This window comes from Oncorhynchus mykiss, chromosome 11 (genome assembly GCF_013265735.2).
Source record: "Oncorhynchus mykiss isolate Arlee chromosome 11, USDA_OmykA_1.1, whole genome shotgun sequence".
Taxonomy (NCBI): domain Eukaryota; kingdom Metazoa; phylum Chordata; class Actinopteri; order Salmoniformes; family Salmonidae; genus Oncorhynchus; species Oncorhynchus mykiss.
The window spans coordinates 50,870,429-50,931,376 of record NC_048575.1 but is presented as its reverse complement, the minus strand read 5'-3'; the positions used below and the strand labels follow the sequence as shown (position 1 = coordinate 50,931,376).

At 42.2% G+C, this 60,948-nt stretch overlaps 2 protein-coding genes across 4 annotated transcripts; one reads left to right on the top strand and one right to left on the bottom strand.

Moving 5' to 3' along the window:
• Positions 1 to 899: 899 nt before the first annotated feature.
• Positions 900 to 29,319, top strand: ftz-f1 (fushi tarazu factor 1). Its single transcript, NM_001124537.1, is given in 7 exon segments — positions 900 to 1,059; positions 3,116 to 3,234; positions 3,335 to 3,476; positions 7,754 to 8,412; positions 12,495 to 12,614; positions 13,585 to 13,732; positions 28,036 to 29,319. Coding segments are annotated over 7 exon segments (1,464 nt in total). The 5' UTR covers positions 900 to 1,037; the 3' UTR covers positions 28,290 to 29,319.
• A 1,539-nt stretch (positions 29,320 to 30,858) lies between these two features.
• Positions 30,859 to 54,988, bottom strand: LOC110535051 (adhesion G-protein coupled receptor D2-like). 3 transcript variants are annotated; one of them, XM_021619922.2, is made up of 26 exons: positions 54,473 to 54,986; positions 54,132 to 54,199; positions 53,809 to 53,869; positions 53,369 to 53,614; positions 52,329 to 52,958; positions 51,099 to 51,224; positions 50,753 to 50,847; positions 50,244 to 50,543; positions 49,072 to 49,183; positions 48,527 to 48,661; positions 47,171 to 47,279; positions 46,860 to 46,965; positions 46,635 to 46,690; positions 46,144 to 46,270; positions 44,611 to 44,714; positions 44,260 to 44,362; positions 43,803 to 43,956; positions 43,195 to 43,328; positions 42,906 to 43,021; positions 36,897 to 37,017; positions 36,097 to 36,138; positions 35,901 to 35,954; positions 35,604 to 35,751; positions 34,314 to 34,375; positions 34,149 to 34,179; positions 30,859 to 32,347 (listed from the first exon to the last, which is right to left on the bottom strand). In XM_021619922.2, the coding sequence occupies exons 2-26, from the start codon at positions 54,174 to 54,176 to the stop codon at positions 32,340 to 32,342; spliced, it is 3,225 nt and encodes a 1,074-aa protein (XP_021475597.2). In that variant the 5' UTR covers positions 54,177 to 54,199; positions 54,473 to 54,986; the 3' UTR covers positions 30,859 to 32,339. The 3 variants fall into 3 exon arrangements, 2 of the variants coding, with proteins under 2 accessions (XP_021475597.2, XP_036791587.1); XM_036935692.1 differs by having other exon boundaries at positions 54,515 to 54,986; XR_005034670.1 differs by lacking the exons at positions 30,859 to 32,347; positions 34,149 to 34,179; positions 34,314 to 34,375 and having other exon boundaries at positions 35,701 to 35,751; positions 36,097 to 36,442; positions 54,473 to 54,988.
• Positions 54,989 to 60,948: the final 5,960 nt, after the last annotated feature.

The window sequence follows — 60,948 nt, the reverse complement described above, 5'->3', positions numbered from 1 at the left end:
TAACCCGTTGTACAAAAGTGATAATGCCCTCGAAGCCGGTGTTATTGTCCTTGTTTGCCGGCCCTCGACTACCTCTCGAGCCCACCAATACCCATGCCAATATATCCTCCTAACACCGGCTTCTCAGGCATTATCACTTAATTGTACACACCACTCTCATTAACACAGAACATACTGTATACAGAAGTGGTTATTTCAGACCTGATTCAACTGCAGATTTATTTCTTAGAACTCAAGAAAAAACTCGAGTTTTATTAATTAGACTAGGCTGCGCTGGTGGCAACAATATCATTGAATATGGACTCAGGTAATTATCATTCCTGATTTTATAAATGTACAATGTTTGGTTAAACCACTAAGTTCAAGTTCTCCCTTGGAGTTTATCCTCGGGAATTGTAGATAGATAGATGGTAGTGGTTCAGATGATTATGTGTGCCTCTATAGTCACCGAGGGGCTTGCATCACGCAATGCATTGACCTACTGTCATTAGATTTCTGAAGTATATTAATTACATATTTTCTACAATTGTAATGCGATTCCGTATTGTCTTTGTCATAGCCAAAGTATGCCAGTTTCACAGTAATAAAACATTCATAATTACATTACCTGATGGAACTGCCATACACAGTTAAATATGTCCATTTTCTGGCATATATGATACTGATGAGGTTGAGGACACTGATAGCCCCGTACGATACACTGTGTCTGTATGTGTGCATCTCAGTTATTATATTGCTTGGATTGTGAGAAAAGGGCGCATCGTCGTATCCGTGGTCGTCACATGACATGTCGATGACCAATAAGAACTTTAGTAACTTTTTTTTGCTATTTAATAAAGAAGGAAGAGCAAAGGCAAAGCTGGAAATGACTGCAGTTATTCGTGGAGATCCCCATTTTCCTAAATCATCTGTTTTTAGGCTAAGTATTTGTTTTGTATATTCGGTTTTTATAGGCTATCCAAAGTGGCCAAAGCTTTGCAGCATCTTATTTAAGGTTTTATTATCGTCGACGTCTGGCCTACCTCATAGGCAATCAAATGTTGGGAGAAAAGGCACAAGGTAAGTCTAATAATCCGCTAGCTGAATCTGTACAATTGTCTTAAACTTTGGATATGCCAACATTAACTTTGTAAACACACAGATAGGTAAATGCAATATTTTATACATATAGCAATATGCCTCTAATGTTTTGTTGTAGCAAGCCCATTTTGAATAGCCTATTTAAAGTCATTAAATTGAGATAGACCACAATTTTAATAAAGAAATTCTGTCTGCACTTCCCATATTTGTGACTAGGCCGTAAAGCATAATGCATCCTGACAAATATTATATAAACCTTGCATAAGCCTTCATTAGGCAATCTGGGAAATACGCTATTCAAAAGTATTTATCCTTGAACACTTTTATTTTTTGTTTGTTTGGCTTCTTCATGTCTCAGTAAGAAAAAGAAGAAAAATATTACGCTAGCTACCTAGTTTGGCGCATTTGGAATAAAAGTGGTACAAAATGAAATGCTTCCTCTCCACATCTGAACTTGAGGTATAGAGTAGGCTAATAGATTTGCAGAATTGCCAGAACGTCAAATAGAGTCAGTGTGAATCAATGAATCTAATTTAATTCTACAAAATAGCTTATACCCGAACAAAATAATTAAGCCTAATATAGCCTAATCTTCCTATTTTGTAATGAATAATTATTTAAAAAAATAGTTAATAGACTAACGCTCCTTGTTGAAATGTATTGTTGAAACAGCCTTGAAATATAATTAAGTCATATGCAAAGGGTCTGCGTTTCCTTCTATAAATCTACCTAGCACATATCTAAGGCCTATTGATGTGAAAGTATACGTCTATCCTTTGATGCGTAGGCTATAGACCTACTAATTTCTTGTAAAAACAATATTGCTGTTCACATCAATATGGCCTAATTTAGTCACAGAATTAAAACAACGAAAACTAAAACGACTGATGATTGATTATGAGAGTAGTAATATCAATAACAACAAAAGCATGAATAATAATAACAGTCATTGTAATAACGATCGATATAGCCTAACAATGCTACATAATGTTAATATAAATATGATTCTTATTAATCATCATGCTAATACGATTAATAAGAAAATAATACTAATAATAGGCCTACTAACAATATTAATAGTAATGGCTAATATCACCTTCGGTCATCCTATGTTCCTTTTTGATGGTTCACGGCATTCTCCTTCAGATTTGACATCTCTAACCGTTTATTATGTTGCAAGAAAGAGTACACCGTACCGCTTAGGTTGTTTCCGAAAAATAGGTGGTCGCATCCACTGATCAATGACCAATCTCCCAATAGAAGAGCCTTGAGTACAGGACCTGTGTCGAAGGCTATGCGTGCGAGGCTTATACAGACAGAAGACTACTGAAGCTAAAGCGCGCGTGGCGGTGTTGTGTGTTTGGATTATACAACGCGTTATTCTATCCTTGTTTGGGGCATTTCATGATTTATAGGATTAAGCACTTGGAAGAAAGGGGACAAGAAAGGTATCCATCTATGCGTCTTATATTTGGTGTCTTTTGGGCTCAATGAATCTGTCTAATCATGTGCCTGTTTAATTTTAGGATGTTTGTTACCCCTAATAGACGTAACATAAAAATACAATTTAATTTGGATTTGTATAAACTATTAATATAAAAGTGTATGCTCGCATACAGTATGGAATCATCCGTCTTTTTTTGTGTGAAATAGACTAAAACTATTGCCAATCAGCTCTCATTATTAAAATGCGAAAATCACTAGATCAACTATTTATCATGTTCACTGTGGAAATCAATAAACTTCTGCATTCTTCGCCTATGTACATTATGATTTGTCAACCCATATTAAGATCATAATTATTATTAGCCAAACTTGTTTTTGTTAGGTTTTAGGACTATTGGAATTACGTTTGATTTAAAACAGACATTTTTGTCACAACTGCTATGAATCCTGCAATTTCGTCCTGCATTTTACAATGTGTCATGGGCAGTAAATGCATTCGATTAAGAAACGGTACATTATTTGAATTAATTGATTAATGACATCCCTGCGTCACCGTTTTTCTTGACCCTTGATTTTATTCGCTAACTAGGCGTCCCTTTGAAAGTAATGGACTACACCTATGATGCCGATTTGGAAGAATTGTGTCCAGTTTGTGGAGATAAGGTCTCAGGATACCACTATGGACTCCTTACATGTGAAAGTTGTAAGGTATTTTCATTTGGAATTACTCATTATTTAAAATGTCCTTTTCCCCCCTTGTGTTTGTGGGTATTGTGGCCCGTCAACCTAATGTAGATATTTTCTCCAGGGCTTCTTCAAGAGGACAGTCCAGAATAATAAGAGGTACACTTGTGCAGAAAACCAGGAGTGTAAAATAGACAAAACACAGCGCAAGAGATGTCCCTTCTGCCGATTCCAGAAATGCCTCAATGTTGGCATGAGATTAGAAGGTATGGTTCTCCTCATCATTTTACCCCATAATTTGACGTTATCAGTGAGAGCATTTCAACATTATTGTCCAGAAGAAATATGCCCTTAATGTTGTGGCATATTTTTCCATATGCAAATCAAATTTTATTGCTGTAGATCTATTTGCATTTTTTTTTAATCATTTGCTATTCATCTAAAATATGTACATTTCTTCTTTATGGTCAGTAGGCCTACACTAAAAATAAAAGGTATCTGGAGCATCCTAGGGGTTCTTCAAATTGAAACTGTGGGGAACCCCTATAAGTTCTTCCAAGAACTCCATTTAATGGATCCTCAAATAACCTTTTGAAGAACCTTTTGGGGTACATTTCTGAACAATCCCCCCTTCCCTATTATTATTATTCATAATAATATGCATAACAATAACACACTTTTTTTGTTGTCAGTGTTTATTTTGATTTTAGTGGCAAAGCAGAATAAAATATCAAAATATGACGTAAACTCTGAGCAGAGCCCCAAGTTCAATGGGCATACCCTCTGGAGTGTTGATGTTAATGTGTTGATGTTCTCTGTATCTATTGCCAGACTGATTTTGCAGTGCATGGGGATCGAACAGGTTTCCTGTTATATTCATCAGAGGTGTAGGGAGAGTGAAGTCTGTGAATCCAATAAATAGTAATTACACAGATGATTAACAGAATATGCACACGACAGTATTCACCTTGCCCTATTTGGTAAAAGACCAAGTCCACATTATGGCAATAACAGCTCAAATAAGCAAAGAGAAATTACAGTCCATCATTACTTTAAGACACGAAGGTCAGTCAATACAGAACATTTCAAGAACTTTGAAAGTTTCTAGAAGTGCAGTCGCAAAAACCATCAATGGCTATGATGAAACTGGTTCTCATGAGGACTGCCACAGGACTGGAAGACCCAGTGTTACCTCTGCTGCAGAGGATAAGTTCATTAGAGTTATCAGCCTCAGAAATTTGCAGCCAAAATAAATGCTTCACAGAGTTCAAGTAACAGACACATCTCAACATGTTCAGAGGAGACTTGTGTGAATCAGGCCTTCATGGTCGAATTGCTGCAAAGAAACCACTACTAAAGGGCACCAATGAGAAGAAGATTTTTATGAATTGTTCAGCAGTCTAATGGCTTGGGGGTAGAAGCTGTTGAGGAACCTTTTGGTCCTAGACTTGATGCTCCGGTACCTGTGATTTATTTAGAATTCAAGGCACACTTAACTAGCATGGCTACCACAGCATTCTGCAGCGATACGCCATCCCATCTGGTTTGGGCTTAGTGGGACGATCATTTATTTTTCAACAGGACAATGACCCAACACACTAAGGGCTATTTTACCAAGAAGGAGAGTGATGTATTGCTGCATCAGATGACCTGGCCTCCACAATCCCCCAACCTCAAACAATTTGAGATTGTTTGTGATGAGTCAGATCGCAGAGTGATGGAAAATCAGCCAACAAGTGCTCAGCATATGTGGGAACTCCTTCAAGACTGTTGGAAAAGCATTCTAGGTTAAGCTGGTTGAGAGAATGCCAGGTGTTCAAAAACTTTTGACCAGTAGTGTATGCATCCTCCTCTGTATACCTGCAGACACAGACACAAAATTGAGCAGTTCAGTCATCCGCACCCAATACAGCCAGCCTTCAAATTATTCTTATAGCATACAGTTGAAGTCGGAAGTTAACATACACTTAGGTTGAAGTCATTAAAACTCATTTTTCAAACACTCCCCAAATGTCTTGTTAACAAACTATAGTTTTGTCAAATCGGTTAGGACATCTACTTTGTGCATGACACAAGTAATTTTTCCAACAATTGTTTACAGACAGATTATTTCACTTATAATTCACTCTATCATAATTCCAGTGGGTCAGAAATTTACATACACTAAGTTGACTATGCCTTTAAACAGCTTGGAAAATCCCAGAAAATGATGTCATGGCGTTTGAAGCTTCTGATATGCTAATTGACATAATTTGAGTGAATTGGAGGTGTACCTGTGGATGTATTTCAAGGCCTAACTTCAAACTCAGTGCCTCTTTGCTTGAGATCATGGGAAAATCAAAAGAAATCAGCCAAGATCTCAGAAAAAAAGCCAGACTACGGTTTGCAACTGCACATGAGGACAAAGATCGTACTTTTTGGAGAGAAGTCCTCTGGTCTGATGAAACAAAAATAGAACTGTTTGGCCATAATGACCATCGTTATGTTTGGAGGAAAAAGGGGGAAGCTTGCAAGCCGAAGAACACCATCCCAACTGTGAAGCACGGGGGTGGCAGCATCATGTTGTGGGGGTGCTTTGCTGCAGGAGTGACTGGTGCACTTCACAAAATAGATGGCATCATGAGGTGGAAGATTATGTGGATATATTGAAGCAACATCTCAAGACATCAGTTGAGTTAAAGTTAAAGCTTGGTGGCAAATGGATCTTCCAAATGGACAATGACCCCAAGCATACTTCCAAACTTGTGGCAAATGGCTTAAGGACAGCAAAGTCAAGGTATTGGAGTGGCCATCACAAAGCCCTGACCTCAATCCTATAGAAAATTTGTGGGCAGAACTGAAAAAGCGTGTGCGAGCAAGGAGGCCTACAAACCTGACTCAGTTACACCAGCTCTGTCAGGAGGAATGGGCAAAAAATTCACCCAACTTATTGTGGGAAGCTTGTGGAAGGCTACCCGAAACATTTGACCCAAGTTAAACAATTTAAAGGCAATGCTACCAAATACTAATTGAGTGTATGTAAACTTCTGGCCCACTGGGAATGTGATGAAAGAAATAAAAGCTGGAATAAATCATTCTCTCTACTATTATAGTGACATTTCACATTCTTAAAATAAAGTAGTGATCCTAACTGACCTACGACAGGGAATTCTTACTTGGATTAAATGTCAGGAATTGTGAAAAACTGAGTTTAAATGTATTTGGCTAAGGTGTATGTAAACTTCTGACTTCAACTGTACATATTCTTACCCCTGTTGATTGATTTCCTTTGAATTGTGTCCATTTTCTGTTTTACAAAGATTTGCACAAATATGAAAGATAGATGGTATCATCATGAAATAATATCAATATAGATCATATAAGGGACAAACCTTACCTTAAATTGAGGAGATCTTTACATTTTTCAGTTAAGTGCCTGCACCTGCTGTCCTTTCACATTCAAATGTTTCAGTTTGGCAGTTAGGTTCATGTAAGAAACCCCACCAACTAAGGAGGTTCCTCCATGAACCCCACCTCCTATGGGGTTCTTGGAAGAACCTTTTGGGGGAAATGTTCAGTGTCAAGAATCCGAAGTTTCTTCAAAGAACTTTGAGGATATTAGAAGAACCCTTGTTGAACCCCTACATTTTAGAGTATAGAAGGGATTTTATAGCCTGTCTTAGCAATCAGTTGCATCTGGATTGTCAAATGTTTGTGCAAAAGTTGTTGTGGTAGCTTTGCATTAGGGACAGACAACATACAGACTAGTGTCCACTAGAGTGTCCATGTGGTTTTGTGAGGGGATAGAGCATGCAAAACATGACGGTGGCCAGAGCGCCGATTTCACCAGTGATTCCCAGGCATGCGATGCGAGAAAGCACCTGTTTCCGTGGAGAAATGACACATTCTTGACTTGCTGATAAAACTCTGGGCTTCTCGCTGATGGTTTTAAGCGTTCTATTTACATCAACAAGCTTAGTGTTACGTAACGTCAAAGGCATTATGTTGTGTATAGTAAATTGTCAAAAAGATAATTCGAATGTGTCGTAGAATAAAGGAGAATGGGTCACACTTTCAACAAACTGTCTGTTGATGAGCAACTGCTTGCTACAGTTAGGGTTAAGGTTAGGGTAAGGTTTCGAATAAGGGTAAGGGTTAAGTTTAGGGTTAGGAAAAGGGTTAAGGTTAGGGTTACAGCTAGGGTTAGTAGATAGTTAGCTGAAATGCTACTGATACTGTAGTCTATCCAAATAAAGTGTTACCGGAGTATGATACCCTGGCGGTTGTTTTACATTGCTTTTTCAAAAAAGTGGTTCAGGAAACTGCCAAACATTCCTGACTAAATTAGGAAATTTTCCTGTGCACTTGTTATGGCTGTATTTTCAATGATAGACGTTTGAATGAGTTTCTCTTTTAAGGACTTACATAAGGAGTTATTTTACATGAGTGACATTTTTCCATGATATCTTTCTGGCTAAAGGAGCCTAGTAACAAATGGCATATAACAGATCCACTGTTGTCGATAGCGGTTCTGTTTCTCAACGTGATGTCTCTTCTTTGACAGCGGTGCGTGCAGACCGCATGCGTGGGGGCAGGAACAAGTTTGGCCCCATGTACAAGCGGGACAGAGCCATGAAGCAGCAGAAGAAGGCTTTGATCCGTTCCACAGGCTTCAAGCTGGATTCTGCTCCTCCACAGATCTCGCCTGTACAGACTAACTATGGCTTCACCGGCACCCTGCACAGCCTCCCATCCCTCCCCAAAGGCCTTATGCCCCCCATCCCAACCTCCATCAACCCCACAGACTACGAGGCCAGCCTCTACGGACCCCCCTCCCTGGGGGTGGCCATGCAACCCAATGGGCCCCTGCCCACCCAGTACCAGTACACAGCATTCCCCAGCAGGGCCATCAAGTCTGAGTACCCTGACCCCTACACAAGCTCCCCAGAGTCTCTGGTGGGGTACCCCTTACCGGACGGATACCCCTCCGGTGGCTCCCCGCAGCTTCCCAGCCAGCCCCCCCTCGTGCTGGAGCTGCTGCGCTGCGACCCAGATGAGATGCAGGTGCAGAGTAAGATCATGGCCTTCTTGCAGCAGGAGCAGAGTGGCCGGGGCCGGCAGGAAAAGCTCAGCACCTTCAGCCTCATGTGTCGCATGGCCGACCAGACTTTGTTCTCCATAGTGGAGTGGGCCAGGAGCTGCATCTTCTTCAAGGAGCTCAAGGTAAGCTCCCAGGCTCCAGTCCACAGGGAAACAATAGGCGAGAGATGCACATTGAGAAATTATCCTTATAATCATGATCGCATTATCATATCTTATCATTGTAATGATCGTACTTAATAGATAAGCAATATCAAGAATATTCAAGAAAAAATGATAGAGGTAGAGCTTTATCTTTTGGTTACCTGATGTTCTTTCTAAAACGTTGCACCCGTACACAGATATTGGCAGTAAAGAATGAAGGCCTGTGTAAAATGATCTATTTATTATGACAGATTGCTGTCATTGTTTCTGTATCTCCTTGTTCCTGGCGGAGGCACTCAAACAGCAGCAGTTAAAGAGGTGACGCCATAACCCATTCTGTTTCCCTCTGGGTAATGATTTGAGATGCATCACTGTCCATGCCAGATAGGCCTTGTACTTTAATTCCCTTTGTCAACTGAATGGTGCATTTGAGTTGTGCCATACGGTACAGCACAAGTTATGGCCCCAGTCAAATGTTACTCCCGGCCCCAAAGGAGAAAGACATCAATACTGTTGTCGGACACTGTGGTGGCTGACCTGGATATGTTACAAAATACTTTTCTATTTACATATTTTTTGTAGAGCGGTTCACCTGCATTGGTATCAGAAGTCTGATGGCACTACGTTGTGATAAGAGCATCTGCTAAATTAAGTAAATATAATTGTAAATTAAAAAATTACAATTGCAAAGCATGCTGAGAATTATTCTAATGAGCTCCGCCTGACACAAGGCCATTAATAATACCCAGTGTGCTAACGCAGTTAATTTTGGGATGTGTATTTTCATGTATACATTTACATTTTGATCATTTGGTAGACACTCTTATCCAGAGTGACTTACAGTGCGTTCAACTAAGGTAGATAAACAACAACATATCTTGCTATCAGTTATAGCAAGTAAAACGTTTCGGTATCAGTTACTGAGAATATTGTTGTTGTTTGGGCCAGTTACTTGCAAATTAAATTATGTACTTTAAAATAGAAAATACATGTATTTTAATTAAATGCATTTGAAAATATAAGTATTTTGTAGTCTATTTTGATACATTGATCTTAATGGTATTTTGTAATTGTATTTTGTTCTTTTTGCCCATCCATAATGAATGCTGACCAGTGCTATTGCTCAATGGTCACTGTGCTAATTGTTCATGATGTCCTCAGCCAGAGAATGGTTTGCGACGGGAACTTACTAATGGATTGTTTGTTCTTGTAGCACCAGATCTGAATTGAAGCGTACATTTAGAAGCAACTTTTTGTCACGTTATTGTTATTTCTCTCTCAGCCTTGTCTTCGTGACAGTGAGTCCATTGTGTGGATTATCTGATGGGCCACACTCCCTGGGTGAGAAAGGAACATGGTACAGTGCTTTCAGAAAGCATTCATATCCCTTAACTTATTTCACACATTGTTGTGTTACAGCCTGAAATCAAAATGGATTAAATATTTAAAAAAATCCTCACCCATTTACACACAAAACCCCATAATGACAAAAAAAAAATTTAAGACATGTTTGCAAATTTATTGAAAATGTAATACAGAAATGTCTATTTTACATAAGTATTCACACCCCTGAGCCAATACTTTTTACAAGCACCTTTGCCGGCGATTACAGCTTTGAGTCATGGGTATGTCTGTATCAGCTTTGGATTTTCTCCCATTTCTCCCATTCTTCCGTTCTCAAGCTCTGTTCAGTTAGATGGTGAGCATCAGTGAACAGCAATCTTCAAGTCTTTCCACAGATTTTCATTGGGATTCAAGCCTGGGCTTTGGTTTGGCCACTCAAGGGCTTTCACATTCTTGTTCTGAAGCCAGTCCAGCGTTACTTTGGCTGTATGCTTGGGGTCATTGTCCTGTTGGAACGTAAATCTTCTCCCCAGTCTAAGGTCGTTTTCACTCTGAAGCAGGTTCTCATCAAGGATTGGCCTGTATTTGGCTCCATTCATTATTCCCTCAATCCTTACCAGTTTCCCAGTCCCTGCCGCTGAAAAGCATCTCCACAGCATGATGCTACCATCACCATGTTTCACGGAAGGGATGATGTTAAATGGGTGATGAGCTGTGCCTGGTTTTCTCCAGACATAGCGCTTTGCATTCAGGCCAAGTATCTATTTTTATCTCATCAAACCACAGAATCTATTGCCTCATGCTCTGAGTCTTTCACGTGCCTTTTTTTATTCAGCTCCAGGCGTGCTGTCATGTGACTTTTTCTCGGGAGTGGCTTCAAGGAACTATGTAGTTCTTTCAGAGTGGTCATTGGGATCTTGGTCACCTCCCTGACCAAGGTCCATCTTGTCCGTTTGCTCAGTTTGGTCGGACGGCCAGCTCTAGGCAGTCTGGGTAGTTCCATATTTTTTCAATTTCCCAATGATGGAGATGACTGTGCTCTTGGAAACGTTTGACACTCTAGAAATGGTTTTATACCTTTCATCAGATATATGCCACATCACAATTCTATAGTATAGTTTCTGCTCTGGCACACTGTCAACTGTGGGACCTTATATATACAGGTGTGTTTCTTTTTAAATAATGTCCAAACAATTGAAATGGCCATAGGTGAACTCCAGTCAAGTTGTAGTGACATCTCAAGGATGATCAAAGGAAATTGGATGCACCTGAGGTCAATTTAGAGTGTCATAGCAAAGGGGTTTGAATACTTACCTAAATGATACCCCAGTAGACTCAAAAATACCCAAGACAACTCAAAGCTATAATCACCGCCAAAGGTGCTTCTACAAATTAGCAAAAATGTCTAAAAACACGTTTTCACTTTGTCATTATGGTGTATTGTGTGTAGATGGTTGAGAACAAAATCTATTTAATCCATTTTGAATTCAGGCTGTAGCACTACAATATGTGAAATGAGTCAAGGGGTATGAATACCTTCTGAAGGCACTGTATCTTTGTATAGGCTGTGTCAGAGGGATACACACATGGGCCCGTGACCCCTCACTTTAGTCTTTCAACTGGGTTATTTTAGGGCTGGTAGGCCTATATGCCTCTGAGGACCTATGTTCTGATGTAGTGATCAGTGGTCAGGAGTTAGTGCAGTATCATCAGTACTATGGTGTAAGACCTGACTGGGGAGGAGAATTCTGATCGTAATGGGGCTTTTGTTTTGAAATAATATCAGATTAAATGGTCATCATATCGGATTTTATAAAATGTTATGTAATCTCATCTAGCTATGGGATTATGCTTATGGAAAATGTAAGAGCTGTATTTGTGTGTATGTGAGTGTGTGTGTGTGAAATGTTGTGTCTGTTTCCTCCTTGAGAGAAAGTATAGTAGGTTGCTGTGCCCTTCAGCTTCCTCCCCATGACCCCCCCTGATGAATCAAGATGTTTTGTGTTGGTCCTGTAGCTCCAACCGGGAGCAAGATTGGACTTCTCCTCTGAACAGATATATAGTTTCATTCAAGTGGTAGTAATTCTGTCATCCCCGTGCCAGATGAATGTGTGTCCGGGTGTGGGACAACGCTATTAGGGGGCTACAGCAACACTCTGTGTGTCACCAGCTGCAGAGCTGCAGAATTACTGACTGAGGCGTCCTTCGGCTCCCAGAGTCATATGTACTAGCAGTGAGGAGTGTCCAATCACCTCCCCCTGGCCAGCTCCTCACACACCACACGCTACCGTCAGCTTTAATGGGCTAGCTAGGGGGGTGACGGAGGACACGGAGAGGTGAGGAGGTTGGAGAGGTCATCTCTGTGGCTCGTAAATGCAGCGTGATGAGTTGCGAGACACTGACACCAGACCCAGACGCTGGAAATATGGCACAAGGACCCTCATCTTCCTCCCTGGGTTTTATAGTCACCCCATTTATCTGTGCATGTATCTATGTGTGTTTCAGGTGGAACCACACGATCCCATGTGGATGCTAGCTTTTAAGGGGTTTGATGTTAGATGATGATGCCCGCTTGAGTTTGTAATATCAGTGTAGGCTGTTTTATTTGACATTGAGTTTGACATTAGATTGGTTCTCCACTACCACCAAGTTTTGCCGTCTGTGTGGAATGAGTTTAAGCTTTGAGGTGACCTGCTGTTTTCTGTCTCTTCTTTGAGGTGGGGGACCAGATGAAGCTTCTTCACAACTGCTGGTCTGAGCTGCTGGTTCTGGACCATGTCTTCAGACAAGTGCAGCACGGGAAGGAGAGCAGCCTGTTGCTGGTTACTGGCCAGGAGGTAAGCAGCCTCACAGTTCCAATATAAAACTAATACAATGCTCATGTCTTCATGAATACCAGAAGTACATACACAGTCATACACACATGCACATTCATCATGTAGTCATGACAAATATACAACCTCTATGGATAGCAATAAATATTTGTGTAGCTAGATGTATTTTGCAATAACTTGAATCTATACCGTAATTACTGTCATTACACCGTTCCAATGTAATTACCACACATTATTTCAGTGACACAATATAAAGTGGGACTATATCCACAAATAGATAGATAGCCTACTACTGTATGTGGAGACCCTGTGAGTGTAAGGAGTGCCTATCCCTGACCAAATGATGACCCACACAGATGCCTGCTCTTGTTTTTCCACATTTGGTCATGTTTTGGAGATGCAGAACAGAACAGGAAAAAACAACCATCAGCTGACAGGCTTCAGCTTGTCTCTGCAGCTTGTAACTGACGCCTGGGTTTGGGGAAGAGAGGGGAAATATTTGTTTTTATTTTTCTCTTGTTAAAATGGCACTATTTATTTCTCATAAGACAGCAATGAAAAAGGTTTATTATTTCTAGAAGCTACTATGGGAATTGGAGGATTTAACGTCCAATATGTTACATAACACATAAATCTCATTAATATAGAAAGTGGTGAGAAACTACAGCTACGGCCATGATTGGGAGTCCCATAGGGCTGCGCACAATTGGCCCAGCGTCATCCGGGTTAGGGTTTGGCCGGGGTAGGCCGTCATTGCAAATAAGAATTTGTTCTTAACTGACTTGCTTAGTTAAATAAAGGCTAAATATTTGTAATTTTGTAAATACAGCTGACTCACTGTATGGCATCTATGTATCTGTACTGAAGCTGTACTGTAATTCAGTAAATTTGTACTGTATGTGGTGTGTTTCCGGCACAATTTAAAGCCTGTATACAGCAAAACATCATGTTGTCCTCCGGTGTTGTGTTGCAGATGGATCTGTCATCCATGGGGTCCCAGGCAGGGGTGACTCTTTCAGGACTGGTCCAGAGAGGACAGGTGCTGGCTGGGAGGCTGCTGACCCTGCAGGTGGACAGGAGAGAGGTTGCCTGCCTTAAGTTCCTCCTTCTCTTCAATCCCAGTGAGTAGACCACATGGATACACACACACATATATATATATATATATATATATATATATATATATATATATATACACAGTTCCAGTCAAAAGTTTGGACACCCCTAATCATTCCAAGGTTTATTTATTTTGACTAGTTTCTACATTGTAGAATAATAGTGAAGACATCAACAGTATGAAATAACACATATGGAATCATGTAGTAACCTAAAAAGTGTTAAACAAATAAAAATGTATTTTATATTTGAGATTCTAGAAAAGTAGCCACCCTTTGCCTTGATGACAGCTTTGCACACTCTTGGCATTCTCTCAACCAGCTTCATGAGGTAGTCACCTGGAATGCATTTCAATTAACAAGTGTTTCTTGTTAAAAGCTCATTTGTGGAATTTATTTCCTGGTATACAGAACATAGCACTATTTGGTAAAAGACCAAGTCCATATTATGTCAAGAACATCTCAAATAAGCAAAGAGAAATGACAGTCCATCATTACTTTAAGCCATTATGGTCAGTCAATCAAAATGTCAAGAATTTTGAAAGTTTCTTCAAGTGCAGTCGCAAAAACCATCAAGCTCTTTGAATAAACTGGCTTTCATGAGGGCCGTCACAGGAAAGGAAGAACCAGAGTCACCTCTGCTGCAGAATATAAGTTAATTAGAGTTACCAGCCTCAGAAATTGCAGCCAAAATAAATGCTTCACAGAATTCAAGTAACAGACACATCCAAACAGGAACTGTTCAGAGGAGACTGCGTGAGTCAGGCCTTCATGATCTAATTGCTGCAAAGAAACCACTACTAAAGGACACCAATAACAAGAAGAAACTTGCTTGGGTCAAGAAACAGGAGCAATAGACAATAGACCGGTGGAAATCTGTCCTTTGGTCTGATGACTCCAAATGTAAGATTTTTGGTTCCAACCGCTGTGTCTTTGTGAGACGCATAGTAGGTGAACAGATGATCTCCGCATGTGTGGTTCCCACTGTGAAACATGGAGGAGGAGGTGTGATTGTGTGGGGGTGCTTTGCTGGTGACACTGTCAGTGATTTATTTAGAATTCAAGGCACACTTAACCAGCATGGCTACTACAGCATTCTGCAGCAATACAACATCCCATCTGGTTTGAGCTTAGTGGGACGATAATTTGTTTTTCAACAGGACAATGACCCAACATACCTGGCTGTGTAAGGGCTATTTGAGATGGTTTGGGATGAGTTGGACCACAGAGTGAAGGAAAAGCAGCCAAGAAGTACTCAGCATGTGTGGGAACTCCTTCAAGACTGTTGGAAAAGCATTCCAGGTGAAGCTGGTTGAGAGAATGCCAAGAGTGTGCAAAGCTGTCCTCAAAGCAAAGGATGGCTACTTGAAGAATCTGTAATATGAAATATATTTGGATTTGTTTTGATGTCTTCACTATTATTCTACAATGTAGAAAATAGTAAAAAAGAATGAAAACCCTTGAAAGATTTGGTGTATCCATACTTCTGACTGCTACTGTATATTCACGGTGTACTCTACCATATTAGATTATGATTATTAGTCTTATAATATATATATTATTAATATACCATTTAGAAGATGCTTTTATCTAATGCGACTTACAGTCATGCATGCATACCAGTGCCGTGCAGTGAGGTTGGTGGCTTGGTAAGCACGGGCTATTATCAAAGCCAGATTTACTCACAAATAAACCTTGAAGCCCAAGTTCACTGTGCAACAGATAGCTCCGACAACCAGAGTGACATAGGCTATTAACTGAGATTCACAAACAATTCTCACCAAATGTAAATACCAATGTAGACAAAATACAGAAGCGATAGCCTACGATGGCGACATGTTTGATATGATCTGACAAAATGACACTGAGCTCTGCCATAGAGCGATGTAGCATCCACAGTTAATCAAATCAATCAATCAAATTTATTTTATATAGCCCTTCGTACATCAGCTGATATCTCAAAGTGCTGTACAGAAACCCAGCCTAAAACCCCAAACAGCAAGCAATGCAGGTGAAGAAGCACGGTGGCTAGGAAAAACTCCCTAGAAAGGCCAAAACCTAGGAAGAAACCTAGAGAGGAACCAGGCTATGTGGGGTGGCCAGTCCTCTTCTGGCTGTGCCGGGTGGAGATTATAACAGAACATGGCCAAGATGTTCAAATGTTCATAAATGATCAGCATGGTCGAATAATAATAAGGCAGAACAGTTGAAACTGGAGCAGCAGCACAGCCAGGTGGACTGGGGACAGCAAGGAGTCATCATGTCAGGTAGTCCTGGGGCATGGTCCTAGGGCTCAGGTCCTCCGAGAGAGAGAAAGAGAGAAGGAGAGAATTAGAGAACGCACACTTAGATTCACACAGGACACCGAATAGGACAGGAGAAGTACTCCAGATATAACAAACTGACCCTAGCCCCCCGACACATAAACTACTGCAGCATAAATACTGGAGGCTGAGACAGGAGGGGTCAGGAGACACTGTGGCCCACTCCGAGGACACCCCCGGACAGGGCCAAACAGGAAGGATATAACCCCACCCACTTTGCCAAAGCACAGCCCCCACACCACTAGAGGGATATCTTCAACCACCAACTTACCATCCTGAGACAAGGCTGAGTATAGCCCACAAAGACCTCCGCCACGGCACAACTTAGGGGGGGGGGGGGGGGGGGGCGCCAACCCAGACAGGATGACCACATCAGTGACTCAACCCACTCAGGTGACGCACCTCCTCCAGGGACGGCATGAGAGAGCCCCAGTAAAGCCAGTGACTCAGCCCCTGTAATAGGGTTAGAGGCAGAGAATCCCAGTGGAAAGAGGGGAACCGGCCAGGCAGAGACAGCAAGGGTGGTTCGTTACTCCAGAGCCTTTCCGTTCACCCTCCCACTCCTGGGCCAGACTACACTCAATCATATGACCCACTGAAGAGATGAGTCTTCAGTAGAGACTTAAAGGTTGAGACCGAGTTTGCGTCTCTGACATGGGTAGGCAGACCGTTCCATAAAAATGGAGCTCTATAGGAGAAAGCCCTGCCTCCAGCTGTTTGCTTAAAAATTCTAGGGACAATTAGGAGGCCTGCGTCTTGTGACCGTAGCGTACGTGTAGGTATGTACGGCAGGACCAAATCAGAGAGATAGATAGGAGCAAGCCCATGTAATGCTTTGTAGGTTAGCAGTAAAACCTTGAAATCAGCCCTTGCTTTGACAGGAAGCCAGTGTAGAGAGGCTAGCACTGGAGTAATATGATCACATTTTTTGGTTCTAGTCAGGATTCTAGCAGCCGTATTTAGCACTAACTGAAGTTTATTTAGTGCTTTATCCGGGTAGCCGGAAAGTAGAGCATTGCAGTAGTCTAACCTGGAAGTGACAAAAGCATGGATTAATTTTTCTGCATCATTTTTGGACAGAAAGTTCCTGATTTTTGCAATGTTACGTAGATGGAAAAAAGCTGTCCTTGAAATGGTCTTGATATGTTCTTCAAAAGAGAGATCAGGGTCCAGAGTAACGCCGAGGTCCTTCACAGTTTTATTTGAGACGACTGTACAACCATTAAGATTAATTGTCAGATTCAACAGAAGATCTCTTTGTTTCTTGGGACCTAGAACAAGCATCTCTGTTTTGTCCGAGTTTAAAAGTAGAAAGTTTGCAGCCATCCACTTCCTTATGTCTGAAACACATTCTTCTAGCAAGGGCAATTTTGGGGCTTCACCATGTTTAATTGAAATGTACAGCTGTGTGTCATCTGCATAGCAGTGAAAGTTAACATTATGTTTTCGAATAACATCCCCAAGAGGTAAAATATATAGTGAAAACAATAGTGGTCCTAAAACGGAACCTTGAGGAACACCGAAATTTACAGTTGATTTGTCAGAGGACAGACCATTCACAGAGACAAACTGATATCTTTCCGACAGATAAGATCTAAACCAGGCCAGAACTTGTCCGTGTAGACCAATTTGGGTTTCCAATCTCTCCAAAAGAATGTGGTGATCGATGGTATCAAAAGCAGCACTAAGGTCTAGGAGCACGAGGACAGATGCAGAGCCTCGGTCCGATGCCATTAAAATGTCATTTACCACCTTCACAAGTGCCGTTTCAGTGCTATGATGGGGTCTAAAACCAGACTGAAGCATTTCGTATACATTGTTTGTCTTCAGGAAGGCAGTGAGTTGTTGCGCAACAGCCTTTTCTAAAATTTTTGAGAGGAATGGAAGATTCGATATAGGCCGATAGTTTTTTATATTTTCTGGGTCAAGGTTTGGCTTTTTCAAGAGAGGCTTTATTACTGCCACTTTTAGTGAGTTTGGTACACATCCGGTGGATAGAGAGCCGTTTATTATGTTCAACATAGTAGGGCCAAGCACAGGAAGCAGCTCTTTCAGTAGTTTAGTTGGAATAGGGTCCAGTATGCAGCTTGAAGGTTTAGAGGCCATGATTATTTTCATCATTGTGTCAAGAGATATAGTACTAAAACACTTGAGTGTCTCTCTTGATCCTAGGTCCTGGCAGAGTTGTGCAGACTCAGGACAACTGAGCTTTGAAGGAATACGCAGATTTAAGGAAGAGTCCGTAATTTGCTTTCTAATAATCATAATCTTTTCCTCAAAGAAGTTCATGAATTTATCACTGCTAAAGTGAAAGTCATCCTCTCTTGGGGAATGCTGCTTTTTAGTTAGTTACAACGAATAGGTGGCACTGAAAGACCAATATATACATATTTACACTCAGGGCCAGTTTATTAGGCACACCCCCCATTCACAAAAATAGTTAGCTCCTACAGACAGTGAATCATGTGGCGGTGGCTTGCTATATAGAACAGGCAGACAGGTATTGAGACATTCATTTACTGTCCGACTGAACGTTAAATTGGGCAACACAAGTGACCTAATTGACTTTGAGTGTGGTATAATCGACCGTACCAGGCACGGCAGTTCCAGTATCTCAGAAACGGCCTTTTCACACATGACAGTGTGCAGGGTTTCTCGAAGATGGTGCGGCAAAAAACAACATCCAATCAGCGGCTGTCCTGTGGGCGAAAACAGCTCGTGGATGAGAGCAGTCGAAGGAGAATGGCAAGAACCGTGCAAGCTAATAGGTGTGCCACAAACAGGCAAATAACGGCGCAGTACAACAGTGGTGTGCAGAACGGCATCTTGGAATGCCCAACTAGTCGGTCCTTGTCAAGGATGGGCTATTGCAGCAGACAATCACACCGGTTTCCACTACTATCAGCTAAAAACAAGAAGAAGTGGTATCCAGTGGATACGCGATCACCAACCCTGGACAATTGAGGAGTGGAAAAACATTGCCTGGTCCAACAAATCCCGGTTCCTGTTGCGTCATGCTGATGGCAGAGTCAGGATTTGGCGTAAGCAGCATGAGTCCATGGCGAAATCCGGACTCGTGTCAACGGTACAGGCTGGGGGCGGTGGAGCGATGGTGTGGCGAATGCCCCGAAGAATTCCGGCTATTCTGTATGCAGAAGGGGGGATCTGACCCAGTACTAGATGGGTGTAGCTAATAAATTGTAATTAAAAAGTGTAATTAAGTGTAATTAATAAGGTTCTAACTAAATTATCATGTCAAGAATCGAAATGACTGAAAAATGCCATTCAGAACGTCAAAAAAGTGTCTCATCGAAACAAAAATGTTGCTTGATAAATCAAATGCATCAAAGGTATGTTGTCCGTAAATCCAAACAATAAACAGCTCGTCTACTTTAGGACATGAAATACATATTAAAGCCACTAAAGTATAGACAATGGTGAAAATGAGGAAGTAAGCTACAAAGTCAAATCTTTTTCAGCCCCGGGGGCTGTCCTATCATGTGATAGTCTACAGGTTAACTCCGTGGTGCTGAATGGACAGCAGCACTATTCTGATGTTCATTCAACAGTAGCCTAACTCACAAAATAAATATTGCATTGAAGTCTACCTTTACTTGTAAATGAAGTACAACAGGGTGAAACTCTTGGTAACAGCGTTGTATAAGTCTTATTTAATCCTTTGGAGTTTGAAAAGTCTCTCAGTCTCAATTGACATGAGGACCAAGGATGCTGCAGTTGTACTTCCCCAACACTCCCAATACATCATCAGCAAAGGCCGTAGCTCGTTTGTCATGCTTACATCATCAAATCCCCAAAGTCACATAACGCAACATCACAGAGATCTGGGCTTTGTTTGTAACATCTTTGGTCTCATCTACTTCTACCACATCAAATGGGCCTGCATTAGAAGGATGTCCTTTCGAATCACATCACTGACTGCTTCAATCAAATCATTCTGTATTCTGTTTGATGTACCCCAAAACACCGTGGAAGTCTCCAGGTGTCTAGCTAACCTTTCATATTTTTCAGCAAAGGTATACAATCACGCCACATAGTTGCTACGATTACATGAGCTTGTACTCTAATCATTACCGTGAAATTCGAACTCTTGTTTCCCTCGGTAGCATGTTGCTCTAATAAGGTCCTTCAAAAAGTTTTCCCGCTAATTGATTGCATTTTTGAACATTTGTGCTTATTGCCTTCTGCCATGTGCTAATTGCTGCGCTGATGTGAACAAATTGCCTAATAGGTTATGAACAGTTTAAGCTAAACGATCAGCCTCGTTTCTTTAATTTTTTTTAATGCTAGTGGTTGCATTAATTTAGGATCTATCGCATCCCACAACTGGCCCAGAGTATGTTTGGAATATTTATTTATTGCACAGAAGGACAAGTTGGCCAACAGAATAGGTCAACTTTTGTACTATGGGGGATAGTAGATTGACATAGGTTAGTGCTTTTGCTGTTCATCAGGCCTACTCTTGTTGGCTGACTAACAGTAGGCTAAATGTGAACAGTTCTAACATCTTCAATATGCGCCTCGGAATTCGATAAGAGGGACCCGTGCAGTTACATCCCGAATATGTCTGTCTTCATCCACTTGTAGCCTACTTATTTGCTAAAATGCCTGTGAGAAAGGACCCGATTACGTGACGGCATTGGCTACATCTGAGAGAGCAATGTGCGTGAGAGGTGCTTCGGAGCACCGCAGCCGGGAGAAGTGGATTATGGGCGGGCCTTAAGGGGCCTGGCCCGCCATACTGCACCTTCTTGCCCGTCCAAATACAATACTGAAATATACACTACCGTTCAAAAGTTTGGGCTCACTTAGAAAGTCCTTGATTATTTAAAGAAAAACAATTTTTTTGTTCATTAAAATAACATCAAATTGATCAGAAATACAGTGTAGACATTGTTAATGTTGTAAATGCTATTGTTGCTGGAAACTGCAGATTTTTTATGGAATATCTACATAGGTGAACAGAGGCCCATTAAACAGCAACCACCACTTCTGTGTTCCAATGGCATGTTCTGTTAGCTAACCAAAGTTTATCATTTTAAAAGGCTAAATTGATCATTAGAAAACCCTTTTATAATTATGTCAGCACAGCTGAAAAATGTTGTCCTGATTAAAGAAGCAATAAAACTGGCCTTCTGGAGCATCAGTATTTGTGGGTTCGATTACAGGCTCAAAAAATGGCCAGAAACAAAGACATTTCTCCTGAAACTCGTCAGTCTATTCTTGTTCTGAGAAATGAAGGCTATTCCATGCGAGAAATTGCCAAATAACTGAAGATCACGTACAATGCGGTGTGCTACTCCCTTCACAGAACAGCGCAAACTGGCTCTAACCAGAATAGAAAGAGGAGTGGGAGGCCCCAGTGCACAATTGAGCAAGGGGAAAAGTACATTAGAGTGTCTAGTATGAGAAACAGACACCTCACAAGTCCTGAACTGGCAGCTTTATTAAATAGTACCCGCAAAAGAGTTGCAAAGAAAAAGCCATATCTCAGACTGGCCAATAAAAATAAAATATTAAGATGGGCAAAGAACACAGACACCAGACAGAGGAAGATTGGAAAAAAAGTGTTATGGACAGACGAATCTAAGTTTGAGGTGTTCGGATCACAAAGAAGAACATTCGTGAGACGCAGAAAAAACAAAAGATGCTGAAGGAGTGGTTGATGCCATCTGTCAAGCATGGTGGAGGCAATATGATGGTCTGGGGGTGCTTTGGTAATGGTAAAGTGGGAGATTTATACAGGGTAAAAGGGATATTGAAGAAGGAAGGCTATCACTCCATTTTGCAACATCATGCCATACCCTGTGGAAGGCACTTAATTGGAGCCCATTTCCTCCTACAACAGGATAATGACCCAAAGCACAGCTCCACACTATGCAATAACTATTTGGGAAGAAGCAGTCAGCTGGTATACTGTCTATAATGGAGTGGCCATCAACCCATTGAGCTGTTGTGGGAGCAGCTTGACCGTTTTGTACGTAAGAAGTGCCCATCAAGTCAATCCAACTTGTGGGAGGTGCTTCAGGAAGCATGGGGTGAAAGCTCTTCAGATTATCTCAACAAATTGACAACTAGAATGCCAAAGGTCTGCAAGGCTGTAATTGCTGCAAACGAATGCAAAGTTTGAAGGACACAATTATTATTTCAATTAAAAATAATTATTTAAAAACCTTGTCAATATCTTGACTATATTTCCTATTCCTTTTCCTAAACATAATTTCATGTATGTTTTCATGGAAAACAAAGACATTTCTAAGTGATCCCAAACTTTTGAATGGCAGTGTATATCATTTATTTCACTGAGACGCGCACCGACAAAAAGGCGCATCAATCTCAGATAAAGCGTCCATGCGAGCAAAACAGCCTCCCCCTGTTTTGGCAGGTGTATAGTCTATGGACAAAAATAGTTTTGCAAGCCATATTATTTCTGGCCAGACAGCGTCAGATACATGTGCTACAGATAGCAAGACAGAGGGGCATGTAAAATATGTGTGAAGATAATGTGTCTTGAGTATAATTTAAAATGTTGATACAAGAAGAAGGGGAGGGGTGTGTGGCGAAGGTATGCCACGTTTCTCTCCAAAATACATGCACTCAGCTCTCCGGAATGTGCTTAGCTGTCCCCCCGCCAATTCTTGCGCATAATTGTTTCATTGTGTGAATTGTTGCATATACTGTATTACATATGTCATTACATATGTCACCGGTAGGCCTAGTAAATGTACCGTTAAACCCTGTAATTTGGGTACATTAATTTATGTTAATGAATGTATCAGTTACAGTAATTGACTGTTCTTCAGAGTCCATTAAAAGGGGTTCTTTAGAGTGCTACAGCAAAGCAGAATAAAAAAGAAATAAAATATGAGGTAAACTCCGAGCAGAGCCCCAAGTTCAATGGGCATACCCTCTGGAGTGTTGATGTTAATGTGTTGATGTTCTCTGTATCTATTGCCAGACTGATTTTACAGTGAATGGTGATCGAACAGGTTTCCTGTTATATTCATCAGAGGTGTAAGGGAGAGTGAAGTCTGTGAATCCAATTTTTTTTAATTATACAGATGATTAACAAAAAGTGTACAGTACAGAATTCATACCTTGGTTTTTGTGGTTAATTTGAATGAAAACAAAAACAGTTTTGATAATGTTTTAAAACGCATACCTTGTCCATAATGTAGAGGCCTATGTGATTTTCATTGAAGAGGTAAGGGAGGAGGATGATAAATGTGATCTGCATAACACACCAATACCAATTGACATATATTTGTATGGCTCCTCTGTATACCTGCAGACACAGACACAAAAGTGAGAAGTTCAGTCATCTGTACCCAATACAGCTAGCCCAACAATCATATCGCCAAGCATCTCACAGAACACATCCACAGCCAAACTCATTCCATAAACCAGTCTAAATAACAGGTTGCGCTGACAACGAAACAAAACACAAGTGAGCAACCTAACAGCTAGACTTGTTTACAATGTACCACATCTCTGGTGAGCACAAGAGACTAATGTAATGTTGTTTAGAAAGTAAATGCGTGTCAGAGAAGCTAACAGCAACTCAATTCTTTATGATGGCAGACATGTTTGTTTATATTTGACTTGGCGAAAACTCCCTAATCCCAGAATGCCATTCACTATAAGATGCAAAGTCACAGATGGCTGCACTCATTGCCTGAAAAAAATTGAATTTAGTTGAGCCACTTTTCAGCATATTACAAATCGTCAATGTACTTGTTACAGTGTACAGTATACAAGAACCGGAGCACATTACTTGACAAGTCGTTTACTGTTTTTGACAAATCAAAAAACAAATCAAGTGTTTTCACCTCACAGATCATCACACCAAATACAAGCCTACTGCCTGGCCTAACCGTAGCGAGAACGCTAAACAGGGATAAAAACATTTTAGGGGGATTTGTGGGGGGGTTCGTTTAATTTGTGTATTTTTTTCAGGTCCGTGGGGTGTAGAAATAGGAGAAGGTATCATGGGGGGATATGATGCAGGAAATATTACTTTGATGGGGGATTTATCAATAAATGGGGGACAACCACAAGATAAGTTTATACACTAAATAAAAATAAAACCCCTGGAAAGGGGGGACTGAGCTGGCAACCCTGAGGTACCAAAGTTACAATCTGATGCAGTTCAAAACAACTGGGAACTGGGAAATCTCATACTTTCGACTTTAGTGCGTTCAAGACAACTAGGAACTAGGAAAAAATGAGCTCTGACTGGGAAAAATCCCTTTGACCGGTCATCCAACTCGGAATTCCAACTTGGGAACTCTTTCTAGAGCTCCGACTTTCTGACCTGAAGGTCATTGATGTCATGATTTTACCTAGTATTCACAGTTGTCTTGAAAGCACCATAAGTCAGTTGAGTGGTCGATCCCTTGTTATAACATCTTTGGTCTGACAGACGCTTACATGACAACCAGAATGCATTGTATGATGTCAACAAACATGGCACCACACATAGCTGGCAAATAGCTTAGCAGTAGCTCATCATCATCAGTACAACATTCAAATAAGTATTTTACACACATCATGTGTGTCCATTACAATCGATGCAAGAATCGTAATGCATGATTTGTCGCCAGTACTTGAAAACATGTGAATAAAACAGTAAATACATTATGATCCATACATACATATGGTGTGCTACAGCAGAAACGACAACATGATATACAGAAAATAAGCAACTTACTTTGATAGGATCGCACACATGTCCATAGCCCCATTTGTAAGGAAAACAACTATGAAGGCAATGCGGGCGCCAGCCAGAAAATGTGCTGGGGGAAAATGTTTGTGCAAGGCCTGTTCTGACTAGAGATGCGCAATGTTCTTGATCTTGGGAAACACTAGGGAAGTGATTGGGCTCTTGTTGAAGAGAGAAGTTTGTCCGCTCAGTAAAGCCTCAAACATAAATGGTGCGCAACAGTGAAATTACTTACTTTTTATGCGAATTAACGAGGAGGCGGGTCACACCTCAATTCAAACTATTGTTAGAAAAATAAACTTGTTTGAAAATAATTTGAAATTGACAAGTTGCAACATAGCCTATATATAATTACCAGGCAGCGTGCCTTGGTTTGAGGGCAGCATGGGTAACTGTCCTGTTGTGTAACAATCACATTTTGGAACAGTGACAGCATTCTGACATCACCTGCATGAAAAAACTCAGGCAGGGGCGACGGTTAGAGATATTTGGAACTCGCGTGATAAGGTTAAACTGAAGAGATCTTTACATTTTTCAGGTAAGTGCCTGCACCTGTTGTCCTTTCAAATTCAAAACTAAATTTTCAGTTGGGCAACTAATGAAGCTCCTCGATGAAACCCACCTCCTATGGGGTTCTTGGAAGAACATTTGGGGACAATTTTCAGTGTCAAGAACCCTAAGGTTCTTTGAAGAACTTTGATGATCTTAGAAGAACCCTTCTTGAACCCTTAATTTTTAGAGTGCTACGTCATACGAGCCGGATTTCTGCCTTTTTGAACGCCAATAACTCAGATACACATGAAAACATGAAATTACCCAAGGAATCGATGGAACATCACTCATAGATGCACAAAAACAATATTACATCCAAAATGGGTAAACCTGTCCTTTAACTCATCACTTCCACCACTAATAAAGTGAGCTTCTCCTTCATTTTTTCTTCACCTCACACAGTAAGTCAACGAAGTCTGTTTTTTAAACATCCATTGAGAATGATAATAATTCCTCACAGTATTTGAAAAATCTTTCCAACACTCTCCTGGCCTCGATAATCACCAACCCTCGATGTGAAAGAGCAAAATATTGTGGTCTGATGATCCCGTATCCAGTGGAAATTTCATAAAAAACAGCTGTCTGTCCCGAGCTCACTGGTGCAGGAAAGTCTGAGGGCCCAAAATAGGCTAGTTGATACAATGTTGCAAGTTTGTTAGTGACAGCTTTGGGCTTGACCCAGTTGAATGATTTGATACATCGCACTTCACCAGCATAGCTAAAGTCAAGACAGATAGAAAGGGAGGCAGACAGGCAGAGTAGATAGATTAATGCAATTGAAAGAACGTGAAATTTCAACAGGGTATTTTCTACTGTTTATTTGCCGGCTTAGGCCTATGTATTTGATGATGGAAGTTATAGGATGAGGGAAGTTAGTTACATGCAGCCCCCCCCACCCGTTTTAGCATTATATTTTTTTGCACATAAAAAAACCAACGGAATAATTTCGAAAAAACATTAAATAACAGAACATAATGACAGTTTTATATAATTTTATTTTCTATTTGTCTTTTCATAACAGCTTTTTAAATTAGATTATCACAGTGTAAGCACAACATACAGCTCATGTATAGCTCATTACAGCTAGTCCAAGAATGGAATAGATTTGTGATAGACCACATAACAGAACTTTTTTTCTCATCCTTGAAAATGATTATGGCCTTTCAAGTTCTGAATTTGATTAGGTTTGAAGTACTTCTACACACTTTTTTGTAATGTTGCTGTGGTTTGGGCAAATAACTTTTTCAAAAGCTTTGTTGGAAATTTAGTTGACAAGATGGTTCGGATCTATTCAACCCACGCTGTCCCATTTATTTTGAAAGGCAGTAGTGACATTTTAAATGGAAATGTCACAGCCATTGATATATTTTTCCAGAAGGATCCAACTGTTGTCTGAACCAAGCCTTTATTCTCAGGTAAATTCACTTAATTAAATGCAGGGCCTTATCAAAAGGCAACATTAACAAAGAAGACAACTCTACCCATTATTCCTTAATAGCACTCAATGGAACAATAATGGATGGGCCTATCATTGGATAGTCTGACTGACATTCATGCAGTGCCTTCTGCATATGTTGTATGTGTATAGATTCCCAGATTCCCTTAAGCGACTGCTATTTAGAGCCAGCGAGCTGGGAACAAAAGGATTTAGGATAATGAGAGCACTCGTCACAGACAGAAAATATTACCATCTCCGTTGAATGTTTCATTCTCTCGCTCCCTCTCCCTCGCCTTTCAATCAATGAGTCAGGTTTATCAGGGCAATTTAGTTGCCCTTAAGCGTTTTGAAAAGATTATTCAAAATATTGAATTACTATATGAATACCTCTCCTGGCAAGACTCAGCTGATGCTGAATAGAAGTCCATTTGATGGTCCAGCTATTGTCACGCACGCACGCACGCACGCGCACACGCGCACACGCACACACACACACACACACACACACACACACACACACACACGCACACACACACGCACACACACACACACACACACACACACACACACACGCACACACACACACACACACACACACACACACACACACACACACAACACTGCTGGCCCACATCTCAACAAGATGCTGAATAGAAGTCCATTTGATGGTCCAGCTATTGTCACACACACACACACACACACACACACACACACACACACACACACACACACACACACACACACACACACACACACACACACACGCACACACACACACACACACACACACACAACACTGCTGGCCCACATCTCAACAAGATGCTGATCCTGAGACTCAACACTGGGAGCAGTTTAAAATATATGTATCAATATTCTCCCATTTATGTGATCATCTAGAGCAGTGGTTCGCAAACCTTTTATAGGCCGGTGAGTAACGATTAATGTGATTGGATGTTAATTATTTGACTAGGCTACCTGTATTTGACATTTCACTGAACACTAGATGGTTTCATTTTATTTTTGGCAGTGAAACGAGGCTACTCAGGCGAGAAAATAACCTCACCCGAATGTATAACCTCATTGGAAAATCTAAATGTATTGTTTGAAAACGTGAAGAAAAAATCAATATATTTGAAATGCGAATCACATATTTTTGCCGTACCCCCGATGGTATTGCACGTACCCCAGTTTGAGAATACCTGATCTAGAGAGTAATTGAATCCCCCCTAAAGCTCTTTCCTGTGTCCCTGTCCAGATGTAAAGCTGTTGGAGAATCAAGCGTTTGTGGAGAGTGTTCAGGAGCAGGTGAATGGGGCTCTGCTGGAATACACTCTGTGCACCTACCCCCTGTACCTGGACAAGTTCAGCCAGGTGGTGATGCGTCTGCCAGAGCTGCGAGCCCTCAGCACCCAGGCAGAGGACTACCTGTGCTACAAACACCTGAGTGGGGAGGTGCCCTGCAACAACCTGCTCATCGAGATGCTGCATGCCAAGAGGGCCTGTGTATGAGCACCACGCTACCATCCCTATATACCAACAGACTGTCTGTGGGACTGACGCTGTGGAAGCCAGACAGGGTTTACGATTGCAGCCCAGAGAGAATGATGTGTGTGTTTCTGTGTGTGCGTGTGTGTGTGCATGCGTGTGTGCGTGAGCAGCCCCTCTGTCCTAGGTGTGTGTAAACAGAATATGGACTTGTGTTTTTGGCAGTTCTTTAAATGTACATAGATAACATTTACAAAAGAAGCTTTGTTATCATGCTGTATGTAAATGTAACTTTGCCCTTTTCTTGAATTCAGCAGAGTGAGGTGTTATATCAGAGCTAGTGGAGATATTTCAGATTCTTCAGATGAAAGAGGCACTATAACACACGTCATTCAGACTTGTCCTAGCCTTTCAAATATAGTGTAAACACTACATTTATTTGAGCACTTGTTCCTTTGTAAATTGTCACCAACTTTACCACAAAGAAATTGTTGTGTGAAAAATAAGTTATGTTCAATATATATTTTTTTCTATTAGATATTGATATTCTAATATATTACCTGCACGTGTTTACAAGAATCACATAAGCACACTCATATTCAGTTTAACCTTAGAGTCGATGTCTTTGCCCCCGTGGAAATCGAATTAGCATAATACAAAAATCGACATAAATACCTGTCAGTTTAAGCTAGAGATATATTTTTGATGTTGCGTTGGATGCGTCTCCATCCACCACATCCCCCGATGTCGCAGTTCCGCATCTGCGGTGAAAGGTGACAGAGCTAGAACGCTGTTTGTCAGACCATGAGACATCCTGAAAATCAGTCTTCTCACAAAATCACCTCCATGGAAAGATGAGACTATCACAAACACAAACATGTCGGTCATCAAATAATTTGTACATATTTTTTTGTGGATACTTCAAGGGTTCTTAAACTTCAAAAATCAATATCAAATAGAAATGTTTCTTGGTATGACCTTCTTAAAACAATTCCATATAGCTTAGAACCCCCCGGGTGGATTAATGACAGTCTGTTACACCAATGAGATATTTGCTTAAAGTGATAGAAAGAGAGAGAGAAACAGTGGAGATGGAAAATGTGGCAGTGATGTGTGGGACAGAATGAAAGGAAGCCATCTTTGTCTGCAGCCATTTCTTATTAACAGATGACTGGAGGAGGGCCCCAGAAAGAGAAGCCCACATGTGAGGACAGAAAAATGAACAACAAAGAAAGCAATCTCTTATTAAGTAGACATGTTAAACATGAAGCTTTACGGTGTAAATCCTCTTACCAAAGACCTATCCACCCTGGCAACAGAGCCAGGTCAAGGATATGGGGTCGTGCACTGTGGATGTTCTCCAGTCCTTTTGTAGTCACATAATGAATGAAAACATGCAATTGGCGATGTATGCAATGTTTGCTTTCCAAGGTAAACGTGAAGGAGATATAGGGAAATCCAATTGTATTGAAGTGTAAAGAGAATACAGACCAATTGTACTTGAGAAATGGCAGATGAAGTGCAAAACAACAAGTATCAGAATTGCAAAGGTATGAGGAACAACATCAACAAAAACAACATGTAACAAGCACATATCTGTAATTTCAGCACATATTGAAGCAACATGTTTGAATTGGTCACACAGACACGGCAGGGTTGGCTCTATTAACTTCTTCTAGACAATCATAACACTTGCCTTAAGATAACCCTGGCCTGTCTGTCTGTCTGTGAATATATGGACCATGGTTGAGTAACTGATGTGAGAGTCATCTGTACCTCTCCGCTGTAGTACATTTCAATAGGGAAACATGAGAAGATTAACACGGTGAGCTGTACCAAGCTCAGATGTTTCAACAGACAGATGTCTCTGTCTGTAATTGGTTCTCGTGATGTTGCTTTTGCTTCTATTGTGTTTTACCTTATTCCGTGCGGTCCCAGTCTTAGTCGTTTTTGGTGATGAGATCTGTTTATAGTCCTCATTCTCAAACTGTCTGTGCTGGTCCACTTTGTTTCCTCTCTCAGCAATTTGAACGCTTTTCAAACACAAACAATCAAACTGTTTTTTTTTTCTTTCTTGAAATATATTTTATTGTAATAGCATCAAACCAATAAATGTAATTAAGTAAAGCTCTACTTATGTGTTGTCCATTTCTATTGAACCATCCTGCAATTTATCAATGACATTGGGGTCATATATACCTAATACATTATTTTAAAATACTTGGGAGGCTATCCAGGATAGTGGCAGCAATTTATGAGTCATGATAATGTAATTCCTAGTAACGTGAAAGTCTGTGATTTTTGGCTGATAAACCAGGGCTACTTCACAAATACATGTGTAAATGTACATTTCAGCCAATGACTACAAAGGGCACAAAGATTGGAGGCCATTAACAGTAATTAAACAATACTTTTGAGGAACAAAGTATAAGGGCTTTGGAAAACCTATCGTTTTCATACAAATCTTAAAATGTATTGTCACGAAACAGATGAACTAGCATGCTAATACTGTTGCACTCGCTAAGTATAGGGGTCTTAGGTCTAGTCAACTGGTCTCTAACCTAATTTAAGATGTGTATATATGTGAGAAATCAGTGCATGAGGACAGTGTTGTATGTACATGTACCCAGGAGACAGCAACCTTAGATCCAGGGGCAGCTCCTACATGACCACTTTGATTGTTCAAAGAGGTGATGAAAATAAATATATACAAAAAGGAAAAAACATGACCAAAAAATAATTCTAAACAAAGTCAAGGGTGCACATGGCTACCAAGAAAACCCAACAGCCTCACTGCTCTGCAAGCTGGCTCACTCTTGTTTCCAATCAACACTTAACAAGGATCCACAAGACTTCCTGGCTGAGCACTTGAACCAGGGAGTTCCTGCCCCCTGGGCATGAGGTGTGGAAGTGATTGGTAGTGTGCTTATCTGTCCTAACACTAACCCCCCCCCCAAATATCATAACAGTATAAAATTACATCAAACGAGAAAGAACAGTATATTCCCTGTGGGATCTAAATCATTTCATGCAACCATTTGAGCTGTAGTGAATAATGTGTCTCAGTTCAGAGCGCACCTTCCTGTAGTGGAGATAGGGAGAGGCCAGGATTTCTGCTGCTGGTTGTAAGGTAGGGGAGGCCAGGGGAGGGAGGAAAGTCTTGGGGAGACAGCCAAGCTGCAACTAGCACAGCCTCAAATACACATAGTGGTTGTCTGGTGATACAGTAGGTGGACAACAGGTGATAGGCTTCATAAAGTCTCTTTATGGGCTGCCCAGTCAGTCCACAGTAAGTCAGCAGCCGATCTCTACTATCTAATACTGTTGATCTATGAGATGATCTGTCATCCTACTATCCACTTTCTCACACTGACAACAAAATCTTGTTGTCTGGTCATATGATTTCTTACAGTAGTAAAACCCTTTAATCCTAGATTCAAAGGTTTATATCCAGTTTACAGTGATAACTACTGTCTAGTTATGTCTGTAAAAACAAAAAGTACACACACACACACACACACACACACACACACACACACACACACACACACACACACACACACACACACACACACACACACACACACACACACACACACACACAAATATTATTGTAAAAAAGCCTGAAGGTGTGATCAGCCACTCTCCAACAGAAAATTAAACTGAAATCTACATGCACACGACAAACGTTGTGTTGCCTCTGTAAAACAGCCATTTCATAAACAGCAGATGATTCCTGACCCTGGGGCACTGCGGAGGAGGAGCTGTCCTCCTAAAATACGCTTCCTGCGTGCTTGCGAGTACATATTTGAGTCTTTAATTCTGTATGTAGGTTGCGTGTGTGTGTGTGTGTGTGTGTGTGTGTGTGTGTGTGTGTGTGTGTGTGTGTGTGTGTGTGTGTGTGTGTGCGCGCGCGCGCGTGCGTGCGCGTGTGTGTCTATTTACACTATCTACTTCTATATGTGTATGAGAGTAGATGCATCTATTGTGTGTATCTGTTTGTGATATTCACTGTGCAATTCTTCTTTCTTTCCACCAGTTTATATGATACATGTGCCTTGGTGTCCAATTCCATCAGCAGCCTGTAGTAACAGAAGAGTAACAAAACATGTATTATTCTATCATCGTATTATTTATGTCTAATATAATACATGTTCCTTTCTTTGCAAAAAGGAAACTACACAGAACATCCATAAATGGTTGAATCCTTACAGACTAGACCTCACAAAACCTTCAGTATTGTCCCAACACAGAACCTCTGGGGTGGATTGAATGTGTCTGTCTGTCTGTGTGCGTGTGCGTGCGTGTGAAACAGTCCCTCTGTGGGAGCAGGTGTTTGAGTGGATGATCGGCTGTAGTCTGATTGTCTAACTAATGAGGAAAATGAGGTCTCCCAATGTTCTGACAAACAAAAGGAACAGAGAAAAAAAAGCCTTCAACCTTTCTGATGATTAGACACATGGTGAAGTGACTTGGCCCACTTCAACGAGCCAAAGAGAGCTGCCCATATGTTTACATAACTCACACCTGATGCTATTACATGTAGGGAAAGTAATAGTCCAGTCAAAAAATACTTTCAATCTGAAGAAAAGATACTAACTGAAGGGAATTCAATTACGACGGAATTGTCAGCAATGTAGCCTGGTTCCTTACTCTATGTGTGTCAGCCACATCATCTTTAATAAACCAAGCTGAATAACCCAAGAGTCAATTGACGCACCGGTGAGTAACATTTTTTGTTGCATTGGTTGCGTCTCAATCCACCGCGTCCGCCGATGTCGTGCTTCCGCATTGCGGTGAACGGTGGCAGAGCCAGAGCGGTGTTTCTCACCTGGTTACCGGTACTGGTTTAAAAGAATGAATGGAAGTATGACAATTGTTTTGTGACTACCCCAAATAAAGGGTTAAATATGAGTAAAAAACAAACTACAAATATTTCCTGACCTTTCTTATATTTCTGAGATATAGGACAAACACATCAAAGGTTTGTTTGTTATGATACATGTTTTTCCCATTTATGTATGTGTTATTCAATGCGTTTCTCTGGGCTTTACTATTAAAGGCCAAATTCAATATTTTCTCAAATCATTTTTTATATATATTTTTTTAATAACTAAAGGGGTCCTAAAATTCTAAATCAAATAGCTAAATGATCCATAGTATGACCATCTTAAAACAATTCCATGTGTCAGCTTAGAACCCCCTCCTCCCCCCAACAGTTTACATGCTGACCAGACCCCTACACCAGACACGATCAGGACACGCAAGTTGAAATATCAAAACTAACTCTGAACCAACTATATTAATTTGGGGACAGGTTGAAATGCATTAAACATTTATGGTAATTTAGCTAGCTAGCTTGCTGTTGCTCGTTAATTTGTCCTGGGATATAAACATTGGGTTGTTATTTTACCTGAAATGCACAAGGTTCACTACTCCGACAATTAATCCACAGATAAAAGTGTAAACTGAGTTTGTTTCTATTAATCTCTCCTCCTTCACGCTTCTTCTTCTTTGGACTTTATATAGTGGTTGGCAACCAACTTTAAGGTGCATTACCACTACCAACTGGACTGGAGTGTAGACCTCAGTTCATCTTTCAATCACCCACGTGGGTACATGCTCTGAAAAACCAATGATGAGATGGGAGAGGCGGGACTTGCAGCGGATCAAGCGTCACAAATAGAACCGAGTTCTTTTTTAACGCCTGGCTACGCAGACACTCGTTGACGCATGCTAGCAGTGTGGGTGAAATGACTGAATAACATGTACTGTATGTGTACATTTATTTTGCGAAGCACGCGATGCGAGCGGAGTGGTCAGCATGTTAGATTTTTAAGAATTTTTAAGTCAGATTCACTGTCAAGGAAATTGTGAAATTACCTGAAGGCTTGAAAGCAGTCAGTTGAACCACCTGGGAAAGTAAAACAGACATATTTATGTGTTGGAGATGGAGCAGCATTCTCAAATACACAATGAACCATTTAGGAGTGATCGTCGGCCTAATAGGTGGATATGGGCTCTTTAGATGCATAATACCAAACATACCTGGTTTCCTGATGCTGGTTTCAAGGAGAAGCTCACAAAACTACTTTCTTTTCCATAACTCTCTGAAAGACAAAAAGGCAAAATCCCACCAGTTATTCTCCTGGTATTAATGGAATTCATGTCAGGTGGTGTAGAACACCTGAGTGTAATATCCAGACAGCATGACTCAACTAACCGCCTTGCACCACAACCCACCACTACCCAATCCTAACCCACCACAACCCACCACTACCCAATACTAACCCCACACAACCCACCACTACCCAATCCTAACCCACCACAACCCACCACTACCCAATCCTAACCCACCACAACCCACCACTACCCAATCCTAACCCACCACAACCCACCACTACCCAATCCTAACCCACCACAACCCACCACTACCCAATCCTAACCCACCACAACCCACCACTACCCAATCCTAACCCACCACAACCCACCACTACCCAATCCTAACCCACCACAACCCACCACTACCCAATCCTAACCAACCACAACCCACCACTACCCAATCCTAACCCACCACAACCCACCACTACCCAATCCTAACCAACCACAACCCACCACTACCCAATCCTAACCCAACCCACCACTACCCAATCCTAACCCACCACAACCCACCACTACCCAATCCTAACCAACCACAACCCACCACTACCCAATCCTAACCCAACCCACCACTACCCAATCCTAACCCAACCCACCACTACCCAATCCTAACCAACCACAACCCACCACTACCCAATCCTAACCCAACCCACCACTACCCAATCCTAACCCACCACAACCCACCACTACCCAATCCTAAACCACCACGACCCACCACTACCCAATCCTAACCCAACCCACCACTACCCAATCCTAACCCAACCCCCACTACCGAATCCTAACACACCACACCACAACCCACCACTACCCAATCCTAACCCACCACAACCCAACCCAACCCAATCCTAACCCAACCCACCACTACCCAATCCTAACCCAACCCACCACTACCCAATCCTAACCCAACTCACTACTACCCAATTCTAACCCAACCCAGCCCAATACTACCCAATCCTAACCCACCCCAACCTGCCACTACCCAATCCTAACCCAACCCAACCCACCACTACCCAATCCTAACCCAACCCACCACTACCCAATCCCAACCCAACCCACCACTACCCAATCCTAACCCAATCAAACCCACCACTACCCAAACCCATCTAACCTGACCCAACCCACCACAGTCCATGCCTCACTCCAGCCCCAGGTCCACCCACCCTATTCTGCCTCTCCTACCGTTCTTGATGACCAGTGAGGTAGAGGTGGTGCTGCCGGGGCCTGAGGTCTCGCTGGTCTCTGGGCTGGAGGGACGGGGCAGACTGTGTGTCCACGACTGGGCCGGACCCCTCTGGGATGGCAGGAAGCGGATTGGCTGGGAACAGTTCTACAACCAATAAAAATGCGTGGAACTGTTTAGATGAAGCTGTCTGATTGTGGACTCAAAGCATGTGCTTACTGAATTGCCATAGTGTTTTTCTCCAGTTGGAACATGAAAATGTTAGTAAGGATGTCGCTGTATGCTTTTTGGCTCACCGTGAAAGACAAGGCTTTCCTCTTCTCTTTGATCCTCTTAATGGCATTCCTCACCTTTAAGAAAAGCAGACAATACCATCAATAGCTTGTACACCCACTGACGTATTTGGCAGCGTCAAGTGGTTGGCATGCCACAGATGGACAACCACATTCGGAGAGAAAGAAGCCTCGCTGAAAGAGTTCTTTGAAAACCTACCTCACTATTGTAAACCGCATACACCAAGAATATGTACAGGCCCTGCAGAAAGGGAAGGACAGACAATAATATATTACCCATGGCTGTAGACTACCTACAATATGTGCTTTATCCTGGCTTTAGTGAGTTAGACAACTTGTTGATGAGGCTGTGTAGATAGAAGTCCCTGATTGTACGATGATGACCAACTTCTTCCTGCTTGGTGAGGAAGACTGAGGTTTATCTCCTCTGCCCTCTCTTCTGGATGAAACCTCAGTAAATCTAAATTAACTAGCATCTTTTTGAGGGGTACTCCGGGGCCAGCGGCCAGCTCATTCACATTAATTAACAACCGTGCTTGAAGTTCCTGAGAGAAAGAGAAAGAGAGAAAGCCAGGAAAACAGAGAGAGAGATATACAGAGAGAGAGAGATAGTGAAAGAGAGAGAGGCAGCGAGAGAGAGAGGAATAGAGGGGAAGTCCAGAGTACCTCCAGCTGATTTACAGGGCTTATCAGGGGTATGATGGGAAGGGAGGTGGAGGTAAATCTGGCGATGGGTCAGCCTGGAGAACCCCGGAGCCCTGCCATGACCTGTCCTTCAAAGGCCCACTCTGAGCCACCCTCTCCCCCACACAAACGCATACGCGCACTCACTCACTCACACACGCACGCCACACCACACCCACCACTCCACTGGACCTGCTGCAGCCCAACTCTGCTTATCTACAGCAAGCCCACCTCCCTCCTCTCTGTGTCTCTCTCACTCTCAGTTTCTCTTGAAACAATTACATACAATGATCTTTCTATGGGTGCTTTGCTCACCTGAAAGGCATTGAGAGCAATGAAGACATACGCCACCACCATGGAGAGGTGCACCAGGACTCCACACAGCCAGGTCAGGCCCAGCACTGGCAGTAGAATAAGGACTGGTCGTGTCACAGCCCTACAGAAGTCATACTGTCAGTATAGTGAAAACACCCACACTCACGACGCACCAACCCATATGAACACACACACACTGACGTACGCAAACCTGCACGCTTATATTAAGTGAAAATCCTGCATAACTGCACACAATTAAATGGTTTGGAAAAACCACAGCTATACTTGATTTGACTGGATTCAATTTAAATTCCGTATAAGTTTTTCAAAATGTCACATAATAATAATAATATGTACACTGAGTGTATAAAACATTAGGAACAACTGCTCTTTCCATGACATAGACTGACCAGGTGAATCCAGGTGAAAACTATGATCCCTTATTGATGTCACTTGTTCAGTCCACTTCAATCGGTGTAGATGAAGGGGAGGAGACAGGTTAAAGAAGGATTTTGAAGCCTCGCGACAGTTGAGACATGGATTGTGTCTGTGTGCCATTCAGAGGGTGAAACGGCAAGTCAAAAGATTTAAGTGCCTTTGAACGGGGTATGGTAGTAGGTGCCAATTGCACCGGATTGAGTGTGTCAAGAACTGCAATTCTGCTGGGTTTTTCACACTCAACAGTTTCCCGTGTGTATCAAGAATGGTGGGCCAGCATCCCTGTAGAACTCTTTCGACACTTTGTAGAGTCCATGCCCCGACAAATTGAGGCTGTTCTGAGGGCAAAAGGGGTAGCATCTCAATATGAGGAGGGTGTTCCTAATGTTTTGTCCACTCACTGTATATGCTCTGATTTGGAAGTTAGGACTTTAAATGTTTTTTTCCCTTCTATAAATTCCTCTCAAGGAGTGTAAGAGCCATTCTGTCCTGCTTAAAGGACAGGTAAAACATGTATTTTGGAAGTAAAGGGCATGTTAAAGTGTCCAGATAAATGTTTTGGGTATCATTTTTTTTTTTTAAGTATTTGGCAGATTTTGGAGCCTTTGATCATGTTTTCTCTGTGCCCCTGCAACTGCAGAACGAGCATGAGAAAGTCTATTGCTGGTGTCTGGAAAACGTCACGAAAACGATGCGTGCACTTCAATGAGGCAAAAGGCTGTGTGTTGTTGGGATTCTGCATGGCCAGATAGCTAGCAACAATGACAAGAATCTTCCATGTGGAGAATCGTAGGTGGCTCATTTCAGGTAGATTTATCTTGTTCTTGACACTGTGTAATGTTTTGAGGTGTTTTGACTGATGTCATGTCTATGCTAATATGGCTCAAATTCACTAGCTAGCTAACCAACAACTGTAACAATGTATTTGAGAGAAGTGCTCATTGTGAAACTATTTGTATGTTTTGTCAGAGACAAAATGTAGTTTACATGTTGTCAACAAACTAATAGTTACTAAACAACCAACCCGTCTATACATACCATTTATATCCAAAATACAGATTTGGTTAAAAAAAAGTGAACCTGTCCTTTAATATCAAAAGAAATGCAACAAAAAGCATAATACACAGAGGACCTTCGATGGCATTGGAGCACAAACATTACCATCATGTATTCATCCTCACATAGACAGAAAAGTTCACAGGACACTGCAGCCATGCTCTTCGTTCTTTACAATGATCCCTTTAATCTGTTATATGCTTATACGTGAAATAACTTTAATGTTGCCTTGTGAGGTTGTTTGTTCAACCTGCTGTTGCCGTCGTCTTGCTGCACAGGGGCCTTGAGATTGAGTTCACACTGAACTATGTCCACAAGGTCAAAGTGAGCAGTTCCTCTTCTTTTCTTTTTCAATTGAGTCTTCCTTCTAATGTTGTGACATCATCACATTCTTACAGGGAACAGATCGACTGCGGAGGGGGCAGAGATGACTTGCTTACTCCTTCACTCTCTTTACAAGCAAATGAACAGGCGATGAATGAAACAGAAAATAGAATTTCATAAATCTATTATGAAATATGCTCTTGGCGTTCATAGATCAACAGTACAATACACATGTATTTATCTTGTCTCCGCAGGTAGCCAGGACTGAACCCTAGGCCCTGGTCCCTGTTTAGAGTCCACATTAAGCAGACAATGAGCTCAGTGAAAATCTCTCTCTCTCTCTCTCTCTCTCTCTCTCTCTCTCTCTCTCTCTCTCTCTCTCTCTCTCTCTCTCTCTCTCTCTCTCTCTCTCTCTCTCTCTCTCTCTCTCTCTCTCTCTCTCTCTCTCTCTCTCTCTCTCTCTCTCTCTCTCTCGCTCTCTCTCTCTCTCTCTCTCTCTCTCTCTCTCTCTCTCTCGCTCTCGGACCAGGTGGTAGGCTGATAAGGCCCATACAACTCCCACTACTTCAAACTAAAAACTACCTCATTCTCACACAGTCACCGTCTCTCTGCTCAGTTTGTCTGTGTGGATCTGTCACTTGTGGATTTGAAAACCTCCTACTCCATTGCGCTTCAAAGGAAACTCATTCTGACTCACCCCTCACTGGAGTTGTCTCATTGTATCTCACACATATAAAGCATACCGTGAAAAGCCACCAAGGGTTGGATGTTGGGGTTGAGTCAGGCTCGAAATACAATTTATGTGTCCTACGTTTTCATGACACGTGTGTTTGTGAGTGAGAGAGCAGGAGAGTCAGGGAAAGAGAGGACAAGTGAGTGGATGAAAGAGATGATAAGATAGAGTATGGGAGAGTGGATGAGCGTCAATGAGAGAGTGGGTGAGAGGGAGAGAACAGAGAGAGAGAGGGGAAGAGATACACTACAAGTATGTGGACACTCCTTCAAATTAGTGGATTAGGCTATTTCCGCCACACCCATTGCTGACAGGTGCATAGAATATAGCACACAGCCATGCAATCTCCATAGAGAAACATTGCCAGTAGAATGCTACCTTTCCAACAAGTCAGTTAGTCAAATATCTGCCCTGCTAGACAACTGTAAGTGCTGTTATTGTGAAGTGGAAACGTCTAAGAGCAACAACGGCTCAGCCGCAAAGTGGTAGGCCACACAAGCTCACAGAACAGGACCGCCGAGTGCTAAAGTGTGTAGGGTGTAAAAATTGTCTCTCCTCGGTTGCAACACTCACTACTGAGTTCAAAACTGCCTCTGGAAGCAATGTCAGCACAAGAACTGTTCATCGGGAGCTTCATGAAATGGTTTCCATGGCTGAGCAGCCGCCATGTGTAATGGCTGAGCAGCCTAAGATCACCATGCGTAATGCCAAGCGGCGCCTGGAGTGGTGTAAAGCTTGCCGCCATTGGACTCTGGAGCAGTGAAAAGGCATTCTCTGGAGTGATGAATCACTCTTCACCATCTGGCAGTCCGACAGACAAAACTGTGTTTGGCGGATGCCAGGAGAACGCTACCTGCCCCAATGCATAGTGCCAACTGTAAAGTTTGTTGGAGGAGGAATAATGGTCTGGGGCTGTTTTTATGTTTCCAGCTAGGACCTTTAGTCCTAGTGAAAGGAAATCTTAACTCTACAGCATACAGTGACATTCTAGACAAATCTGTGCTTCCAACTTTGTGATAACAGTTTGTGGAAGGCCCTTTCCTGTTTCAGCATGACAATGCCCCCGTGATCTTCCAAATGGACAATGACCCCAAGCATACTTCCAAACTTGTGGCAAAATGGCTTAAGGACAACAAAGTCAAGCTATTGGAGGGGCCATCACAAAGCCCTGACCTCAAACCTACAGAACATTTGTGGGCAGAACTGAAAAAGTGTGTGCGACGGAGGAGGCCTACAAACCTGACTCAGTTACACCAGCTCTGTCAGGAGGAATGGGCCAAAATTCACCCAACTTATTGTGAGAAGCTTGTGGAAGGCTACCCGAAACGTTTGACCCAAGATAAACAATTTACAGGCAATGCTACCAAGTACTAATTGAGTGTATGTAAACTTCTGACCCACTGGGAATGTGATGAAAGAAAGAAAATCTGAAATAAATCATTCTCTCTACTATTATTGTGACATTTCACATTCTTAAAATAAAGTGGTGATCCTAACTGACCTACGATATGGAATTCTTACTAGGATTCAATTTCAGGAATAGTGAAAAACTGAGTTTAAATGTATTTGGCTAAGGTGTATGTCAAATTCCGACTTCAACTGTATATACAGTGCCTTGCGAAAGTATTCGGCCCCCTTGAACTTTGCGACCTTTTGCCACATTTTAGGCTTCAAACATAAAGATATAAAACTGTATTTTTTTGTGAAGAATCAACAACAAGTGGGGCACAATCATGAAGTGGAACGACATTTATTGGATATTTAAAACTTTTTTAACAAATCAAAAACTGAAAAATTGGGCGTGCAAAATTATTCAGCCCCCTTAAGTTAATACTTTGTAGCGCCACCTTTTGCTGCGATTACAGCTGTAAGTCACTTGGGGTATGTCTCTATCAGTTTTGCACATCGAGAGACTGAAATTGTTTCCCATTCCTCCTTGCAAAACAGCTCGAGCTCAGTGAGTTTGGATGGAGAGCATTTGTGAACAGCAGTTTTCAGTTCTTTCCACAGATTCTCGATTGGATTCAGGTCTGGACTTTGACTTGGCCATTCTAACACCTGGATATGTTTATTTTTGAACCATTCCATTGTAGATTTTGCTTTATGTTTTGGATCATTGTCTTGTTGGAAGACAAATCTCCGTCCCAGTCTCAGGTCTTTTGCAGACTCCATCAGGTTTTCTTCCAGAATGGTCCTGTATTTGGCTCCATCCATCTTCCCATCAATTTTAACCATCTTCCCTGTCCCTGCTGAAGAAAAGCAGGCCCAAACCATGATGCTGCCACCACCATGTTTGACAGTGGTGATGGTGTGTTCAGGGTGATGAGCTGTGTTGCTTTTACGCCAAACATAACGTCTTGCATTGTTGCCAAAAAGTTCAATTTTGGTTTTATCTGACCAGAGCACATTCTTCCACATGTTTGGTGTGTCTCCCAGGTGGCTTGTGGCAAACTTTAAACAGCACTTTTTATGGATATCTTTAAGAAATGGCTTTCTTCTTGCCACTCTTCCATAAAGGCCAGATTTGTGCAATATACGACTGATTGTTGTCCTATGGACAGAGTCTCCCACCTCAGCTGTAGATCTCTGCAGTTCATCCAGAGTGATCATGGGCCTCTTGGCTGCATCTCTGATCAGTCTTCTCCTTGTATGAGCTGAAAGTTTAGAGGGACTGCCAGGTCTTGGTAGATTTGCAGTGGTCTGATACTCCTTCCATGTCAATATTATCGCTTGCACAGTGCTCCTTGGGGTGTTTAAAGCTTGGGAAATCTTTTTGTATCCAAATCCGGCTTTAAACTTCTTCACAACAGTATCTCGGACCTGCCTGGTGTGCTCCTTGTTCTTCATGATGCTCTCTGCGCTTTTGACGGACCTCTGAGACTATCACAGTGTAGGTGCATTTATACGGAGACTTGATTACACACAGGTGGATTGTATTTATCATCATTAGTCATTTAGGTCAACATTGGATCATTCAGAGATCCTCACTGAACTTCTGGAGAGAGTTTGCTGCACTGAAAGTAAAGGGGCTGAATAATTTTGCACGCCCAATTTTTCAGCTTTTGAATGGTTAAAAAAGTTTGAAATATCCAATAAATGTCGTTCCACTTCATGATTGTGTCCCACTTGTTGTTGATTCTTCACAAAAAAAAACAGTTTAATATCTTTATGTTTGAAGCCTGAAATGTGGCAAAAGGTCGCAAAGTTCAAGGGGGCCGAATACTTTCGCAAGGCACTGTATATATTTATATATATATGTATATCGAGAGAGAGAGAGAGAGAGAGAGAGAGAGAGAGAGAGAGAGAGAGAGAGAGAGAGAGAGAGAGAGAGAGAGAGAGAGAGAGAGAGAGAGAAAGAGAGAGAGAGAGAGAGAGAGAGAGAGAGAGAGAGAGAGAGAGAGAGAGAGAGAGAGAGAGAGAGAGAGAGAGAGAGAATGGGCTATAGTGTGGGGACTCACCAGGTCAGGTCAAAGGTGTGGAGTTTAGATGCTGAACTGGGAGTGTGCTTCTTTACGCGACGACGAGCGCTGGACACCGTCACCATGACAACACGGCACAGCACCACTGCATTGACCTAGGAGTACCCAAAGTCTCAGAACAACCGATGGACATGCCATATTGTTGCCGTATGACACATGTATGACACATTAGTAAACATCACATGCAAGCACACACACACACACACACACACACAGAAACGCACACACAGGCACGCACACAGTAAATAAGTGAAGTGAAGCTACATACGGCCAAGATTAAAAGAACAGGTCCCACAAAAGCCCAAATCATATCAGTCTCGACATTGAGCCAACAGTGACTGTCTGCTTTGTACTTGTCCAGGGATATCGTCAAGGTTACACCAACAATCACAACAGGCAGACCTGCAAAAATAACACAATATTTATTGCTTTTAATTCAACAATTCTCTTATATTCATACAACACATGCATGTCTTTAGTGAAGAGAGTTTACATTGCTGTGGTACAGGGCCAGGGACTACAGAAGACACCAACTGTCCATTCCCCAGCCATTCTATTTAGTCTGAACAGGTGAACACCTCAGACAGCTGGTTGGTATATCTGGGCATCTTAGAAAACATCATCATGAGTGTGTTAAGCTTTTGAATGCACACACACTTCAATGGGGTCAGTAGGAACGCAACCTTTGGTCTAGATGAGTGGTGTTCCAGACCGCACCGTGTTCTTACCAAACAAGGCTTCTATGTACTGTAGCATATAGGCCAAGGTCTTATGTGAGTGGATGAGTCCTGTGTGGAATGTATGGGAACATTGTATAGTATCATTTAATAATGAATATCTTAGCGGAGTGAGGTGTGATTCTGCATGGTGTTTTACCCCAGCCAATGCCGTAGTACATCTTCATCCGGCGGTCTTCGCTGATGTTGACAGACACCACCTTACTCCACAGCAGCAGCCCCTCCACCAGCATCCAGGAGAAGGAGGCCATGAAGAAGAGGTGCAGCAGGGCCGTCACCAGCAGACATGCCCCCTAGTGGACAGGAGGGACATGGCATTGACATGGTTCCCATCGCCATAGATATCTGTCCACCACTTACTCTTACATGGTGGCACGGGCTCAAAAACAATAGAAAGTAATGCACATATAGTACTATAATCCAGAAAAGAGAATGGAGTCCTATCATACATTCAATGACAGAAGCAGCTAAAAGCCTACAGACTCCTGGATCACTGACACAACTGACCCTGTGCCCTCTTCTAGTCCATAGTACCCATGACCATATACAGAGAGTGAGATGTTTAAAGACAGACACAGTCATGTAAAGAGTCCCACCTCATTAGCAGAGGCCCAGTCACTGCACATCAGCAGCAGCTCAGCTATCCCCAGAGCCACGATCAGGTTCAGGTGGACAGTGGTGCGGTCAGACTTAGGAACTCTGCCCCCACACCACACCAGGCCAGACAGTGGAGAGGGACACAGAGAGATGATCAAGGTCAGACCAACATACAGACAAACCGACTGTGAGTCAGTCATTATACAGTCATAGGAAACACAGCAGCAGTTTGTCTGCTCAGCATAGTAAAGAGAAGTGATGTATGGGACAGAGTGAATCATTCAAACAGACAGATGTATTGTAGCCTCCACAAGCTAGTCGATTCTTCGCTGGAGCAGGGCACCACTCACCCCACAGCAAAGAAGAGGATGAAGGTGAAGAGTAAGCCACACAAGGACACTCCACAGCCGATGAACGTCATGACCTGAAGGGCTCTCTCACTCTCTGGACTCCTCTGACACACAGACACACATGGGTAGGTTAGAAACTGAGATTAGAAACTGGGTGGTTCGAGTGTGGTTCGAGCCCTGAATACTGATTGGCTGACAGCCGTGGTATACCACGGGTATGACGTTTTTTTTTTTTTTTTTTACTGCTCTGATTACGCTGGTAACCAGCAATGGTAGAAAAAGTACTGCGTTGTGCGTAAGAACAGCCTTTAGCCGTGGTAAATTGGCCATATACCACACCCTCCTGGGGCCTTATTGCTTAACTATGAAACAGGTTGTTTGGATCCTGGATGGTAATTGGCTGATATGCAGGAGTTGTGGGACAACAACTCCCGAAAAATACCATAACGTGTTAATGTCATATCTCCACTGTCCACAACACAGGCAGGAAATTCATAAACTATTTTTCCATGCTACTATTTGGTTTGCAACAGTCGGGGGTTGTATAAACCTACATGGCTGCCTCTACGACCTGTTCAACAATGTATTATTTTACAAATGCAATCTCTCCCGTGCCAGGAAAGAAGAGGAATGCACTGGCTGTCACCAAACATCGCCAGGACCATGGACAGTTCTTCCACTCATGTGCCATCAACGGAAATGTCACTATTAACATCCCCAACTAGCTTGGTTAGCTCAGCTAGTGGCCTATTGGATATTTATTAAATCATTCTTTATTGAAGTTCTTCCCTCTCAGCATCATTAAATCTCTGCTAGCTAGCTACATGCCAATAATTTGTTTAGCATAGCAACATTGAATGAATAGAATGATTAGAATTAACGACTGGGTCAAAACACAAGAAAATTACTGACGACCAGCCCAGTTGTGTAGCAACTTTACAATGCAAAAACTAATTTACTTTTTAAATATTTTTTTTTTTATTTAATGCATTTTTTACCCCCTTTTCTCCCCAATTTCATGATATCCAATTGCTGGGCCGATTGTGGCCGCCTCATGGGTCTCCCAGTCGCGGCCAGCTGCGACACAGCCCGGGATCGAACCCGGGTCTGTAGTGATGCCTCTAGCACTGCCTTAGACCACGGTGCCACTCGAGAGGCCTTTATTTCAAACGTTGAATTAATAACCGTTTTATAACAGCGATAATGCCCTCGAACCCGGGAATTATCGTGTGACAACTCCCTCCAAGACCTGTATTCAACTTATTGGCATGTAGAACGGTTTCCAAATCGTTTATCAAAATATGAATTCAATATTTTCATTAATAACATTATTTTAAAGAGTAAATAATTTTTTTGCATTGTAAAGTTTCTTCCCATGTTTTGACATGTTTTGGAGTTGTCACATGATAATTCTGGGGTTCCCAGGCATGACTACTGAACTATACATACTATAAGTGTCTGTTGACTGTTCTCTATTGTACTATTTCACAATGTGGAATGTGGGGAATTGTGGAGGGTAGAATGGACCTTTACCTGGACTTCATAGACCTGCAGTAGCAGGGCAAAGTTGGTGGTGTGGTTGCAGAAGCAGACAGTGGAGTCGTAGTGTTTAGAGATGACCTCACAGCCTTTAGTAGACCACCACCCACCTGCCTCTGGCCTAGAGGGGTACAACAGTTTCATAACAATGTATGGTAACCATTACACTAATAAATCTGATTTCTACAGATATAAGCAGGTTACTGTTTTTTGTCATGAATGTTGTTCTGGAGGCAGCTCTGCAGAGTGGTCACTAGCAGCCACAGCCACAAAGTCATACAATCTGATTTTAACCCTAACCTTAACCACACTGCTAACCCTAATCTTAAATTAAATCCAAAAAGCACATTTATACAATAAAGCCAATTTTCACTTTGCAGCTGGCCCTCTAGAGGAAATCGCTCAGTTCTGCCTCCAGGACAAGACTCATCCCAATAAACATCAACCTGCTGCACATATTGAGAATTTGCTGTCATTATACTCACATCAGATCAAAGTCCCAGAATGCACAGACTGGGTCATACACGGTCCCTGCAGAATTCTAAAGCAGTCGATGGAAAAGGACAATTTCACACAACACACGGTAAAGGACAGGCTTATGAAGGAGAACAAGGGGGATATTCAGTATCATATTCTCTGTGGAAGAGGCAGAGGTATATAGTGCATAGAGGAATATAGTCCATGTGAGTGTGAGACACTGAGGTCTTTACTTGAGATCTGTGTTGGAGCTGGAAGCGCACAGCCATGCTGACAGGCTGTCCGTCCCCCAGGACTGTAGTAGAGATGACAGAGGAGCCCAGGATGGTGCCCAGGTACCTGACACACATAGCACAGCACAGGCCATAAGGTGGTAGTCACACATAAGACTGGATATCAACACTGGATCATGCTCGGTAGGCACTAATGGAAAAAAAAAGTCTTCATGGAAAATGAAAATGAATGTTCTTATTAAGGGACTGATTAAAATCTACAGTCATTCATGAACAAAACTACTACTGAAAGAAGTTATCATCTTCCATACCTCTGGATGCCATCGGTGACGATGGGAATCATGGTGATGTTCTCCTCCGCGTTGAAAAGAGGCCGCAGGGAACTGTACCACGTGTTGACCACAGTCACCTTCTGGAAGCCTGCTCATACAACATCAACATCAACATCCATATCTCCACTAACCAAACTATGTGTCTCTCTCTTCTAAGAACACTAGACAGCTTAGCAATGCAGCAGTAAGTGGAAACACAGATCAACGTTATGTCTCACAATAGCCAGTTAATATAGATTGTAATGAGTAGTTGTCTAAAGTCAAGGCCTCGGGAGTGCAAATGGATGAATACATACGGTCTGTATTAGTACATATCCCACTGGGCATGAACTGGGTGAATCGATGTTGTTTCAACGTCATTTGTCAACTTATTGTGACGTGGAATCTTCGTTAAAAATACATTACATTGGTTGCGTTGACAACCAAACACAATTCAAAATCACTTTTGAAATAAAATAAATTGCCTATTAACTTCCTGACAACCAGTTTTTACATTGACAAAAAGGATCCGAACTTTAAGAGGTTAAATGTTGATATTAGGTTAGGTTGTCGAACCAAACACAATTCAATATTACTTTTGTAATACAGTAAATAGCCTATATTACAAACTAAAATAACACCTCCATGGCCACATTTTGAAGTTACTGTAACTATAAATGTCTTCTTATGTCATCATATAAAGTGTGGAGGTTCAAGATAACATGGATAGGTTGTCGCAGGTCTGTGGAGATCTTCACAATTGCTGCAATAATCTGTGCAGAATCTCGAAAGGCATTGATCACTTGCACCATGTACTTTTAACGTCATCTCAAATGCAATCTCGGTCATTTAGTTTTGCTATTAGATGAAGCACAGTGATAACACATGAATCTGTTATATAAATAAACAAAATATCTGACATTGTATTCCCATTTGAACTTTGCTGTGATTTTACATGGTTGAAAGTGCAGTGGGTGACAAGTAACCCAACAATCTGACATTGTTTTTCCATTGCAATTTGGTCGTGCTTTTAGATGGTTGAAAGCATGGTGACAACACACTGGAAATTTAACAAACTTTACGTTTTAGTTTTGAGTGGGTGAATGTAGGTTGTAATCTCATTCATCAACATCTCAACCAAAAATGACCCAGTTATCCACATTGAAATGACATGGTGTGCCCAGTGGGATGTGCTGATAAAACACTGCTTGATAAATGTGTGGTATTTCGAATAGAATCCTTCTTCACTAGGTGTTTACTGTTGGAATGCGGAATGCATGGTTGAGACTGTAAAGCACTAGGCCATGGCTGAAGGAGTACAGATGAGATACGGACACTCTCAGGGTTGTCTCTCACCGTTGTCATGGAGATTCTGCATGTTCTGCGTGGGGACTGAGATACAGTCTATGTTGGTGACGCTCTCTACGTCTGGACCACAGAACTTAGGCCCGCTCGATCCCTCTCCCAGACTCTGCTGCTGAACCTCCAGTTCTGAATCACATAAAGACACATTCTCAGTGGAATGAACAGAATACTTTTGTAAGAGGAATGGTTGTAGAAACAACAGCACATCCTACAAAAAAGTGCTAATGAGTAAACATGGAAAGGACAGAAAGGCCTGGACACTAAATGTTCCTATTTGCGATCAACCATCTGGGACCTGATGAAGAGCCACTGTGGATAGGAATGTTGTCATTAAAGGTATGGTTCATGGCCAATATACCATGGCTAAGGCCTGTATGCGTAACAAAAGCACCTAGCCGTGGAATACTGGCTACATACCACACCTCCTCGGGCCTCATTGCTTAATTCTATGGTCGGCCCGCTCTTTCAGCCTTTCAGCAGCTCACAGAACACACTAACATTCTAGAGAATGCACTGCACTCTACTAAGTGACTCACTGATGTTGGACCTATGGATAAGTAGATGGTCCGTTTCCGTCATCAGCTGAGTGCTCAGACTGGTCACCATGCGGTCAATGCTCTTGACCACAGCCATCGGTCCACTCACCACCTGGGGCACAGGGTGGGGATAAGGGAATGGGGTTTAATCATGGCAATACACTAGTCATTGGTAGGGCCAGGAGTTTCACCTGACCATGTGACCTAACCAGAATATTAAGCCCATAACTAGGACCCAGAGTTTGGTCAGGTGGTCAGGAGACTCCTGGCTGTGGTTATTGGATAGAGCAGAGACTGTGGGTGAAGCATTGCTATGTGGATGTTTCAGTCCTCTAGCTGCTCTACCACATTCAGCCTGGCTGTGCTGTACTGCTGTGACCTTGGAGGGTAGAAAGGCCTGGGGGAGGGGAGGTGGATGAAATGGGGGAGGCAAAATCTCGGCAACAATATGAATGCTTCTCAAATGCCTAGCACTAGGATACATAGACTTGCAATACTTGCGGTTTATATGAAGTACAATGTTAGACATGTCTGAGTTATTGTTTTGGATGTGATATGTTAACCATAATAGCACAACACACTTCACTGTGCTCCTTTAAAGAATATTAAACAAAGACAATAATGGATATTATCTTCTTAAAATGTTCACACACATTTAAACATGACCAGAGATCATAATAGTCTGTGAAAACGTGCTGCTTACAATATACAAATTAGACCTGTTTATTGTCATGACAGATTTTGATGCAATCTAGAGCAGATTCAATTTAGTGTATCTGCGATGAAGTTTGATCAAGATTCAACCCTATGTGCTCTGTACAAGTACACTTATCTAGCCAAGCGTAAGCATTCATTTGACAGTTTCTCATTCACAGTATCCACTTGATCTTACTGCCCTCTAGTGGAGATATGCTCAAATAATTCTGCCACACTCCGTATGATGTCATGTTTCATGTTTTGTGTGGACCCCAGGAAGAGTAGCTGCTGCTTTTGCAACAGCGAATGGGGATCCTAATAAAATACCAAATACCAAACACTCCAGTAGTCATGTTTATATTCCCAACACCTTGGCGGCACTACCGCCACCGTATCCCAGACAATGTTTTAGCCTGCCTCTCTGGTACCTGATGTAAGAAGGGCTTTATAAATACATTTGAATAGTTGATTGGTACCTGTTTGATGGCCTGCCACTTGGGGGCATTGTCCTGGCTGATGAGGCTATCAGCCACAGTGATAAAGGTGTGGCTGAGTTCCCCGGCGCTGATGGTGGCAAGGCTGTCGTTGCCTTCCGCGGCCGTGTCTGTGGGCACGTCTGCAGCCCGCGCTAGCAGCTGGACCAGGGACAGCATGTCCCCAGGCTGCAGCCCCTCCCTGGTGTCCTCCAGGGCCTGCCTGGACATGTTGAGCAGACTGGACGCCTGACCCCAGCTCATCTGGATCCCTGGCTGCCCCCCCATCACACCCTCCACGCCCTAATACACACACACAGATAGATGCACGCGGGGACGCACGCATCCACACATACACCGCAGAGGATGGAGAGGAAATCCAAAACAAGGTTCAAGAATATTGAACTGACAGAACAACGTTTATTGCTGTGTCAAGTTGAGTAGGTTAGAGATAAACCGTAAATGTCCTAATCCAGACAGGCAACAAATGATTTATAGTAATTAGTCTTTACCTGCGTTCCATTGGAGATCTGCATGAGGTGGTGCATGAAGGGACTAGGATGGGAGCGATGAGACTCACTGAACTCCTTCATCTTAACATAGCTCTCTGTAAGAAACAGTCGCGTCAAAGACAGTCCCTGGTTCCTCTCTGATGTTTGGTGACGGTAGTTACTAGCATTGTACAAAGTCACAAATATTAATGTTCAGTCAGTTTCCCTAATGTGATGCAAAATGAATTTCACTAGTCTGTTCAGAAATAGACAACTTATGGGTGTACAGTAAAGAGCCATGTTCGTTACAGTATGTAAGTAATGGTCTGGTCGTAGGTCGTGGCAGTCTAGGTAGTGGTTGACTCACCCCTGCTGGTCCTGCAGATGAAGGGCAGTGTGGTGGAGCAGTCTGCAGAGTCATACAGGGGGAGCTGTTGGCTAGACCAGCCCTCCAGAGTCCTGCAGCCCTGCATCTCCCTATGCCTGTGGACCGCTGCTCACGCACGCACGCACGCACGCACGCACACACACACACACACACACACACACACACACACACACACACACACACACACACACACACACACACACACACACACACACACACACACACACACACATACACACACACACACACACACATCAGTAGTCCTCTAAGTTTTTGGTTTACTTCAGCATGCTGTAGCCTAACATAACTTTGTTGAAATCGATAGCAATTTACAAGTGCAATACTATTATACTTTCATATTCCACATATTCAACAACCTTTGAAAACGTAGACAATTCCTTCCAATTGATTTGACCGTGTTTTTACTGAGAATGTATGCTGGCAAAAAGCCCCTCCATTGTGAGTCAATTCCCTTGTTACACACAGCAATGACATTTTTCATGACGGTTAAACATTTGATTGGTTTTCACTATTAAGTAGAACTCCATTCTCTTCGTAAAGCAGACCTCATGCTTGCGCGAATTCCCCTCCCTCTGCCCTCCACATGGCCGTTAGCCAGTGAACCACGCTAAACAGTTTCCTCTCCCCCATGTATGTCTCTCAGACACATCCTGGATGTGTTAAGGCAGACAGCCACTGGGTTAACTGGCCTCTTTCGAGGTAAATCACCCAGAAGGATTCAAACAACCAACTGATGGGAGACTGGGAACAACCACCACTGCCTCAGTATTGGATGAGTAATAGAAACAGATTGGTCTGGAAGAAGGGCTGTAGGTTTGCCATAGAAAGTCCTATAGAGGACGTACCATAAGATCATTGAAAGGCGATGTGAAAGAATCAAAAGACCAACATTCTGATCAAAACCTGCAGGAGGCAACCCAAATAACGTGAGCTGAATTTTATGTGTGAGCAAATCCTTCATAAATGGGAAGTACCTCGATAGGAGCAAGAGACCACAAAGGGGCAGGTGAAACAATATGGCTGACGGTAAGTTATGGCAAAGATTCAACTAAGTTGACAATTCAACCAAAACTGAAAATATACCAACCTGGAATCAAAAGATCAACCAATAGAAAAGAGCTGATCAGATTATAGCTAGATTTTATGTAGGGGTATCTCAATGCTGTGTGACTGTAGGTGGAGTCTCACCTGGGCAGAACAGCATGGCTGGCACCTCTCTGACCACTGGGTGACGGGTCATATTATCTATACTCCAGGTAAAGATAGCGTCCTGGGTCAAAGGTGAGCAGCCATTCAGGGCATGGAACTGCCTCTGCTCCAAGGCTGTGTCCCAGACATTCAGATCTGTGATATTCCCCACAAAGGGCTCGGTGAAGTTCCCTCCGAACGAGTCCTGATCCTGCCCCAGGATAAGTATGCCATCTCCATGTATGTCCCTGGGGGTGTCAGACCCGGAGCCCATGTCCCCCCTCTCCCCGTCCACATAGATGGCCCAGTGGCCGCCAGTCTTGCGCCAGGTGACACAGAGGTGGTGCCAGGCGCCATCGTTGGGGAAGGATGCCTTGTAGGGGCGGTGCTGCCCATGAACAATGAGCGCCAGCAGGATGCGTCCTGCCCCGTCCAACTGCCCGCGCAGCTGGAACTCGTTGGTGAAGACGGCCGCGGCGTAGGAGTACATGGTGGACACCTGGTACCACTGGGGGTCCCACTGCACGCGGACACACACGCTCACAGCTGGCAGGGCCGGGAATGTCATGTTGACACGGCCGTAGCCCTCCTGGGAGTCCCTGGGGAAGTTCAGGGCTTGGAACAACACATCTGAACAGGTAGAGACAGGAGGGGATCACTTTCAACGCTAACCCTAACCATAAGCCTAACCCACAACACCCAAGTACAGATCATCATGCAATATGGCATCAGGACATAAAGATGTAAGATCTTAATTTGAGCCAGTTTTCTACAGCAGGAAAACAATCCTGCAGCAATTGGAAATGTGAATTATTATGTGGATTATAATTAATGGACATTTTTGTAGGGGTTGATAAATTTTTCCATTAGGGCAAATCAAGTCTGACATTTCAAAGTGGAAATGACAAACTTTAGTAACCTTTTTAAAAATCAAATACACTACAAGTTTGCGTTTCCTGCTGTGAAGGACAATTATCAGCAACAAAAGAGTGATCAAATTATGATCCTACATCTGTAGGTGTTTAAGTTGCTAAACTCACACTGTTTGGCAAGGGCCAGAGACTTGCTGATTGGCCTGTTGGGGTCTCTGACCCACATGGGTCCTTGCAGGCCTGCCTGCCTGATGAGCTCCAGGGTTCCCTCCTCGTCTTCAGGCTGGCCCAGGGTAGTGAGGGAGCTGAACTGGCCCCTGCAGAAGCTCCCTGCCTGGGAGAGGGCCAGGGACACATTGACCAGCTGGAACACCCAGTCTGATGTTTGATGGACCAGGCACATACTGCTGCCCTCTGTCAATATGACACCAGGAACACACAACCACAAATAGGCATGGATCAGTCCACATGTGGATATTATACTTTACAGGAACACTTCTGTCATCTCTTTGAGCAAATCTCTATGGAAACAACATGGAATAGCCTTGGCATACAAAAGAGTTTCAAGCATTGTGCATCAGATTGTGATTGGCAGTTCCAGAACTCACCATCTGAGCCCCTCTCTCCTCTGTCTAGCCCTGGCTGAGTTGGCTCACATTCACACAACACCTACCATAGAGGAAACATTTACTTTGCTTTATTCTGTTGGCTGTGGCATAGACATGTAATATCCTTGATGTGTATTTATCCAATAATCTCAAAATAGAAACAAACAGAATAATCAGTCAAATGAATAGCTGTGTTAAGCCTTTGAAACGTATCAGGTCTACCAACAAAAGCATGAATTTCTCAAAAAGAACACTGAAAATGGTGAACTTGTTTCTCTCTCCAGTTGATTTCCTAGTTTACATAAGAAAGGAATAGACATTACCGCTATGCAACAGAGCGCAACCAGAGTCAGCAGGGTTCCAGTCATCTCTACTTCTCTATGTTCCACAGCTGGAAGAAAACACAATGCTTAACTGGCCTCTGCCTTTCAGGGAACATTTAGGTTTACTTCAATGGATCATACAATCGTCTCTTTTCATATCAAAGACAAATTCAGCTCTGTTCAACAATAGAATGTCTAGCAAAGCGCACACACATACCGTGTGGTTAAACAATATTTGAAAGATGATAGATACTATACTATATTTTTGGTATATTTCTAAGAGAACTATGTCAAATAAAATAGCTGTATGCTACTCCTTATCTAACACATATGAACGGTACCTCTGACCCAGACTGCAACATGTGATGAGTAACTGGGCTTACTGTAGACTCAGGCTGCTCGAGCTCCAGGTCTTACTGCTCAGTGTTACTCCAAGGCTGCTGTAACTCTCCTTAAGTCCTGATGACCACTACTCCCATGTACTGTGTGTCCTCTGACATATGCCCCGTCCATTCATCCAGTGTCCAGCTCCAGTCTCCAGCATGTGCTGGCTAACTGGCCTCTGTGGAGAAGCCACTGCCATACATGGTGAGGAGCGTCTGTCTGTTGCTGCCAGCCAGGAGGGACAAAATCACAGCCTTTCTGTCCAACAGTCCACCTCTGCCTCCAGCCAGCCTTCTCCCCCCTCTCCCTCCACCTTCCTCAGCACCCATGAATCAGAAGCACACTTTGTCATGCAAATAGGGCCATAAAAAAAAGATCTCTACTAACGCAAGCAATGTCAAGCGTTTGGCACAGAGAGTTCATCAAGACCAGCAGGGTGGCAGACACTTCAGCACCCCTTCTATTAATGTCTTCTACTGCTGCTGAGTTCCTTTAAGTTGACTGTATACATACGGTATCAGTACATTAGTCAAGGAGATGCCATTTCACTACAGATGATAATAAATGCAACCAAAGTAAATGATTTGGCATCATCTATTTCAGGTAGTTTATTCCATATGTAGAACATACTTACACATACTTTCTTCTTAGATGTACATAGTGTACAGTATAGATTTGTACACATTTACAGCGAGAAAACTGCATACCTGCACTGTATATTAAATTAACAAAATAGTATGGACTGTCTGTTCGGGAGGATCGCACACACACACGCACACACACGCACACACACACACACACACACACGCACACACACACACACACACACACACACACACACACACACACACACACACACACACACACACACACACACACACACACACACACACACGCGTGCGTGCGTGCGTGGAAGACAAAGAGCTGCATTATTTATTCCCCCGAGCTCCAACTAACCCACACTCTGAAAGCCACACCACAGACCCAGATCCACAAAGCCTGTTGCTGCTGCATCAAAATGGCCAACTCTCCCCTCCCTTTATCTGCTACCTGAACAGAAGTCGGCTGTCTCCCCTCATCCAGACCATACACACTGGTTTGACCACGTATCCATCTTTTGCAAGTTTGCATTTGGAACAATTTAAACGGATGCATGTCTCCCAGATGTATTGAAGGGTTGAAGATGTGCAACAGGCTACGTCTTGCACCTTCAGATTGTTTCAAATTCCTCAGTTCATTGCAGAAAATCTATTGTCTGCATTGCCTATTAATCATCTCAACAGGCTTTATGAAGAGTATAAATGAGGTTCTAAGCAGGTGTCTCTGTCCACCTTCTGTGTAAACAGTATAAGCCCAGTGTTGCTGACTCACTGCAGTAAAACACATTAGAGGTTGATGCATGAAACGTAACTACCACCTGTTCGCTCCAGACACTGAGCTGACAAAAATAATGGGTATAGTTGTTTCCTCTGCTTCAGGATGGCAGCAAAGGACACACAAGCAAATACTTGAAACTCATGATGATGTTTACTGGAGTATTGACGGCTCATGTCATTTGACTTTTCAAAAGAAGTTGCGCGTTTAACATGGGGGTTGAAGTTTATGAATCAAGGGATTTGTCTTGATTGTGTTGGTGTGAAAGGGGCATGAATTCAGGAAAGGTCTCTGTATGCATAGGGCATTTTAAATCCCCATTCAAAAACGTATTGATTTATGGTTTAATTAACTAACTGACAACACTCCGGGTTGCAATCCGGCTTGCAATCCTTATTAAACAAACTAGTTATTGTCAGGGATTTCTGCCCTAAGTTCATACAAGAGACCACAGGAAACTTCTTTGATCAGAGGTTAGTTTGTTTAATGAGGATTGCAACCCGGAGTTTACACTTACAGTAATTTTCAAGTAACACACTCAGTTCAAAAGATGGTGTTTTCCCTTTTTATCCCCTACTGAGGATCACCCCGCCCAGGCTGATGTCCCTTAACCTTAATACCATATAAGCTCATAATTAATAGTTGCCAATACAATGATGTCCCTGCTAGGCGGAGTTCAGCTTATTGTTATTTGCAGTTAGTTTCCCAATCCTGTCTCCTATTGCTATCATGTGCTAGCAGAAGTAAGACTGGAACATGGTATCAACAGGAACTGAAAGTATAGTTTTAACAAACAGGCACATGACTTTTGTACAGTTGACCTCTTCATGCACTTACAAAGTGTCTACCACTGATTCTTAATACCAACATAAAGCAAAACATGAATCCTTGAACAGGTGTTCCTATAATGTACAGATAAGACATAATTCATTTCACTCACCGCTTTGGAGGTACTACCTCCAACACAAACATTTCAATCAATTAATTTGGTTCACAAGGGAATGTAGCACAAATACGACAATCATCTCTTTGGCACATAGCATAATTAAATGGTTCCATATGATGTTCATGTCTGGGTATGGCCACAATAATAAGGGTCAGCATGGTGGAAATGACCATCGACTCTAGGACCACGGCTTCCCTTTAATCTACAGTTGCCCCTCTTAGGAGAACGTTTACAAACCAAATGGGCCATCAGATCAATTTGTGCCCGGTGCTCAGGGTATCGATCAATATCATCAAATTTGAATTTGCTAATATAGGTCAAATAGATTAGGATCAGGTTCACTCTCAGGATCAGGGTTCAACTTCTCCATTCACCAGAACATGCTGAGAATAGTGTCAACATCTTAAGTACACTACTTCTTTACCCATGTCATACAGTTATTAACATACTAAGAACATACTCAAATCAATCGGTCAGTTTTCAAAAATCTTTCAGTACCCAAATCATAATCAAAACCCAATTAATTATCCAACCCAAAATTAGAATGACAATGCTTCGGTGATTGGTCCTAGTACTCAATGTTAAAAACCCTCAACATAGCACATCGACACTGGCAGAATGTATATTTATATTAATAAACAGCATAATTATCCATAATTATAGTATTCACTTTTTATCATGATTATAACCACAGATCAGTATCCCAATGCATCCTTTAATCTAAATTATTAAATTTAGCAGTGTGTTAGACCTCCACGATCAACTTGATACCCCAAATTGAAGGCAAGCTTAGGTCAATTTTGGGCACAGTAGACCCCCCCCTTTCAGGCACTCAATCTTCTGGGGTCTCTTCATAGTCTTCTTCAGATAGCTTCATAGTGCAAGTGGATGGCCCATGATAATGTCCCAATTTCAATGTCTCACCCTAGCCAACCAGCATACCAGCAACATGAGAGAAGTTTTGGAACGGATCTCTCTCCATGCTTACTCCACGTGTACTCATGTCGCACTCCTGAGAGAAAAGGCATGCGAGAAAAGCAGTTGATAGCTTTGATTGGATGCTGTACACCGGTTGCTGGCTCGGACTCAGGTCTCTCGGTAGAAGTGATGCGGACAGCGCTCTCGATACACTCCTACATATCACTATTCCCCATTTTTGACCCAAGACTCACAATGTGAGGAATGTGTTAAAATAACAAAACACCACTACTGGTTAAAAATAAAACAAAACAATTTCAAATAATAAAATCGAATTAGAATCACTACCCATAATAACTGCATAAAGAAAGAAATTGTACCCATACAGTCATAGGAAAACAGACTGAAGACAGCCTGCCCTTATTCAAAGGCAACGCCCACTTCTTCTTCCCGTTGTTCCGAATCACACATATGGCCATGACCTATAAACTTCATCATCATTTTCAGTATTATAAACAACCTTGAAATCAGTATTTATTATAAAATTCCTTTCACAACACTAATCAATCCTCAGCTATTCACTTCAGTCCATCTTATCCTTAATGTGATTTGGGCTTACTGCAGGGCTTTCTGAAAAGGTACTGGGATTGAGACGTAGGGGGACAGCGTGACAGCCATGTTGAGGAGTGGGAGGAGTATGTGGTGTGTCGGTCCGAGGGACGAGATGTGGGATACAGTGGAGACATGACTACCCAAACAGGTATTTCAACTACAGTGCAATGAATCACAGAGCGATGAAAGCAGTGCTGGTCAACACATGTGGAGGAGGCACCACAACATTGTCAAGGGGCTCCCAGAGAACAGCAGCAGCAAGGAGGTAAAAGTCTGGCTGAAAAAGCACCTATTTAACAGCTGCATGTTCATGGTAAAGAAAGAGGCCAGGACTTTGGGGGAGGCTCTGACCTACTACATAACTTTGTGTGTCCTGGTCTTGATCCTATCCACACAAACAGAAGTAGATTAGCTACGATTAGTATGTCAGATCACAACTGTCATTGTAGATATGGGGAAGAGAGTGTCAATGGCTTGCTGACATGAGAAGGTCTGAAAATGGTGTTGCTGTTTTTGGGATACTGCAAACGGCAACTACATGATGACTGCAGTGTTAAACCACTGGAGAAATATCTCTCTGAGTGTGCAAAAATAGTGCAGAGTGTTTGTAAACTGGTTGCGTTGGGCTCACTGTAAACGCCTGCATGTTCAGACGCCTTGTTTGGCCACAATGGATTTTTCCTCAGAGCAGCCTTGTTTCACCCAAAGTCAACACTCCCTTACAAAAAAAAACACTTAACAAATTTGCAGTTTTCAAATGTTAAGCTTAAATTTCACACATGAAGCCGTATTTCCCCGTGTGTTACATTTAGAGTTCACATGGTAACACCACCTCTTCTCACGTGAGAAGAAAAACATGTTTTCACTTTCACACGTGGAATTGCAAGTTCACACGTGAAAGTGATTTACATGTGAAAATCTAATTTGCAGTTCTACATGTAAGACTATGGAATTGCAAGTTTACATGTACTGTGGTGGTGAAATAGTGTTATTCTCATCACATGTGAAAAAGGTGGCGCTAACATGTTGCAGTAGCAATATTTCCACATGTGGAATTGCAAATTCTGTAATGCCATAATGTAAAAAGGTAACTTAGTCTACCTAAGTATAATAATTAATGTGTTTGAAAAAGTATTATTTCTTATTTCTGAGCCATCCACTCAGAGTGTTGCTGCTGCGTGCTCACGCCTCTGTTGGTCAGTGGCCGTTTGAAGGAAACCAGTGAAAAGAACAGAGAAGCTAGCGCTCAACGTCTCCTTCTTTATCTTTTTGAACATGTTCAAATTAGGGCTGTCAGAGTTAATCAAGTTAACTCAAGGTCAATGTTTTGTCATTTTTGTGTGCTTTTTTTGGTTTGTTGCATTGTCTGAAAGCGTTCAAAATGGCAATATTCTTGTAATGCTTTTTGAATGAAAAAATCTTAAATTACAGCTCAATTTGAGCAAATTATGAAATTACGATTAATTGCGTTTAATCACAGCAAATCCTGCAATAAATATATATATATATTTTGACAGGACTAGTTGACATTAAAATGTGAAAATGCACGTGAAAGTTTAGCAGACATGAGTCTGTCATGGTTGCTCATGGTCACGTGATGAGGTAGCCCCGCCTGCGACTTCAAAATTAGTGTTGGCCCTCTTGGTCAAATGGTCAACACGTTAGCTTCTCCTGTGGGAGAATCCCTGCAGTTACAAAAGCACATGTGGAACGTATAATATATCACGTCGGTGATTTGTTCGCATATGAAAAAAGTATGTGAAACATCAGAAGTGTCTGAAAACCACGTGTCTGACAAGTAACATTTTTCACAGCATTTGTTCAAACGCTTTTTCACACGTTCTTTTCACGTGATTTTGTCGTGTTTTTTTTGTATAAGGGCTGCTCTACTCAGATGGACAGAGTGAGAGAGGGATAGAGGGGGCTATTCATGTTTCTTTGTTTTACACAGTCAAGAAGTCCATCTTTTACGAATGGGACTGAATCACATAAAACATTTACAGTCATTAACAAGACATCCATGTACTGTAAAACGAATAGAGTACAACAGTTAGGCTTCTGAACCTCCTGACTATGGTCACACCTTCTTTAGCTTGGTGTCAACAAATATCCATGGTAAAGCAGTCAACAGCTTAAATGAATCAACATTTGGCCATGATGTCATACAAATACAAAAGAGCCCAGGAGTAATTGAGCCCCCCTTTCACCCTCTTTTCTCTGCCCTTTCCTCCACTGTAACTTTGTGGCCTTTGCCAAGCAGTGTATTTCCATGACAACCTGGGGGTTGTAAGAACGGCATGGAAACGTCAAACACTTGCCTCGGCGGGCTCACATCAGAGGAGACAAAGGCCAGTGAGCTACATGTGGGGAGTGGATGAACACTTTTCCCAGAAGCACCAGCCCACTGAAGGCTGCCCATACACCCTGGAATACTGACACCCCCATTGAATTTATCTTGTTCAACAACAAGATTCTACACTATATACAGTATATGAACATAGGTGAACACCCCTTCAAATTAATCAATTTGGCTATTTCAGCCACACTCGTTGCTGACAGGTGTATGAAATCGAGCACACAGCC

Coding starts and splice junctions, on each gene's coding strand:
- LOC110535051 (XM_021619922.2), bottom strand. CDS start 54,176: ATGACTGGAACCCTGCTGACTCTGGTTGCGCTCTGTTGCATAGCG. Junction 49,184..50,243: donor AGTGGCAGGCCATCAAACAG/GTACCAATCAAC, acceptor CCTGTGCCCCAG/GTGGTGAGTGGACCGATGGC. Junction 34,180..34,313: donor AACCAGCATCAGGAAACCAG/GTATGTTTGGTA, acceptor TTACTTTCCCAG/GTGGTTCAACTGACTGCTTT.